This window comes from Corella eumyota, chromosome 5 (genome assembly GCF_963082875.1).
Source record: "Corella eumyota chromosome 5, kaCorEumy4.1, whole genome shotgun sequence".
NCBI classification, from domain to species: Eukaryota; Metazoa; Chordata; class Ascidiacea; order Phlebobranchia; family Corellidae; genus Corella; species Corella eumyota.
The window spans coordinates 4,741,716-4,813,151 of NC_137494.1; the positions used below are offsets into that span (position 1 = coordinate 4,741,716).

The 71,436-nt window shown below is 28.0% G+C and overlaps 6 protein-coding genes across 9 annotated transcripts; 4 read left to right on the plus strand and 2 right to left on the minus strand.

The window, feature by feature from the left end:
* The first annotated feature begins 6,000 nt into the window (after positions 1 to 6,000).
* LOC145752065 (cysteine-rich with EGF-like domain protein 2-A) lies at positions 6,001 to 10,231 on the plus strand. Of its 4 annotated transcripts, XM_082568265.1 has the most exons (9): positions 6,001 to 6,176; positions 6,364 to 6,557; positions 6,779 to 6,867; positions 7,001 to 7,053; positions 7,460 to 7,586; positions 7,705 to 7,902; positions 8,169 to 8,273; positions 8,924 to 9,151; positions 9,927 to 10,231. In XM_082568265.1, exons 1-9 carry the CDS (start codon positions 6,054 to 6,056, stop codon positions 10,013 to 10,015), a joined length of 1,206 nt encoding a protein of 401 aa, XP_082424391.1. In that variant the 5' UTR covers positions 6,001 to 6,053; the 3' UTR covers positions 10,016 to 10,231. The 4 variants fall into 4 exon arrangements, with proteins under 4 accessions (XP_082424391.1, XP_082424389.1, XP_082424388.1 ...); XM_082568263.1 differs by lacking the exons at positions 8,169 to 8,273; positions 9,927 to 10,231 and adding an exon at positions 8,329 to 8,427 and having other exon boundaries at positions 8,924 to 9,708; XM_082568262.1 differs by lacking the exon at positions 9,927 to 10,231 and having other exon boundaries at positions 8,924 to 9,704.
* A 595-nt stretch (positions 10,232 to 10,826) lies between these two features.
* On the plus strand, positions 10,827 to 14,166 carry LOC145753317 (mucin-5AC-like). Its single transcript, XM_082569726.1, has 7 exons — positions 10,827 to 10,884; positions 11,086 to 11,361; positions 11,511 to 11,792; positions 12,028 to 12,306; positions 12,856 to 13,134; positions 13,574 to 13,849; positions 14,050 to 14,166. Exons 1-7 carry the CDS (start codon positions 10,827 to 10,829, stop codon positions 14,094 to 14,096), a joined length of 1,497 nt encoding a protein of 498 aa, XP_082425852.1. The 3' UTR covers positions 14,097 to 14,166.
* A 477-nt stretch (positions 14,167 to 14,643) lies between these two features.
* On the plus strand, positions 14,644 to 23,733 carry LOC145752084 (uncharacterized). Its single transcript, XM_082568290.1, has 25 exons — positions 14,644 to 14,785; positions 14,942 to 15,044; positions 15,249 to 15,524; positions 15,676 to 15,957; positions 16,193 to 16,471; positions 17,017 to 17,295; positions 17,760 to 18,035; positions 18,209 to 18,478; positions 18,702 to 18,844; positions 18,946 to 19,050; positions 19,273 to 19,453; positions 19,707 to 19,818; positions 20,018 to 20,144; positions 20,246 to 20,351; positions 20,486 to 20,680; positions 20,876 to 21,070; positions 21,176 to 21,373; positions 21,469 to 21,660; positions 21,948 to 22,096; positions 22,165 to 22,272; positions 22,347 to 22,509; positions 22,599 to 22,707; positions 22,912 to 23,053; positions 23,142 to 23,247; positions 23,417 to 23,733. Exons 2-25 carry the CDS (start codon positions 14,987 to 14,989, stop codon positions 23,638 to 23,640), a joined length of 4,275 nt encoding a protein of 1,424 aa, XP_082424416.1. The 5' UTR covers positions 14,644 to 14,785; positions 14,942 to 14,986; the 3' UTR covers positions 23,641 to 23,733.
* A 1,071-nt stretch (positions 23,734 to 24,804) lies between these two features.
* LOC145753318 (uncharacterized) lies at positions 24,805 to 31,166 on the minus strand. The gene is made up of 20 exons (XM_082569727.1): positions 31,031 to 31,166; positions 30,829 to 30,946; positions 30,527 to 30,667; positions 30,327 to 30,426; positions 29,849 to 29,983; positions 29,529 to 29,728; positions 29,219 to 29,363; positions 29,076 to 29,155; positions 28,868 to 29,012; positions 28,605 to 28,776; positions 28,352 to 28,431; positions 28,138 to 28,175; positions 26,929 to 27,048; positions 26,754 to 26,826; positions 26,050 to 26,143; positions 25,723 to 25,894; positions 25,417 to 25,561; positions 25,268 to 25,353; positions 25,067 to 25,211; positions 24,805 to 24,987 (listed from the first exon to the last, which is right to left on the minus strand). The coding sequence occupies exons 1-20, from the start codon at positions 31,131 to 31,133 to the stop codon at positions 24,805 to 24,807; spliced, it is 2,475 nt and encodes an 824-aa protein (XP_082425853.1). The 5' UTR covers positions 31,134 to 31,166.
* An 8,983-nt stretch (positions 31,167 to 40,149) lies between these two features.
* On the minus strand, positions 40,150 to 45,899 carry LOC145753319 (uncharacterized). The gene is made up of 14 exons (XM_082569728.1): positions 45,797 to 45,899; positions 45,591 to 45,708; positions 45,254 to 45,394; positions 45,069 to 45,168; positions 44,616 to 44,738; positions 44,187 to 44,386; positions 43,966 to 44,110; positions 43,785 to 43,864; positions 43,492 to 43,636; positions 43,164 to 43,335; positions 42,870 to 42,949; positions 40,595 to 40,766; positions 40,316 to 40,395; positions 40,150 to 40,185 (listed from the first exon to the last, which is right to left on the minus strand). The coding sequence occupies exons 1-14, from the start codon at positions 45,897 to 45,899 to the stop codon at positions 40,150 to 40,152; spliced, it is 1,695 nt and encodes a 564-aa protein (XP_082425854.1).
* Positions 45,900 to 46,580: 681 nt separating this feature from the next.
* LOC145752941 (D-amino acid oxidase-like) lies at positions 46,581 to 49,880 on the plus strand. Its single transcript, XM_082569318.1, has 6 exons — positions 46,581 to 46,765; positions 46,930 to 47,123; positions 47,303 to 47,522; positions 47,698 to 47,837; positions 48,300 to 48,508; positions 49,038 to 49,880. The coding sequence occupies exons 1-6, from the start codon at positions 46,632 to 46,634 to the stop codon at positions 49,248 to 49,250; spliced, it is 1,110 nt and encodes a 369-aa protein (XP_082425444.1). The 5' UTR covers positions 46,581 to 46,631; the 3' UTR covers positions 49,251 to 49,880.
* The last annotated feature ends 21,556 nt before the right edge of the window (positions 49,881 to 71,436 follow it).

Here is a 71,436-nt window from a genome sequence, read left to right on the forward strand (position 1 = left end):
GCAAAGTAAAAATGGTCCAAAAATTAAAAAAATTTATAAAAAGCATTAATTGTGCAATAGTGGAAGATTTTAATAAAAAAATCTTAAAATTGATATTTTTAAAGAAGGGATTTAAAGACGCGGACTTAATCATTCATTTAACAAAGCTACAGCAATTACGATATAAGGTAAATATCTGGTTGTTATTTAAATTTGTAATAGTGCCTAACAAAATAACGTAAAATCTTACCTTTTGTTAAATATTAAGGCGTGTCATAGAGAAAGTTTGTTTATGCTAAACATAATCAAATAATTTTAAACCCTATTTTATTTATCAAATAAATCTAGTTTTGGGATTGGTATCAAACTCTAAAAAATTTAATTTTAATAAAAAATTTTTCCAAATTAACAATATTTGCAACTAACATTATTTTTTCTGTTTTTAGATTGCTGTACATATTAAAAATAAAGTAAATTGGAAGACAGGTTCACTGTTAAACTATCCAAAAATTAAAGGTAATTTTTATTTCCAAAAACACTTTTATTAAAAGCTATTTACTTATCTTAACTGATGTAAATATATTTTCTATTAAACTGGTAAAAAAATAGTTGGATCACTTGTGTTTTATGATCCCCAGACAACTTTTAGACCTTGTGGTCCTAGCTAACACTAATTCTCACTTGTACTTTGTGGTCTTTGTTAAATTTCTTGATATATATTAAGATTTTCACTTATTCTTTCTCGCACTTTAATGTCCTCGTTATTCTCTAATTGTTTACTGTCCTTACTAATTCTAAAATCTTTTTCTTACTTGACGATATATTTTCTAATTTTCTCTCATACCTTCTCGTTAATTCTCTTTCTTATTTCATGTTTCTTGCTAAATCTTTCTGTACCTTTACGAATTTTGCTAATTCTTTTTTATACTTTACAGTTTAAATTTTTTAAAGGGGGGTACCTAAAAGTATATATATGTGTAATTAAAATAGTTTATTTGATTGGTTATACATTCACTAAAATTAGTTATTTCTAACATATTAATTAAAATTTTTATTTTGACAGGCAAAGTTACAACGCCTAATTTGGATTAGGGCTTTTAACATAAAAGCAATGAAGTTTAAAGCCATTCACACTAAAGGTTAGTATATCTCTAATATTATCTGTAATAAACTAAAAATTATTAAATGACAAAAAGTAAGTAGTGCAAAGTTTTTAAACACAAAAGTTTAATTTATTTTATTTTAACAGAATGGTTTAAGAATGATAATTCCGCAAAATGGGCAACGTGGAATTGTTAGACATTCAACTGCTTCAAAAGTATGTTTTAGTTTATTTTTATAATTTTCATTGAACTTAGTCTTAAAATGGATTTGTAACATTGTTTAGTTTTATTAAATTGTTCCCTGTATCTTATTTGGTATTTAAATTGTTAAACATTACATTGTTTTGCAATAACCAAACTAACTTGACAAAATAAATAATAAGTGTTCCTATGATAAAAACTTAATTTTAAAGTACGATCAATTTTGTAATAATCTCAAATTTTTAAATAGTTTTTTTTACAATTATTTTTTGTTTTAGGAAACCCTAAACCCTTTAAGCGGTGGATTTTACTCCAAACTACACAATCAAACCTCATCGATGAACCCTTTTTAAAGTTAAGTTAAATTCGTGTTTATATTGTATATACAGAATTTTTTTTGGTATTTTAGTTAAATATAATTCTTTATGCCATAACTTAAATTATTGGACAACATGAATATTTTTGTGTATATGGTTAGTCTTAGCATTATTTTTTTAAAAATTTTTGCCCTTTTTTTTCATATAGGATTTTAATGTAAAATAAAATCAAATACGTAAGTTTCTTTTTTTTCTTACAATGGTTTATTTGTTTTAGAGATCCTTTTATCGTTCCATAATGTGGATTCTACTTCAGACTACACAACCAAACCTCAGTGGTTTTATTACCACACAATTCAATCTGCGTGGTGTAACACCACACAATCTCTACACACTACAAAATCGAACCTCAGTGGTGTAATACCTCATTAATTAAGTTAATTAACTCTTATCTCTTTTACTATTTAAACTCTTTTTGTTAATTTTCACTAGGCTAAGATAGCTCTAATGTGTGTAATGCTTCGCCTCCTGGCACTTTCCAATTTTCAACTAACTGCAACATTGTTGCAACTAAGGCCCTTAAACAAATAGGGTTAATGGGGGGGTCATGTTAGGATAGGTTAGGATAATGGGGGGGTCCTTAAACTGTGAACTTAAGTAACACAACTTTGATAATTTTAATAACTAATATATTTAAACATCTGTAAAGAGGACAAGCCTCACTCGGTTTTTGTAATTTCGCATCAAATCTGGATGTATACGGATATCGGTAAACTCGCAATTCGGATAACCGATCGCAATTTCCGCCGCTCTCCATCATATCAGTTTTCTAACTGGTATGATCTTTTCATTATCTTTCTAATTAAAAGTTTGGTCAAGTATTTTCCATGCTTGGGTTAAACTTTTTCTATGTAATGTAAATGTTGTGACATGAGTCGAAGTCTTCGCAGAGCAAAAAAGGAGGAAAAAGATTTTGGATGAAGTCTTCAAATTTTTGTAAAATATTAAATTTTATTTGTAATTTGTAAAATGTTTTTTAAAGGTTTTTAAAAAGTTGATAGTAGATAATTTGTGTTGATAATTTGTGCTGCTGATGGATTTTTAAACTTTTATCGAACTCTGACCCCCAAACTCAGGACTGAAGATGAAAAATAACGAACTCGGGACTGAAGAAAGTCAGTATTAAAGAATGAAGATGGAGCAAATAAAGGTTGGTGCTATGATAGCCACTAATGTGGTGTCATAGTTCAAGTTAAATTCTTTCAGAAAAGAATTTTAACTTAAAAAAATTCTTACAAAAAAGAATTTTAACGCTTAAATGTGTTATTATAATACTAGTGTGATATTTTGTGTTGCGACGCTTAAATAAAACATTTATTCTTCAATTCTTCCGTAAAAGAATTTGAATTTAAATTGCTCTGATTCCGACGCTTTACTCTCGTTTGCGATTTTGTCTGATGTAGTTGCAGCGGAAAGCAGAACTGAGAAAAAATTATGCAATTTTGGAAATTAAAAAAAATGGCAGATTTAGCAAATAATTCTTGTAAAAAGTTTTAAAAAGCATTTAGTTACTTATAGAATACAGTTATAAAATTTGTAGACTTAGTTATTTTCAAGTTAGAAAATTTGTAGACTTAGTAATTCACAAGTTAGAAATTTGAAGACTTAGATATTTCCAATAAAGAAATATTTTAATTTAGCTCGGTGGTTTAGGTAATTTATTTAGTTTAAATTTGAAAAATAATTCAAGACTCAACATTTTCAAGTCATCTAACAACTTCAATTTTTGGGTAAGTGTGGTCCCCATTGTAAGTATCTCGCTGGCATATTTTTTTCACCCAACTAACCCCTAACCATTTTCTTTTTCAGCTCTACAGGCTAACTAAGATTAACCCCTAACCACTTTCTTTTTTCAGCTCTACAGGCTAACTAAGATTAACCCAAACCCATTTTCTTAAAAGGTTTTCAGGTTAACAATCTAACAATCTAAAATTGGGGGAATCAAAATATCAATCACATCATCACAGTTTAACAGTTTTACAGTTCAGTTCATGTTACTTTAAGTTATTCGTTTTTAGTGGTTCAGAACCAATCGCAATCAGACCGATATTCTGCTAATATGTACAACCACCGAGAGTTAGTTTTAGTCTGCCGTATACATCCAAAGGTTTTTGCCAGGTTTTATGGGTTTCTGACCTTACCTCCTCCTGACGACTCCCATAAAATTCTGGTGTTGGCCTAGAACTAACCCATTGCTTTCTGGTTGACCTTGTCGTGGTGCAATGGCTTATCACCAACAAACCAGAGTGTCTTAGTTTTGATATTAACGAAAATTTGTTTAAAAAAAAATAAAACCAGAACATTAAAAATTATTTAAACAACATTGTAAACTTTTAAAATATTAAATAAAACAAGGAAAATATTAAGCAATAGATAATTGTTATAAAGAAATTAAAATTAAACACCCAAAATAAAGTAAACACCAATTAGAATTTTAATTTTTTTTAAATTAATTATTTTTTGTTTTTTTAGAAAAAAGGAAAATTGACCTTCATTTTATTATATTTAAATTTTAGTATTATTTTTTCATGTGTTTAGTATATTATTTTTAAATTAATTTTTGTTATATAATTTAAAGCCAGTTTTTGCAAAGCTGGTATTGTTACAATAAATTAATTCAAAGTATATATTTTTCCTATTTCATTTAAATAATTTTTTTGATTTTTATTTTTCTTTACTTATTTTGTTTAAATAAATTTACTTTATTAAAGCCTTTTTTAAATGCAAGTTTCTAAGGGGTTTAAAACTAAGAAAAAAATGATATAGCTTTTTTATTCATGTGATAAATATTAGGTTACTAATAATAACACAATGTTTAACAACACAAATTGTAAAGGAATTTGTTAAAACACAATATTGTAACAATTAAAATATTAGTAAATTTTTTTCTAATGCATTATTAAAAGAGATTTTCATTCTGAAAAATTCTATATTAAATTGATATATTGAATAAAAAAATGAATTTGTTTTGCCAATAAATTGCATATTAAAATTAATATCTTTAAGTTAAGTTCATACAAAACTTAATAAAAAAATGTAGTTTAGTTTCTAAACGCCTCATATACTAGTAGACAATTCATTTTTCTGTTACATCAACAACCCTTTGTTAAAATATTGGGCACCCACGTTGCTGTTTATCCAGGCTGCTTAGAGACCCTGGACGACGTGTCATAAATATAACATTCGAACGTAAAAACCAAACTTAACCCACTTATCCCTGAAATCAACTAAATCAGTTTATTATGTCCACGTGGTTGTTAATTTAACTCAAAAGCCGTTACCACTTATCTCTAGCAGCCGGCAACACTTGAATTTTATATCAAAAATCAATTTTTACATCGTAGTGCGGAGTTCTCGAGATTTTTTTATTTCAAAAATTTGGATTTGGCACATCCTGATTGGTGCAGAATGTACACGCGATTGGGACGACTGTGACGTTAAAAATCGATAATTTGAACAAGTAACTTGTTATACCGGCGTTTTGCCTACTACTCGACCTTATTCTTTAAAAAAGAGGTCGTAAATGGTTGTGTAAATTAACAGATGGTAAATTTGGCGTGGTGTAGAATGCTATATTTTAACATTGCAAACTTTAGCTGTTTTGAAAAAAAACGTGAAATTTTTTTAATTGTAGACATTATAATACGAAGGAAACGCAATAAAAAAGGTTATATTTGTGCGATATCTGATATGTGATGACTTATATGGCTTTTTCATAAAATCGTTTAGTTTTGGGTAACATTTTAAAATTTACGCTAGCGAATTAGCGAACCTTTATTTAGGGATAAGATGTATTTTCGTATTTATAAAAAAAAATTTAACCTTTAGTAAGGCACGTTATGTGTGAATTGTTTAATGAAAAAAAATTAACCAAATTATTTTCAACAATAATTTTCACAAATATAGCTTTAAAATAGAATTAAAAACTCTCCTGTTGAGGATAAAATTTTGTCTGATTAAAATATGTCTAGTCACGTAACGGCCGAGTGATTATGTTGTTACGCTGACTCAACCAAACAAATTGTCATCGATTTTTTTGTAAACGTGTTATTGAAACATCAATTTTTAATGAAAGAAAAGCAAAATGCAAGGTTTTTGTTATTGTTTGCAGCCTTTTCAAACAAGGCAGCATAAAAAATACATAATTACGCATTTAATTAAGATAAAACTATTGTAGTATTAACGCAATTTGTTCAAGTCTAAGGCTTTAAGCTATTTAAGATAGTAAGAACACTCAAACTGTCAAACAATAATACGTAAATGTTATAACATGTAGAAATAAAGAGCTAAAACATAATTTAAATAAATATGGCTTACATTTCTTACATATTTTTAGATTTTATACATTTGTAAATAATATATATAGGTCTAGTTTATTAATATTACAATCATCATGAATTTTAATCATTGTAATAAATTACTTTTTATATTACCCATCATTGCCATTATGTCAACTGTTATTGAAGCCAAAACAGCTTGCGAAGGTTGCAAGGATTTGGTTGATGGAATTTTAAAGGTAATTATCTAATCAATAATTAAAAGGAAAATAGATTAAGCAGTTTAAAAAAGAAATTTAGCATTTAACTGTCTTTAAATTATTGTTAAAAAAAAGAATAAAGTTAAAACTAAGGTTCTTAAATTATTGTAAAAATTTATTTTATTATTGAGGACCCAAAAGACTTTATTTAAAATTTTGTTTTCAGGGTTTAGATCGATCTAAAAACAAAAACTTTGAGGGTGGAGATGTTGCTTGGGAGGAGAAAAAAAATTTGAAATTTAAAACGAGCGAAACACGATTGGTTGAAATATTAGAACATGCTTGCCCCAAAGATAATTTTCAGTGCAATAAAGTCTTAGAGGAAAATGATGAAACAATTGAAACATGGTACAAAACAATGTAAGTATTTTCAATTTAGTTTCTTCTAGATTTAATTAAAAGGTTCAATTAATTTTTGTTTTACAATAAAAAGTCTTTTACTAAGTTAATAAATTGCATTTTTTAAATTTCTGAAAAGAATTATATTCATTTTGGTATTTATTCTATTGTCTTATATCAACTGATATTATGTGTCAATTTAATTTTAAATTACAGATAATTTTATTTATAATTATTTTTAGGCAAGATGATAAACCACTCCATGATTATCTTTGTATTGAAAAAGCTGCAGTTTGTTGTACAGACAATAAATTTGGTGAAGATTGTGCTGGTAAGAAAAAAGAAAACAAATTAAAAAAAAAATCGAAATAATTTAGTATCACCTAAAATTGCTTGTATTTTAATATGTTTATACATAAAGGTGTAACTGTTACTAATTTACATTTTTTTTTCTTTTTTTTTAGATTGTCCAAAAGGAGAATCAGATGAAATTTGTTTTGGACATGGTTCATGTGAGGTTAGTTTTAACTAATTTTTCTAAATTATACCAAAATTAAATTTAAAAAAAGAAAAATAAAGAAATCAGTCAATTATTTGTTTTTCATTTTTTTAATATCATATTTTATGATCTACCCCTTGTAACAAAAATTGTTTGATGTTTTTTATCTAATTTCCAATTTTTACTAATTTAACCTCAAAATGGAATTGTTTCAATTTATGATGTCCGAAATTTTATTTTAATATGGAACAGGATGTAGTACTTACAACACATGAAGTACCTCTTAAATTATTGATTTTTGTTCATCAACTTATTAACAATTACAACTTTATCTAATCATTTTCTGGTCAAAAGGATTTTTTATTGTTAAATATTATGAATTGTATAAAAAAATAAATTTTAAATTTTTTAAATATTAATTTAGGGTGCTGGTGACAAAGCAGGTTCAGGAAAATGTGTTTGTGATGCTGGTTATACCGGAGAACTTTGTAATGAATGTGCTGACCGTTATTTTAAAGCTTTCTCCAACGATACATACACTCTTTGTACTTGTAAGTAAAACATAGTAATTCAAAAAATTCGAATAAAAACAAATAAGTAAAATTAAAATAAAACAACTCACGAATAATAGTATTATTTTTAGAAAAATATTTTTCAATTTTTTTTCAGTATGTCACGATACTTGCCAGACATGCACAGGAGCAAACGAAACAGAGTGCTCCACCTGTAAAGATGGATACAGAGAAGAGCATGGAGAAGAAGATAAACCAATGACTTGTGTTGACATCAACGAATGTGTTCAACAAAGAGATTTGTGCCCTGTAGGTCAATATTGCGCAAACACCGAAGGTTCTTATAAATGTGAAGGTATGTAAATTAATTTTAAATTGTAACAAAATTATTCTATTTTTTAAGGATATTTGTATATTTAAACTTGTTATTTTTATTGCAATACGATATATCTTGTTATATATACTGCATGTAATTGTAATGTTTACTCAACTACCTAAAATTAAATGTCTATTATAAATAATGTATTTTTTTTGCATGGTGTGATATTTCATATTGTAAATTTTTTATACTGTTTTTGTGCTTATTGTCGTTTTTATTATAACTGTATTGAACCACCTTAGAATGGAAGTGTCATCCTATGTGTGAAAAGTGTTACGGACCTTCAAACGCAAACTGTTTTGCATGTGCACAGGGTGCTATCATGAGACACCCTTTTATTTGCCAAGGTTCATTTTAGCAAAATTAAATTAACTCATAATGAATTCATTATGAATTTTACAGATTGTAATCCTTTATGTTTTTCCTGTTTTGGTCCTCATTTTTCCCATTGTTTCAACTGTACTCAGGGCTCCATTATGAGAATTCCATATTATTGTCAAGGTTATATTAAAGTCATGTTAGCATAATTTTCATATGGGTTATCATTTTGGTAAATTGAATAGGGTTTTGAATCAAAAATTTTAATTCATGTTGGGTCATCATTTATCATAATTTAATATCCTATTTTTGACATTATTAGAATTGGGAATTTAATTGGGATTTATTTACCACATTTCACAAAGTGTATTACATTAAACTACTATAACAGTACACTGTAGCTTTGCAAAATGTATATATTTTGTTATGTTTACTAATAATATGTATTATTTATATAGTAAAACTTAATCACAATATACCAGTTTATAAATATTTTTTTAAAACATAAAACTTAGTGAACTGAATTATGCATGGTAGTTATGTAGAGTAGTTTTAATCATTTTCTGTAATTTGTTGATTTAATTAAATGGTAATTTAATTGTAACAAATCACATTAAAATCAATTAAAAAATTTGTTAATGAAATTTTGGACACTGATTGAACTTGGATATTTAATTAGACATTGACGAATGCGCAAGTGGAGCAATCTGTCTCGGCATGTACGAAGTCTGCGTTAACACCCCAGGTCATTACAAATGCGAGTGTGCCCGCTTCTTCAGACGTGATCCTGTTTCGGGACAATGCCAACCTGACCCCGCAATATATTCTCGATATCTCCCTCATCGAGCAAAGAAGGACGAACCTAAGGTCGAAGCGCCACCTGCTGATGAAAAGAAGGACGACGAGGGTGAATATTGCGAAAATAACTCGGAAAAATGTAGCAAAAATGATATCATGAACGATGATTCATTAGACCTAGAAGACGATACTCTTAGTGATGACGATATTATGAGACTCGTAGTGGCTGTAGTTATTTGCTTGATCGGCACTGCCGCATCAAAGGGTAGCTTGGTTTGGGGTTTACTGTTTTTTTTCTCACTTTTTCTGACAGCTCTGTGGTGGGCATCGGATAAAACTGAACAAATAGCCCACAGTTTTATGCGATCATATACTGCTAAACAAGGACATAACGAATTTTAAATCAAAAATTTAAACATTTGTTTTATCTACATTGTAATTGAGCTTTACAATTGTATACTAATGCTTATTAACTAGCTTTTAGTAATTTGGTAACTTCAATTATATATCTAGCCATAATATTTTTTTATTTTTGATATATTTCAGTTGTAATTTTCTTCATATCAAAATACTAACATTTAAAAATGTTTCACTGTGTAAATTATCGCATTTCTGTACAACATTTTTATTTTCTGTAACAGTAGCTTATATGCAGTATTTAAAAACTAACATACACAATATTTACAAAAATATTTGACTTGCCAATGAACTTTTATTTTTTTGCAGTAATATTATGTTTTGCAAGCATTATGTTAATAAATAACATATTATTTTGTTTAGCTGAAAATGATGTTTATCTGTCACATTAAGATAAATATTATTAACTGTTAATTCCTGTTATGTTAAGAATAGAATATAACTAATATTTTGCTTTTTTAATCTAGTCGATAAAACTGAAACAACGGAAGAACCGGAGAAAAAAGAAGAGGTAAAAGAAAAAGTAGAAGATGAAGAAACTAAACAAGAATTATAAATCCGGTGCCTGATGTCATCAAAAAAACATTTCTAGAAAATTTGTGCAATTTTTTTTATTTGTTTATCAAACGTAGGGTGCTGGGCCATAGAAAATGATGAAGCAATTATCTTCAAGAATAATTAGTTTTGGTGTGGTTAAGTAGTAGTTGGAATTATTGCACAATGAAGTTTTACTTGAAATAAAAATGCCCATATCTAAATTAGTGTTTAATTACTTTATATTAACAATAAAAAAGCCTATAGTTTCAGTTTTTAGAAGTTGCATTTATATGTATTGCCTAGTAAAATTCAAGGACAAGGATAAAAAGAGTTTTTAATAAAAGAAAATTTTTTAAGAAAGTTAAGTCTAAATAGCCAGATTAGAGTTGTTTTTTTATTATCTGGCAGTTTGGTAGATATATAATTCATATTCGGATAGTATTGTATTTATTAACTTCTTGTTAAGCTTCCCTTTATTAACAATTGTTTTATTTAGGCATGCAAATGAATAACAACATTTTGCCTTAATGCAAAACAGATGTATCCTCACAACAATGTAAGCATTCTGAATCACTAAATTACAATTGACTGTCTTCCTTCCATGCTGGATTGTCTTCATATAAAAAGGTATATCTTATATCCCTGTTAATATATTGTTAAAGTATGCAACAGTTAAGTTAGTTAAGGCTTACACTAATTAATTTTAATGAATTGTAGGATATAAATTAAATGTTTTAATTAGAAATTCATAGAATTAATTTTACCATTATTATATTTAGTTTAGTATAGGGTGTTGTGTTATTTTATTTGTGTCTAAGCTAAATTCAGTCATGAAGTTTTTAGCTTTGTTGTACTGTGTGGGAATATGCATTAACAAGATTAGTGCAAGTAAATCCATTTTGCTTATTTCTTAAATATTTTAAATAATTTCTTATATTGCCATATTATTTACTTTATATATGTTTAAAAATCAGTAGAAACATTTTAATTGATTTTTATAAATATAAAATAGTATAAATTAAATTAAAAAAGTAAATCAAATTATATTATATTTTACAAAATATATAAAGTTAAATTTTTTTTATTCAGTACTCGTTGAAAATTGTGAGTGGACAGAATTTTATGACCGAGATGATCCAACCCAATTGGGTGATTTTGAGACCTTGAAACATTTTTTTCGAGAATACCCTGAAGAAATTTGTGAGAACCCACAAGCTGTTAGAGCAAGAAATATTGAAACCCAAGATTTGGCTCAGTTCGATGACCCCGGTTTAATTGAGATAAGCATAAAACTTGGGTTTTCTTGTACCAACACGTACGAAGGAAATTGTGCAGATTATGAAGTTCAGTTTTGCTGTCCTCCAAGTAATTTCAATTATTTAACTATTGTATAAAAATATTATTAGAAATTAACAATTTTTTATTTAAACATGTCTATTTTTTGTGTTTTAAAAGTTCACTTTCCTTTTTTTCCTTTGTCTTTAACTTCACATACCAAATATTTTAACTTTTAGAGCCATTTGATGAATGCAAATATGGCAAATGGACTCGATGGTTAAATTGTGATTCACCAGACGGGGATTGTGACTGTGAAACGTTACCACTCTTACGACATCAATATCCTGAACAAATTTGTGCCAATCCAACTGCTATTGATGCTCGGGTTGCAACCACGCAGAAACATTATACAACATCTGGTCAAAAGGTGACGATTTCACCCGATCATGGTTTGGTTTGTTTAAATGTTGGTCGACAAAGATGTTTGGATTATGAAGTCAGGTTTTGTTGTCCCAAACGTAAGTTTTCACATTTTAGGTTTTAATAAAGTATTGTAGATTGAGAATTATTATACATTTTTGGAGGGTGTTTTAAATAAAAAGTAACTAACAAAAAGGGGTAAATCAATTTATATTTTTTATTTGTTTATAGTAAAAATTTAAACGTATTTACAATATTTTATTCGTATGTTAATTAATTTTATATTTTTTAATGATTTATTATTTTTAAATTAAGGTTATTTTCTTTGTTTAGGCAAAGAACCAATTTGTTATGGAGGATATTGGACTGGTTATTTTGATCAAGACGATCCTGATGGCCTTGGAGATTGGGAGACTTTAAAGAGTCTTCGGGAGGACTACAGGGAGCAGATTTGTGAGTTCCCAATCTCTCTGGATGCAAGAGTTGTTGGAACATGTGAACCTTACTTGAGTGCTGGACAGAAAGTGACAATTAATACTATCGATGGTTTTAGTTGTAAAAATGTCGGGCAAACATGTTTAGATTACGAAGTTCGGTTTTGCTGTCCTCAAGGTAAAATTAATTTATGTTTATTTTTATAACAGCTTTAAAAATTATACTTTAAAAATGTTAAAATTAAGGCATTAGATTTTATGAATTTGAATAATTAAGTAGGGGTTAAATAGTTAAAATGTTTCCTATTGGATTAATTCGATATATTGTTCTTAAATCTGATTTCCTGTTTACCAAGGAAAAACAGGAATTGAATAATAGGATGTTTTATTCGTTAGGAAATGTTGATCAAACTCAGTCTTTGTTTAAATTAGGATGTTTGTGTATAGCAAACAATTGTGCTGCTTATGTTATTGTTAAATAGGATTTTCCAAGCTGTTTATTGTGTTAAAGAAACATAAATTACATTTAAATTTATTAGCTGAAAATTGCTCATTCTAAAATGTGAAGTCTATTTCAACTCTTTTTTAATTTTAAAGATTTTTTTTATTTTTGAATTTATGAATTGTGTTTGAAAATTGATATTCTATTTTTTCGATCTAAATTAATTGTATTTTTGTAAAGAGTTATCCAAAATTTTCCACTTTTAACAAATGGTAAATTTTTCAGATGAACCAGAAGTTGAATGTTTTGGCGAATGGACGGAATTTTTCGACCGTGATGACCCAACAGAGAAAGGAGATTATGAAACTCTTTCTCTTCTTCACAGAGACTACCCAGAGTCGATCTGTAAATATCCAAGCGGTATTGTGGCGCGAACAGTAAAGTCACAAACTTCTTATCAAAAACAAGCCCAGATTTTAACAGTTTCAAATGAGCATGGGTTATCATGTGATAATGTTGGGCAAATATGTGATGATTATGAAGTTGCATTCTGTTGCCCAGTTGGTAAGAAAATAAACTTAAGAACAATTCATGTTGAATTTTTATTTTACTGTTGTTTAAAGAAAATATATACAGCAGAAAGCCCCATGGTCCTACTAATTTGCTTGACAAGTGTAAAAAAAATAAGGACTAAAGTACTATTAACTGGTTGTTGGTTTAATTTCCACTGCTTTCATGCTGTAGCGCACTTGAGTAAGGCGCTTTAAAACGGTAGAAACTTCTGCTTGGCTAGCACTTATTCGGCAGCATAATAATCTGGCAATTATAATCTATAATATCCCAAACTGCTACAGGCAACTCAAGATTTGGTCGGGGTAACAGTTGTTACCCCATGTTTAGGTTGCGCATTCGGCCTTTTCACATCTAGAATAAAAATATTTACCCAAAAAAATGTGTAAATATTAGAATATTATTCTAACTAATATGTATTTTAAATCAACAGAGGTGCCCTGTGAATGCGAAAATGGTGAATGGAGTGAATATTTTAACATTGACACTCCCAATAAGGAAGGTGATTTTGAAACCCTGACAGATATTCGAAAACTTTACCCAGAAATTTGCCCATATCCATCTGCTATCGACGTCAGGCTGTTTAACGGTGATCACTACTCTCTGTCAGGGGAAAATGTCCATTTAAGTCTACAGAAAGGCTTTAAATGTGTAAATACCAAAGAACAAATGTGCTCTGATTATAAGATCAGATTTTGCTGTCCACTTGGTAAGATAAGTACTTTGGTTTTAACTTTTATAAAAAAATATTTTAAATGCTTAAACTATTAGTTAATATTTAATCTCAAGGAAATAGTTTTTCTGAATATAAACTTTTTTGTAAGTAATTTAAAGCTTAAAATGTTTGTTAAATTAATTTTTAGCAAATGTAAAATTTGTGCAATTTTTTTATTTGTTTATCAAATGTAGGATGCTGGGATGTAGAAAGTGATGAAGCAGTTAATCTTCAAGAATAATTAGTTTTGGTGTGGTTATGTAGTAGTTGGAATTATTGCACAATGAAATTTTAGTTAAAATAAAATCCCCAAGTCTAATTCAGTGTTTAATTACTTTATATTACCTATAAAAAAGTCTATAGTTTTAGTTTTAAAAAAATCATTTTAACATATTGTTTAGTATAAAATCAAAAGTAAATATCTAAAAAATATTTAAGTGATAGATTTAATTGCCTTGTCGTTGAACAACATTAAAATTTGAAAAAAAATGGATGTAGAATCCAAATAGACTGATAGAATTTGTTTTTTTATCTTGTGGTTTATTTTTTACATTGAATGTTGTTTATTCATACCTCTTTATGTTAATTATATACTATTTATCTCTTTTTATTAAGTCAAAAGGAAATGGTTTTATTGAAACGTTTTTTGATCTAAAAACATTTAAGTCATCAGGTAAATAAATACATTAATAAATATTAAATCTAGATTAACATATTTGAGTATTTATTCATATTCGGATAGTATTGTACTTATTTACTGTTTGTTAAGCTTCCCCTTATTAACAATTGTTTTATTTAGGCATGTAAATGAATAACAACATTTTGCCTTAATGCAAAACAGATGTATCCTCACAACAATGTGATAATTCTGAATCACTGAATTACAATTGACTGTCTTCCTTCCATGCTGGATTGTCTTCATATAAAAAGGTATATCTTATATCCCTGTTAATATATTGTTAAACTATGCACTACAGTACGTTTAGGCTTCTACAATCTATTTAAGTTAATTGTTGATTATTAGTTATTTGAAAATATGTTTTAATCATAGGTTAATAAAATTAATAGTACTTTTAATAAATTTAGTTTAGTAGTTTGTGTGATATTATTACCTCTAAGCTGAATTCAGTTATGAAGATTTTAGCTTTGTTGTTGTGTGTGGAAATATGCATAAACAGTATTAGTGCAAGTAAATACTTTTTAATATCTTTTTTTGTTATAACCTTATCATATTTTTTTTCTTGATTACTATTAAAGTATTTACAACATTAAAAATGCAGAAGGAACATTTAATTTTTAAATTTTTTTTTTAAACTGTAAAAATAAGTTAATTACATTATACTTCACTTGTGTTCAAAATATATTTTAAAATGTTAAAAATATATATTTTTAGTACCAGTTGAAAATTGTGAGTGGACAGAATTTTATGACCGAGATGATCCAACCCAGTTGGGTGATTTTGAGACCTTGAAACATTATTTTCGTGAATACCCAGAAGAAATTTGTGAGAACCCACAAGCTGTTAGAGCAAGAAATATTGAAACCCAAGATTTGGCTCAGTTCGATGACCCAGGTTTAATTGAAATAAGCATAAAACATGGGTTTTCTTGTACCAACACATATGAGGGAAATTGTGCAGATTATGAAGTTCAATTTTGCTGTCCTCCAAGTAATTTAAATTATTATAAATATTATTTTAAATTAACATTTTTCATTTAAACATGTCAATTTTTTGTGTTTTTTAAAAGTCCATTTTGCCTTTGTCTTTTACACATTAATAGTAAGAGTTAATTTCACATAAAAAATATTTTAACTTTTAGAGCCATTTGATGAATGCAAATATGGCGAATGGACCCGATGGTTAAATTGTGATTCACCAGACGGGGATTGTGACTGTGAAACGTTACCGCTCCTACGACATCAATATCCTGAACAAATTTGTGCCAATCCAACTGCTATTGATGCTCGGGTTGCAACCACGCAGAAACATTATACAACATCTGGTCAGAAGGTGACGATTTCACCTGATCATGGTTTGGTTTGTTTAAATGTTGGACGACAAAGATGTTTGGATTATGAAGTCAGGTTTTGTTGTCCTAAACGTAAGTTTTCACATTGGAAATTTTAATAAAGTATTGTAGTTAGAAAATTATTACACATTTTTGGGGGGTGTTTTAAATAAAAAGTAACTAACAAAAAGGGGTGCATCAATTTATATTTTTTTATTTGGTTATTGTAAAAATTTAAACGTATGTACAATATTTTATTTGTATGTAAATTAATTTTATGTTTTTGTTAATTTATTATTTTGAAATCAAGTTCATTTTTATTGTTTAGGCAAAGAACCAATTTGTTATGGAGGATATTGGACTGGTTATTTTGATCAAGACGATCCTGACGGCCTTGGAGATTGGGAGACTTTAAAGAGCCTTCGGGAGGACTACAGGGAGCAGATTTGTGAGTTCCCAATCTCTCTGGATGCAAGAGTTGTTGGAACATGTGAACCTTACTTGAGTGCTGGACAGAAAGTGACAATTAATACGATTGATGGTTTTAGTTGTAAAAATGTCGGGCAAACATGTTTAGATTACGAAGTTCGGTTTTGTTGTCCTCAAGGTAAAATTGATTCATGTTTATTTTTATAACACCTTTAAAAAAATGTTAAAATTAAGGTATTAGATTTTATGAATTTAAATAATTAAGTAGGGGGTAAATAGTTGAAATGTTTCCTATTGGGTTAATTTGATATATTGTTCCTAAATCTGTTTTCCTGTTTACCAAGGAAAAACAGGAATTGAATAATAGGATGTTTTATTCATTAGGAAATGTCCATCAAACTTAGTCTTTGTTTAAATTAGGATGTTTGTGTGTATAGCAAACAATTGTGCTGCTTATGTTATTGTTAAATAGGATTTCCCCAGCTGTGTATTGTGTTAAAGAAACATAAATTACATTTAAATTTATATCCTGAATATTACTCATCCTAAAATGTAAAGTCTATTTCAACTCTTTTTTAATTTTAAAGATTTTTTTTATTTTTGAATTTATGAATTGTGTTTAAAAATTGATAGCCTATTCTATTTTCTCGATATAAAAATAATTGTATTTTTGTAAAGAGTTATCCAAAATTTTCCACTTTTAACAAATGTTAAATTTTTCAGATGAACCAGAAGTTGAATGTTTTGGAGAATGGACAGAATTTTTTGATCGGGATGACCCAACAGAGAAAGGAGATTATGAAACCCTTTCTCTTCTTCACAGAGACTACCCGGAGTCGATCTGTAAATATCCGAGCGGTATTGTGGCACGAACAGTAAAGTCACAAACTTCTTATCAAAAACAAGCCCAGATTTTAACAGTTTCAAATGAGCATGGGTTATCATGTGACAATGTCGGGCAAAAATGTGATGATTATGAAGTTGCATTCTGTTGTCCAGTTGGTAAGAAAATAAACTTAAAAATAAATTAAATTTTTATTTTACTGTTGTTTAAAGAAAAATTATACTGCAGAAAGCCATTTTGGTCCTACTAAGTTTGATTGACAAGTGCTAAAAAGGCTTAAAGTAATATTAACTGGCAGCAGCTAAGTGTAGTGGCAAGAACACTTGCTACACCACATAAGGTCGTGGGTTCAATCCCCACAGCTCTCATGCTGTAGCACCCTTGAGTAAGGTGCTATAAACGATATGAACTCCTGTTAAGCCTGAACTTAATCAGTAGCAGAATTATTGGGCAATTATAATCTATAACATCCCAAACTGCCACAGACAACTCAAGACTGGGTCGGAGTAATTGAAGTTACTCTATGTTTAGGGTGTGCATTTGACCTTACCACATCAAGGATAAAGATATATACAAAAAAATTTGTATATTATACTAACTAACATTTGTTTTAAATTAACAGAAGTGCCATGTGAATGTGAAAATGGTGAATGGAGTGAATATTTTAACATTGACACTCCCAATAAGGAAGGTGATTTTGAAACCCTGACAGATATTCGAAAACTTCACCCAGAAATTTGCCCATATCCATCTGCCATCGACGTCAGGCTGTTTAACGGTGATCACTACTCTCTGTCTGGGGAAAATGTCCATTTAAGTCTACAGAAAGGGTTTAAATGTGTAAATACCAAAGAACAAGTGTGCTCTGATTATAAGATCAGATTTTGCTGTCCACTTGGTAAGATTTTGATTTTAAACTTTTAATGTAATGTTTTTTAAGTAGTTCTTTGAACAATCTTTTAAATTCCTAAATTATGGGTTGAAATTTAATCTTAAAAAAAAGGTTTTTGTGAATATTAAACCTTTTCTATCTAATTTTAGATTTAAAATGTTTGTTAAATTAATTTTTAGGTTGTTTTAGTGACATATCAACAACAACAACAACAATGATAGTAACTACAACACAAGAAACAACAACCACTGCAACAGATACAACAACCACAACACCAGAAATATCAACCACAACACCAGAAATATCAACCACGACACCAGATATAACAACCACTACACCAGAAATATCAACCACTACACCAGAAATATCAACCACTACACCAGATATAACTACTACAACAGGATATACTACCACTGCTGATGTAACTAATCACACTGTGGCCATTACTGGTAATTGTATTTTTTATTAAATTTGTAGAATATAAGACAAAGTTACTATTCTCATAACCATTATTATAGTAACAAATAATTTTTATCAGTAAACATTTATTTAAATATATTTTTTATATTTAAATTATTAACTAGTACTAGGTAATGCTTAACTGCCTAGTTTTTTTTTAAATAATGTGATTATATTAACAAATTTTTAAACTGAAAAAACTATTGGTTGCAGATGTGACATGCTATGTGATTGGAGATCCCCACTACTACACATTTGACAATGTTATTCACCATTTTCAAGGTCCATGTCTTTATGAGCTTGTCACCACTTTGGATAATTCCGTGTGTGGTCAATTACCAAACATTACGATTTTGGTAAATTCCTTTTAAATGTAGCTTAGTTTTTATGTAATTTTTATAATTTTGTCAATTTTACTAAAAATAAAAAAACATATTATTTATTTTTTTTAAATTAGACTCAGAATGAGTACAGGGGATCTTTAACAGTTACTTGGTTGAGTTTTGTTCTGATTTACTTTGATGGATATGAAATCAAATTGGATAAACTTTTCTCTACTGAGGTATGTTTATTTTTGTATGAATTATTATTTAGTATTTTTCTAAATATTAGAATCATTTGCACTTTTTGTTTTTTTTAAAAAATCTACCTATCTTAGTTTAACATTTTTGTTGTTATTTAAATGGCAAGAAAATTGCTTTATTTTAAGTTCTTATTAAAAGGGTCCTATGCATAACAATTTTTTATTGTTGTTGTTAAAAAGTTAACTTACCTTTATTATCAGGTAAATGGTGACCCAATTTTGATCTTGCCAGTTGGTGATGTGTTCAGTGATGATGTAGTAGTTATAAGAAGAGATGGTCGTTTTATTATTGTGGACACCATATTTGGCCTAACAGTAAGATGGGATGGAAATCATTACCTTGTTGTAACAATTCCTTCCACTTATGCTGGATGTGTCGAGGGTATATTTTCAATATTTTTTTGTGTTTTGGTTGTTTTTGATTTAGCATTTTTAGTTAAATTTTTTAAGTTCTATAATATTTTATCTTTGAAAAGTTTTAATTGTTAAAAAGTATAAATATTTAAATGATTTTTTTTGCGTTATTTTAAACTTTTAGGAATTTAAATAAAATTAACATTGAAATAAAAAAGAATAAAGAATTTTTTATAATAATTACTGACAATGAGTTGTTTTTAATTAATTTATTTTTTTAGGTTTATGTGGATTTTTTGACTTTAATCCAATGAACGACTTTCAAGTTAAAGACACTAACATAGTTGCTGCTTCAGTAAATGAATTTGGCAATAGTTATCTAGTTGGACCAATGTAAATATTTCAGAGCCTGTGTTATTTCAAAATTTTTTACACACAACTTTATTGAGTTTTATTATATCTTTATCAAAGTAAAAATAATGCTAATTATATCAAGTTGCAATTGTATAGGTATTTTTAAATTTTTTTTTATTAAAAATTTAGTGTATTAACAAAAGTCTCATACCAGTTTTAATTTTTTTTTCTTTTGAAGTCCCTGTCTATTTGTGGTTTCTGAACCTTGTGAAAACACTGATGAAATTAATCAAATTTGTTCACCAATCTTAGATGATTGCTTTGCAGATTGTGCAGCTACAGTTGACATACAATTCTACTACACTGTGAGTAAAAAATGTTAAGGATGGTTTACTTAATATTTCTTACACATAAATAATCTAGTGTCTGTTATTTCATTTTTAAAATTATTTTTTTTCATATTTAGTCTTGTCAGTATGATGCTTGTGCTTTGGAGGAACTCTTTGATTATTCTAATTTATGTTCTTTAATAGAAGAATGTGAGTACAATGGATATGAAACATGCCCCAAAGGTAATTTTAATATATCGGCATAATATAAAACCTGTTCAGCCACACTTATAACAAATTCTACTTAAACACAGCAGTAAAAAGTAATGACTTTTATGTTTTTTTTTTAATTTTAAATGTTTAATTTTTAAATTTAGTGTGTTCCTATCCACCAGTACTGGAGAATGGGGGTTACGCTGTAGATGTAGAAGGGCCTCCCTATAGCGCTGGTGTTATTGGTGTAACAATGGTTTTCTGTGATTTCGGATATCAATTAGTTGGAGAGCTAAACAATATTGAATGTCAAATTGATGGAACTTTTGCTCTTTTAAATGCATTCTGTGAAGAAATAGGTAAATTCACTGTCTGTTACATAAATAAGCTTTTTATGTTCTTGTAAGAAATTTTTTAAAAAAATTGGCAATTTTGCCCCTATACTGGATGAAATTTGCGTGAAAATCATTGGTATTAGTAAAATTTTGTCAAACTTTATTTCTTTTAAATTTAAAAATTTGTTCTTTTATATGTAATATAATTTTTATATTTAGAGTGCACAGAATTGCCTGTGCTTGAAAATGGAGATTTTAGCATTTTAACTGAAGGACCTTATGAAGTCGGCCTAGTTCCTGTAGTTATGCCTTTTTGTGATACTGGGTTTGAATTAATTGGAGAGTTAAACAGTATTGAATGCCAAGATGATGGGAATTTTGCCCCAATAGATGCATTCTGTGAGGAAGTCATAGGTAAAATATTTTTTTTTATGAAAATATATTCAATTTTTGATGGTACTGGTTTAAAAATTGTTATTTTCAGTAAAAAACCTTTTGTAACTTTAATTTTATATTTAGAGTGCACTGAATTGCCTGTGCTGGTTAATGGAGGTTTCGCCGTTAGGGTAGATGGACCACCTTTTGAAGTCGGCATTATTCCTGTATTTAGGCCTTTTTGTGAATTTGGATTTGAATTAGTAGGAGAGTTAAACAGCATTGAATGCCAAGATGATGGAAACTTTGCCCCAATAGATGCATTCTGTGAAGAAATTATAAGTATAAGACTCTATTTTTATGAAAAAAAAGTTAAGTTTAAAAAAGGGTATTTTCCGATAAAAAAATCTTGGGTAATTTAAAATTGTTTTATTTAGTGTGCAATGAACTACCTATACTTGAAAATGGAGGTTTTGATATAAGAGTAGGATTACCACCTTACACCATTGGGGTTATTGAAGTTGTAAATGTCTTCTGTGATAATGGATATCAATTAGTTGGAGAGTTAAACAACATAGTATGCCAAGATGATGGTTTCTTTGCACCGATAGATGCATTCTGTGAAGAAAGTAAAAATCTTAATTTAATATAAAAACTTGATTTAAGTATTTAAATCAAAAACAGTTTTAAAAACTTCACAATTAACTAGCTAAAATTTGAACTAAAAAATAGTAGCAATCAAAACTATTATAAGTATGATAAGGTTACCAAGCAATTCTAAGCTATTAGCATATTTATTTAATTTTTAGTTTTTGTTTTATTTTATAGTGTTAACCTGGTAATGTTATAGATTTACTGATCTATCAAGCAGTTAATTTCTAGTTCTCTAACTTTATTTGTCGTTTAATAATTTCAGTATCATTTGTGTATTGCACTGCGAGTGGTGATCCTCATTACAGGACATTTGATGGTGGATTCCATCACTTTCAGGGTGGTTGTCTCTACGAGCTAGTTACAACTATTAATAGTAACTCAAGTTGCACTAATTCTCAGTTTCGTATTCTGGTAAATATTAATTGTTTTACTTAAGGGACTAACAGTTTATAAATTCTGAGTATCATTTTTTTAAACAGACTAGAAATGTACACAGATATGGGAATACGGGCGTTTCTTACGTGGAAGCACTTTTTGTTGAATATTCTGGGATTCAGATTTTTGTCGATCAGAGTCACGTTCCAATGGTAACTTTTTGTAAACCAAATGTGAAATTCTTTAAAGATTATTAACAAAAATTAAAAAACGAATTAATTTACAGGTAAATAACAGCGTTATTTCTATACCATATACAACTGGAGGTTTGGCAATACATCAAAACAGTGGAAGTGTTACAATCATCACTCCATTTGGTTTAGAAATTCGATGGTTTCGATCAAGTATTTATGTGTCTTTGCCAACCATTTATGCTGACTGTGTAGAAGGTTAGGGTTTAACTGTTCACATGTTTGCTTATTAAATAAAGTGAACTATAATGACTTTGGGCAATTTTATGCAATATATATTCTAACAGGTTTATGTGGCTTCTTTAATTTTGATCCGAGTGATGATTGGAAAGTAAAAGGATCAAATTTAATAGCCTTAGATCTGAATGTGTTTGGAAACAGTTACCTTGTTCCAGGGTAAGCCTTTTGTCTGTAAAATTTAAAAGCAAGATTTTTTTTCTAATGCTGTTTAAATCTATATTGTGGTGTTTTTGCTGAGATAATGCCAGTATGTTATTGGCTTGATCAAAAGCAGGTGTATTGTGTACTCTACAAAAGGTTGGTATACTTTATTATTCTTATTTTTCTATTTTAAACATTGTTTTTTATTTATTGTTTCAGTTCTTGTCTGTTCACACCTGAGGACCCCCCGATTTGTGTAGACTCGGATGTTGGATTACAATTTTGTTCTGTGTACCAGAGTCCCTGCGCAACAATTTGTCGAGAAGAAATTGGAGTAGAATATTGGGAGTTTTTGTACGAGGTAACCTATGAAATATTATAAATTAATAATGCAATTGCCACTGCGTTTTTTAAGGTATTTTAATTTACAAAAACTGTCTGTTTTTTAGTCATGTTTGTTTGACTTTTGCATTGGTGGAGAAAATACAACCTATTCAAATTTTGATGTTTTGAATGAAAGATGTGGACGAGTTAGATCAGCCAGTTGTGCCCCTGGTTAGTATCTCATTTTTTCTGAGTAAACGATTTTTGCACATTTTTAAAACTTTTCTTAATATCATGCAAACTGCTGATATCAAGTGAAAGTAAAAAAAAATCATTTTATTTAAAAAAAAACTATACTAACTTTTGTTGTTTCAAATTAGCTAAAAAAAATTTTTTTTAGTTTGTTCTTTTCCCCCTGTTCTTGAAAACGGTAGGTATAATTTAACACAAAGAGGTCCACCATTTAGTGTTGGTTCGTATGATGTAGTAAACCTCTCTTGTAATATCGGATATCAGCTAATTCGCCAGTTAAACAGCATTGAATGCCGAAGCGACGGCACCTTTTCTCCGTTAGGAACAATTTGTGTAGATAACCGAATTCTTCCCATTTTTACACAAGTTTAAGTCCAGAAGATAAGCTTTTGTGATTAAATCTTGGGTAAATGTACTTTTGTATGCTTCTGGTACGACCATTTTCTGGTACGACCATTACAAAAATAGCACGTTAATGTATTCTTATATAGCTTTATAATAAACAGAATTATCTTAAATTTATCTTATTATAATAACTCTTAGTAGGTCAATATGTTTTTAAGAACAATTTTAAAGTTTCTTTTTTTACTTATTAATTTAAGGAAAGGTAACAACGTTATTAAGTTTTTAAATTTAGTTTTTCGCGCAACAAATTAGTTATGGTTAAAAAAATGGTATCTTTGTATGTATGTCTTTTTAAACAATAGGCTACATTAGTTTACGATCGAAAACAAAATTTAAGCAAAGGTGGGCACTAAACCGTTAATGCGTTAATCGTTAATTAACGAAGTTAAATTTTTCGATAAAATTTAACTTTTAAGTTAACTTTAAAAATCGTTAACGAAACTGTTAACTTTCGTTAAATTGTGCTTCCGTTAAATTAAATCCGTTAATTTAATTTTTTTACAAGTTTACCATGGTAATATAAAAGTATATATGTTTTATTTTGCTGTTTATTGGGTTTAATCGTTTCAATTTTAAAGGATGTATTGACGATTATTGACTGACGTATAAACGATGTATTGACGACGATGACGATGTATTGAAATTTTAAACGATGCAGTTTTGAAAACGTCATTTAAACTTACGTTCGTGTAGTTAAAATATCAACTAAGATAAAAACTGCTGTTTTTTTTTAAATAGGGTCGTTTCTTTGTTTGTTTTATTTAAATTTTAACGTTAACGTTTATAGATAACTACCGTTACATTTTGTTATAACTATATATAACTATAAAAAGTTAAATTAAGAATTTGGCAATAAAAGATTAAATCAGAGTTTTTATTTAAAACCCCATTTTTACCGGGGTGATTTTTAGTTTCATATTTGTGAATTCGCCATTCCAAAGAAAAGGAGCCAATCCAAAACCATCTTAAGATTTTCCTATAAAAAAGGTGTTCTTACTGAATTTTTTGGTATTGAATTATGGTACTATTATGACTATCTCAAGAAACATAAATTAACCCAGTAAATTGCCTGTAAATTAATAAACCAGGTGCTTGATTGGGTTAGTTAAGAACGAATTAAAAACAAAAATATTAGTAAGTACTGTTCCAATCTTGTCCAAGTTGTGACGTCATGGTGTTTGCCATGCTGTCCATGATGTTTTTCGAAACTTCTCCTACTGCGAAAGTTTTTTGATGCATTTGAGCTGTCATGTTTGAAACCTGCATGACGATTAGCTCGCCACTTGCGGTGATATTGACAACTGTTAAGATCATCTAAAACAAACAAAATATTAATTTTGTTCACACAAAACTATAAAAAAATCATTGCTATGCAAAAAATACTGGTATATACCCCGCTCATTGTCATGGCTTCTTCCAAAGTTTCGTTCTCCATCATAACCATCATTGACATATCCATATTATGTTGATTCAACATTACTCCATCTCCTAACACAGACATAAGTGGCTCGTTTTCACACATTCTTATCATCATGGATCTGAATTAAAAATAAAACGGTATCATTAGGTTGTTCTATTGAATGTCATTTTGTACCTGTTTCTGTTACCGTATTGCTGAAATCCTGGAATCAACCCAGCCATTCGCTTTGTATTCAGCAAATCTTGCATTGCTTCTGGTGCCTGTTTGCAATTTAAAACAATAGTATATAAACTTAGATAAACTCGATATTAGTAAGCACTTACGTTTTCCTGAGTAACAATATACTCGCTGGCTCTTAACAGGTAAAAAACATTGAGGTAAGTTCGACTAAAATATGAGTTTGTTACAGCTTGCATTTCTTCAGTGGATTCACTGAATTCAGCCAACGGACCGGGCTCATAGTCATACCTGTAATGTTAAAAATATAATTATTTTAGGTATTTCAAGTCTAATTAGGGGTTAATTTCGATTTGATTTTATTAACGTTGGTTAGGACTAGACAACACTTGGACGTTCATTTATTGCATGTTGTGTTGTGTGCTTAATTACTTTAAGTATATTTTGCTAACCTTGTATCAAGTAAAAGGGTGGGCACAATTGTTCCATCAAAATAAAATATCATGCCTTCTTCTGTTATCTCATAATTCTGAAGAGTGGTTAAATCCATCGAAGCAATGTTGATCATCGTAGGCAATACTCTGAAGCGATCATCATTGGCGTTAATATCCTGAAACCTAACACCTAGAAATTGCGACATAGACGAACAAATTTAAAAAAAAATTCATGTGTGCATTAAAATTAAGTTTATCTAACTTATTTTAATCTATTGATTAAATTAAAGTTTCTAAATTAAAGTACTTACGTCAGAGCTTATTTGTTGTCGCAGCATAGGCTACCAAGGTAAAGTTCTTGAAAATCTTCGTTAATTTCTTCATTTTTAATAAAATCAAGATCAAATGGGGACGTGATGTTACATAATATTTCAGCTCTCTATAAAAAAAATTTTAAGTTAAGTTTCTTTAAAAACACATCTTTTTGAGATTATGAATATATTTATGTGTTGGTGTGCTGAGCCTTTAAAGCTCTTTAAAATAAATTGCAAATTAGCATACTTTATATAAGCCACTGCTTGTTATAAAGGCTCAATGTTGCAGTCGAAATTGTAAATTTGAAAGCATGGCACTAAAATTCACAGTTTGCATTTTGATAACTCTATCAAAATAGAAAAGATCATAAAAATTTTAGACTTAGATTGTAAGCTTAGCTTTTTAAGATTCAGGATAAAAATAGCAAAGCTACATTTAAACTTACTGTTACGATTTTGCCTGATATTTTTTGTATAATAAGCCTTATTAATATTTTATAGTACTTTATTGCGAAATATTAACACATAACCGTCCACAACTCGCATCACGAATACCTCATACATAACATTTCAATACTTTTTAACTAACAAGTCACGTGGTACAGCTCACGTGATAGAGAGAAGGTGTAAACACGTGACTATAGGTGTAAACACGTGGCTAAATGCAGATAACAACTTCAAGTAAATAAGAAAATGGCGAATTCGTTACATTACCTATGACCGACTTTTTTTAACTTGTTCTAATATGTGATCTGTGATTAAATCTAATGTTGCCTTTTCCGAAAAGTGTATAGATCTAGCATTAACTCTAAAAAGCAACATTTGTTTTTAAATATGCGTCAGTTGAACCTTAATTGATTAAATTTAATACAAATTATTCTAAAATGTTTTAAAAAAAAATTTTGCATACTCGCTTAGTTCAAAACTTAGAGTAAAAACATCAGATGGCATTTTAATAAATGTTCCTCCCAAATTGATAAACTGCGAAGGACGGTTGGTTCCAATATTCATAACAGGTAGCATAACGCAGCTAAAATTTAATTTTAATAAACATTTAACAAAAAAATTGAGGTAATTTAACCGTTTTAAAATCTCAAGTAAAATTTTACTTTTTTCGATTCCTTTCCGATTTAACCGAACTTTAAATCCAGGCATAGTCTGAGAGTTCACCATGCAAAATATTGCAAGTAGTCCAATCAGTATTAGCTTTATCTTTAAATGCAAGTTATACACTTTTCCAACTTTTAAAAAAAAAACTGAACTAAACCAAAATAATATTATAAAAATTTCACTAAACAGATATAAGCTAGATATATTTATTTATTAATGTACTTGTTTACATATGTTGATGGTACGAGACTGTATTCTAACACATTTTGCATTCGTTTTTTCGTAAAAAGCATTTTATACAAGTCTTTATGTTAAGTTTATATAAACATGATGTTCAATTTTTCTTAACCTAAAACTTTGCAAAGAAGTAGATTTGGTATTGCATCTTTTGCACGCTTTTAGGTCATGATTTAAGCTACTATATACACTCCGGGCAAATGCATTAATAATTTCTTAGGATTGTGTTTAAGATTTGTAAATGTAATCATACTGATTAAATGGCTAGAATATTTGAAGCGACATTTAATGCGACCTGGTCGGTATTTAGGTCAATGTTGCTTCTTAAAAATTTTACACGCTGAAGGAAACGAGTAAATGATATTTGTTTTAGTTTGATATCTTCTGATGACATTTTTATTGTTTGGAATGAAAGATGTGAACGAGTTTTTACAGAAACTTGTAATCATCATGGTTTGTTTTTATTATATCTTCATAGTAAACAGAATTATCTTTTACTTATTTATTAACTGTAACAACAGTATTTAAAAATCCGAATAAAAAATTATGTTTTGTATAATAAACAACTTTGATGTTCCATTTTTATCATTTTATTCAAGAAAATATACGAAAAAAAGCATCTAGCTTTTACGACTTTTTAAACCACACAAACTTGATTTATTATATTATTAGTTCAAGGTCGAAAACAGCAGTTAAGCATTCGAGAATGATTATTATATTATTTGTTCAAGGTCGAAAACAGCAGTTAAGCATTCGAGCACAACAAATTGACCTCATTAGTGCTATACCTCCTTCGATTTCAGCTTTTTCCTGTGAAAAATTAAGTAACTCAATTTATTGGCTTGATAATCAATTATGTGAATTTGCTTAAAGATAAACCTCATATCATATTAAAGTGTTTTGTTTGTGTCCTTACTAGTTTTGATATATTAGCTATGGATTTAAATTAACCAGAATTAATTAATTATAAAAAAACTTGTATTTACCGGGGTGATTTTTACTTTTATATTTGTTAACACTCCATTCCCAACAAATGGAGGCAATCCAAAACCAGGTTGAAATCTTCCTGTAAAAACGTTTCCCAACTAAGTTCTTATAATTATTAAGTTGTGATATCACATCGACTATTTAAGTACCAAGAATTAACTTAGAGAATTGCAGGTAAACTAATACATCAACCAGATGCTTGGTTGTGCTATGTAAAGACAAATAAAAATACGAATAAATATTTATAAGTACTGTTCCATTCTTGTCCAAGTTGTGACGTCATCCTTTGGGCCATTTCGTCCATCGTGTTCTTTGCAACCTTTCCTACTTTAAAAGTTTTCTGATGCATTAGAGCTGTCATGTTTGAAACCTGCACAAAAATCTTATCTCCACTTGTGGTGATATACCCAACTGTTGAGACCATCTAAAACAAATAGAATACTTTTATGTCTTACTATTCACTGTGTATTGGTAACGCTAAACATTAAAACATGCAAAACGAACTTGCTATATACCCCGTTCATTGTCATTGCTTCATCTAAAGTATCGTTCTCCATCATAACCATCATTGACATATCCATGTTATGTTGATTTAATATTACTCCATCTCCTAACACAGACATAGGTGGACCGACTTCACGCATTCTTATCATCATTGGCCTGATCGTGAAAATACGTCAAAATATTTAAGAATTAGCTTGCTTAAAAAAAATTTTGATATACCTGTTACCGTATTGATGAAATCCTGGGATCATCCCACTTATTCGTTTTGTGTTTAGCAACTCTTGCATTTCTTCTGGTGCCTGTTTGCAATTTAAAACAATAGTTCTTAAGGTCAGTTAAATTCGATATTAATAAACATTTACATTTTCTTGGGTAACAATATGTTCGGTGACACCTAACAGATAAAACACATGGAAGTATGTTCGACTAAAATGTGAGTTTGTTACAGCTTGCATTTCTTCGGTAGATTCACTGAATTCACCTAAAGGCTCCGGCTCATAGTCATAACTGTGACGTATAATATATAATAATTTTAGATATTTTAGGCCCAAGTGCGACTTAAAATTGTTTTATCTTTTTAATAGGATTAACCTTGATCGAATCTAGACAACACTTGTTCGTTTATATATTGTATGTTGTGTCTTTTAATGCCTTCAGGATATATTTGCTAACCTTGTGTTAGGAAAAAGAGAAGGCACTATGGATCCGTCGAAATAAAATATCAAGCCTTCTTCTGTGATCTCATGATTTTGAACTGCGGTCAAGTCCATTGAAGCGATGTCGTTCGGCGAAGGCAGCACTCTAAAACGGTTAATATCACCGTCTACTTCCTCAACCCTAACTTGTAGAAAGTGAGACATAGACGAACAAATCTAAATAAAAAATGTTTGGATTTTAATACATAAAACTGAAATAATTATCCATTTAAAAAATTTTGAACAACTCTATTTGATCTATTGGTTAACTCAACATTTTTTGGTTAAAATACTTACACCAGAGCTAATTTGTTGTCGCAGCATACCAAGGTAAAGTTCTTGAAAATCGTTGTTAAGTTCTTGGTCAAGTTTGCCATTTTTATTAAAACGAAGGTCAAAATCAGATATGATCACACAAGAAACTTCTCTCCTCTGTAATTTTTTTTATATTGTAACGTAAACTTGCCTTTAGTATTTTGTATAAAATATATATTAATATTTATTAGTATTTTATTGCAAAAAGTTACGTGCAACCGTCCACTAGCTCGTATCATGAATACTACCATACAATACAACCAAATACATTTAAGCTTACAAATCACGTGTTTCAGAACACGTGATAAATTTACGGTGTAAACACGTGATTTAAGGTGTAAACACGTGACTAGGAACAGATAACACTAAACGTAAATGGCAGATTCGTTACAATATGTTTAACAAAAAATTAATTTTGAACAAGTTTTATGTTAAGTATTTAAACTAATACTAAACATACACCATATAAGCTGTTGCTTGTTACAGTAGGGGTAATACGAAGTTGAAATTGTAAATTTAAAAGCACGGCACTTAAACTCCCTGTCTGGATTTTGATTACCCTGTCAATAAAGAAAGTTTACAGTTTATGTTGGAACTGTTTAGGTTATTTAACTTTAACGACAAAATAAAAATTTTCACTAAAAACTACTTAGAACTTACCCATCAGCGTTTGTTATATTAAGAAGAAATCTACCATCTAGTTTAACCCGTTTTAAGATGTGGTTTGTAATTACAACTTGATCCTCTACCAGCAAATCTAATGTTGCTTCTGGCGAAAACTTTACAGATCTAGCAGTTACTCTAATAAAACATTAGTTTAGAAGATTTTATGTAGGTTTGTTACACTTTAGAATTTTTTTAATACATTACTTTTAAATTTACTACAAAAATACTGGTTTTGCTTGTATAGTTTTCTTTATTTTAATAATTTTATTAAAAAAATTGAGAAATTGTTTGCATACTCGCTTAGTCCAAGGCTTGTAGTCAAAACGTCAGACAGTATTTCGATAAATGAATCTTCGAGCTTAATAAACTGCGAAGGGTTTCTCGTTCCAATAAGCGCAACGGGTCGCATAACACCTTAAAAACAAATTTAAAATACATGGTAACATATTTTTAGTTAAACTTATTTAAAAGTTTAAGATTTTTAAGTTTAATTTTTACTTCTTTCGAGTCCCTTCCGATTTAGCCTAACTTTTATTCCAGGCATATTCTGAGATTTTACCAAGCAAAATATTGCCAGCAAACCGAAAACTATTAACTTCATCTTTAAATGCAACTAATACACTTTTAAAAATTTCTGTAAAACAGTTAGCTTATAACAGCCTTGTTTTAGTAATCTATTTTTTCAACAAATAACTAAAATATACTTTATTATGTTTTTAGCAATTTATATTATTAGAAATTTAAACCCGCAAACAAACTTATTTTACACTCGTTTTTTGGTGAAGTTATTTTAGTACACAATACGCCTTTAAATAAAGTTTAAAATAGACAATTTATTAATCTTTCCATATCCTGAAGACGTTGCAAGGAAATAGATATGTTATTGCACCTTTGCACGCTTTTGAGCTACGACTTAAGCTACCATATACACCCCGGGCATATGTACTGGCATTTTTTATGGATTATATTGAAAATTTGCAGGTGAATGAATTTTAGCTTATAGGCTTAATTGTCCTGAAGCGACATTTAATGTATACGTGACCTAAACGGTGTTTAGGCCAATTCTTGCTTCTATAAAAGTAACATATTGCAACGTTTTTACACATTTCGATAGAAAGGGATAATCGACTTAATCGATGCGTATTTTGATTAATGTGTTTAATAACACATACTATAAATTTAGAAATGTAATTTTCGGGCTACTTAAGTTTTTACCGCATATAAACACATTAAATTATTATACAACAAAATTCTTTATAAAAAATATTTTTAAATTGTTTCAAGTTTTAATTGGCAGTAATTTTTTGCAACCAAATTTATTTATTTTAAGCTTTGGTGTATGTAGGTTTTCGGGTATTCATGAAGCTTGGCTTAGTATATTTCATCAAAAATAAATATGGTATTGCATTTATTTTACAAATTTACAAGACAGAAACATTCTTAGTTTGTTGTTAATTAAACAATATTACATCTTTCCTTGTACTACATCTCCTTCAATCTCTATTTTGTCCTAAAAAGAAATGACATGTGTTTTTATATAAGGTTTCGTCAGGGAACATTATATTATATTTAAACATAACTTAAACATAACTTATTGTTTAAATGAATACAATAGGCCTTGTCGAAAAGGTTGTTGAAATGTATGCACTGTAACTAAAAAAATTTGGTAAGAATTATACACTATTAATTTAAAAAATTAAATTTTTACCAGAGTGATTTTAAGTTTTGTATTTTCAATCAGGCTATTTCCAAGAAATGGAGGCAAACTAAAACCATCACTTAATCCACCTAAACAAAAATATTTTTATTAAAAGTTATAAGTACAACAACTCTTGTCATTAAAAGTAAATAAACAAATTAAAAAACAAAAATGAAACTGACAAAAAAAAACTATTTAAAGTTTTAAAGATATATAGAAAATCGATAAGCAGGTATTAACATTTGTTACTTATAATAATAATAATAATAATAACAAAAATTAAAAACGTACTGTTCCAGAAGTCTTGTATTGGTGGCAACATAGTATCTGCCATGTTGTCCATGATGTTTTTAGAGACTGTTCCAACTTTAAAAGTTTTCTGGTGCATTTGAGCCGTCATGTTTGAAAGTTGGGTGATAAATAACCGGTCATTGACTGTAGTGGTAGAGACGGCTGCAATTATCTAAAATAGGTGAAGAACAAAGTAAATTCTTAAATATTAAACCCTTTTATATATTTAAAATGTATTACTAAAAATGACACAAAGCTAGACAATTTGGTGAATAAACAACTACAGTACATACCCCGTTCATTGTCATTGCTTCATCTAACGTGTCGTTCTCCATCATAACCATCATTGACATATCCATATTGTACTGGTTAAACATCACTCCATCTCCTAGTACGGACACGGTAGGTCCAACTTCACGCATTCTTATCATCATTGATCTAAATTAAAAATAAAACGGTATCATGAGGTTGTTCTATTGAATGTCATTTTCTAGCTGGTATACCTGTTACCGTATTGCTGAAATCCTGGAATCAACCCAGCCATTCGCTTTGTATTAAGCAAATTTCGCAATTCTTCCGGTGCCTGTTTGTAATATAAAAATAAACAACACTTCGTCTAGCGCCAGTTTAAATTATCAAGATTTCGAACATTTTGATAACATTTTGTTAAAAAATTTAATAAACTTACGTTTTCTTGGGTAACATCAAACTGGCTAACCCCTAAAAGATAAAAAACGTTGAGGTAAGTATGACCGAAATATGAGTTTGATACTGCCTGAACATCTTCGGTCGATTCACTAAATTCAGCTAACGGCCCGGGTTCAAAATCATATCTATAATACAACATACCTTGGTGAACGTTAAGACTATAATAGATTAAGCATTAGGCTAACGTTTTTTGTCTATGAAGTAAAGTGCCTAAATTATAAATTTGCTGCTAACCTTGTATCAGGAATAAAGGTGGGAACAACAGTTCCGTCGAAATAAAATATCATGCCTTCTTCTGTGATCTCATGATTTTGAACTGCGGTTAAGTCCATTGAAGCAATGTCCAATCGTGAAGAAATTAATCCAAATTGATCATCACTGAAGTTTAGTTGTTCAGCCAAAACGACTAGAAAACTGGTCATAGACGAACAAATCTAAACAGAATTGATTGTATTTGATTTAAATACATGAATATATATTTAAAAATTAATTTTACACCACATCAATATGTTGTGGTTAGCTTAAGAAAATATACTATTAAGTTACTTACACGAGCATTAATTTGTTTCCGTAGCATACCGAGGTAAAGCTCCTGGAAATCTTGGTTAATTTCCTCATTTTCAATAAAATCGAGGTCAAATGGGGAAGTTATGTCGCATATTGGTTCGGCATTCTGTAAAAAAATAATTTCTTTTCATAGAAAAACAACTTATGGTAATAAAAGCTTTAGTATATTTTAAAGTGGTTGTGTAGCCTAATGGTTAAGATTAGAGCTTGTTTACAATACCGGTTGTCAATTAGGGCTTTGAACATTTAAAATTGCTACTAAATAAAACTTACCCCGTATTTTTCCATTGCTTGTTATAAAGACTCGATGATGCAGTCGAAATCGTAAACTTGAAAGCATGGCACTGAAACTCCCAGTTTGCATTCTGATCACTCTGTTTAAATAATAAAAAATGCGTTTGCCAGCTTACCGATAAAAGTCAGCAATTGAGTAGTCTTTTTACATCAAAGATTTATAAACATAAAAAATATAATTTCTACATTGGAGTTTACCTGTCACCGACTGATATGTTAAGGAGAAATCGACCATTTATTTCAACCTGTTCTAACACGTGATCTGTGATTATAACTTGATCTTCGACCGACCAACTTAATTCGGAATTTGCCGAGAATTGAACAGATCTAGCATTAACTCTAAAAAAAACGACATAAGCTTTCAGGGAAGCAAAATGTGACCTATTGTAGTTAAAAATTTAAATAATTTTCTAGTTTTTTATACACTATTTAGGTTGAAAAGTTACAAAACAAGAAGATTAATCTAAATACTAATAACAGTTTTTATATATACTCGCTTATTCCAAAGCTCAGCACAAAAATGTCTGATGGCATTTCGATAAATGATTCCTTCATATTAATAAACTGCGTAGGGTGATTGGTTCCAATAAATCTGACAACTTGCAGAATTCCTTAAAAACGTTATATTAGATTAGTTAAAAGCACTTTGTTACCTAATAATTTTTATTATTATTTACCTTTATCAAGAGCACCACGATTTGCCCGAACTTTTAGTCCAGGCATAGTCTGAGAGTTAACTAAGCAAAATATTGCCAGCAATCCAATAATTATTAGCTTCATTTTTAAATGCAACTAATATAACTTTTAATTACCTAAGTCATAAAAATAATTTAAAACATTTTACTGATTAGACTTATTTAATTTAGTCATCTATTTTATTCAAAATTTTCTCATCTTAAGCTAAATTATGAGTTTTTAATAACGATAGCACGAAACTAAGGGTATTAAAACCAACTTTGCATTCGATTTATGTAAAATTATTTTATACAGAATAAGCCTATTACATAAGTTTAGATAGGCATGTTGTTAAACCTTTCCTAAGTTAATACGTTGCAAGAAAATAGATATGTTATTGCATCTTTTGCACGCTTTTATGTCACGATTTAAGCTACCATATACGCCCTAGGCTTATCTAGTGGCAATTTAGGAAAAATTTTGCAATTTGCAGAATAATAAATATTGATTAACCTCAAGATTATCCTGAAGTCACCCTTGTTAAGTTTATGTGACCTGGTCGGTATTTCGACCAAAAAGTTTTAATGTGGTAAGTGTTTTGCTTACGTCAAGACTAAGAGTGAAAGAAAATGACAATTGTATTTTTTAAATTACCTAAAGGTATAAGGTGTTTAAGTTTGACAGGGTGTTTTTAACTTATTTTCTTGTTGTATTCTATTAAATGTAACCAACTACATTGGCTATCTTTATTCTACTGTACTTTTAATAAATCTTTTAATTTTAGCCTTGGACATAAATTACTCTTCAGAGAGTAAATCCAACTCAAACAGTTTTGATGCAGCTTAAATCCAACTCAAACAGTTTTGATGCAGCTTATACCTATTCGCTTATGTAACATATTACAAAACAACTACATATTACTTTATTTTTATATAAGTTAAGTATATATTTTAGCAAAAGGCTAAAACTCTTGGCTACTCTTTAAATAATAAAATCTAAAATTATTCTCGTTTAATGTGTTTTTATTAGATCGAATTTTAGGTTTTTATTTCTTAACATTCGACTCAGATTTTTTTTCAATAAAATAAGCAACGTTTTTAAAAATGAAATGTTTTAGACAATTTAAGTTTTTTAAGCATAATAACAGGTGCGACTTATTTTACATTACTTTGTTTTCATAAAAAAAATATTTTAAAATTGATTTTCAAACATTGTTAAACCGTTGATGTGGGCAAGTTTTTGAGTATTATTAAAACTTTGCTAAGTATATCTCATCGAAGATACATATGTTATTGCATTTATTTTACAAGTTTACAAATTTACAAGACAGCAATGTTTTATTTTATTATTAATATACAATGTTACATATTTCCTCGTACCATATCTCCAGCAATCTCTATTTTGTCCTAAAAAATGACATATATCTTAAAAGTTTTAATAAAAACATTGAATAGTAACTTTTAAACATATTTTATTGTTTTAATATATACCATAAGCTTTATCTGAGAAGTTATAAAAACAAATGCACCCTTACTAAAGTTTGGTAAGGCGATTACACAATTAATTTAAATATTTTATTTTTACCGGAGTTATTTCAAGTTTAGTGTTTCCAATCAGGCTGTTACCAATAAATGGAGGTAATCTAAAACCACCAGTTAATCCACCTAAACAAAATATTTTTATCTAAAATAAAAACTACAAGAACTTTAAAAAAAAATAACAAACTGAAAAATAAAAACAAAATTAATAGAATAAAAATTGATTTAAAGTTTTAAAGTAAAATTAAAGAGCTATAAGCAAGTTATAAAGTTTGTTATCTTGAAAACAAATTTAAATATAAAAAATAAAAACAAACTGTTCCAAAATGTTCGTAGTTGTGGCATCATAGTGTCCGCCATGCGGTCCATGATGATTTTTGGGACTTCTCCTACTTTGAAAGTTTTCTGATGCATTTGAGCGGTCATGTTTGAAATTTGGATAACGAATAACTGGTCATCGACTGTAGTTGTCAAAACGGCTGTGATCATCTAAAAAAATAAGGAACAGATTAAATAACTTAATAAACGTGGCTATTAAACCATTTAATAAATTAAAGATGAATTACTAAAAATGCAATGAAGCTAGATTATTTAAAAAAAATGCAAATGAAGCTAGATGAATTTAAACAACAAACTGAAATTGTGATAAAACTATTATTTCATATAACAGACCGAGTTCATTGTCATTGCTTCATCTAATGTATCGTCCTCCATCATAACCATCATTGACATATCCATATTGTATTGATTATAAGTAACTCCATTGCCTAACACAGCCGTAGGTGGTGCAACTTCACGCATTCTTATCATCATTGACCTAATTAAAATATATATTAACGTCATGAGATGTTTGTATTTAATGAACACAATTTTCTAGCTGGTATACCTGTTACCGTATTGCTGAAATCCTGGGATCAACCCAGCCATTCGTTTCGTATTCAGCAATTCTCGTAATTCTTCTGGTGCCTGTTTAAAACATAAAAATAAACAATACTTAGGCTCAAATATAATTTAACTACACTTTAAGAGCATTTTATTAAAAAAAAATATTTTATTTACGTTTTCTGGTGTAACATCGAACTGGCTAACCCCTAAAAGATAGAAAACGTTGACTAAAGATTCACTAAAATACGAGTTTGATATTGCCTGAATATCTTCGGTAGATTCACTAAATTCAGCCAACGGCCCAGGCACAAAATCATATCTGTAGCATATCAAAATCAAGTATAGTTACAACTTAGTTGTTATTAGGGTTATAATAGATTAAGCACTAAGCCAACATTTTTACCCAATAAATGCCCTAAATACATTTTGTTGCTAACCTTGTATTGGGAAGAAATGTAGGCACGATAGTTCCGGCAAAGTAAAATATCATGCCATCATCTGTGATCTCATGATTTTGAACTGCCATTAAGTCCATTGAAGCAGTGTTGAATCGTGAAGGCATTAATACAAATCGATCATCGTTACTGTTTAATTGTGCAGCCAAAACGACTAGAAAACTGGTCATAGACGAACAAATCTAAACAAAATATTGTCGTTTAAGATAAGTAAATTTGTCAGCACTAAAAATTAATTTTAAACTACCTCTAAAGGATTCTGGTAATTCAGGCAATCATACTATTAAATTACTTACACGAGCATTAATTTGTTGTCGCAGCATGCCAAGGTAAAGTTCTTGAAAATCTGGGTTAATTTCCTCATTTTCAATAAAATCGAGGTCAAACGGCGATGTTATGTCGCATATTGGTTCGGCATTCTGTAAAAAACAATTCCCCTTTTTATTAAACGACAATTTATGGCAATAAAAGATTTGTAGAATATTTCCAAAGGGCTGTGTTTAAACTGTAGTCTACCCCATATTTTCCATTGCTTGTTATAAAGACTCCATGGCGCAGTCGAAATTGTAGACTTGATAGCATTGCTCTAAAACTTCCAGTTTGCATTTTGATCACCCTGTTTAATTAAAAAAAGAAAATAAGGAATTAAGGTTTAGTTTGTAAAGTCAGCCTTACAACATTGGATAAACATAATAATATTCAACTAAAACTATAGATTATAGCTAACCTGTCACCAACTGATATGTTAAGGAGAAATCGACCTTCTATTTCAACCTGTTCTAATACGTGATCTGTAATTATAACTTGATCTTCGACCGACCAACTTAATTCGGAATTTGCCGAGAATTGAACAGATCTAGCATTAACTCTAAGCAACAACATTTGATTTTAAATATGTGCAATATACTAGTTAGTTTTACAATTTTTAACAATTTGTATGTTTTTTACTCATTAGTTTGCAAAGTTACAAAACAAAAACGATTTAAAAAATAGTTTTTTGTATACTCGCTAATTCCAAAGCTTAGTGTAAAAATGTCAGAAGGCATTTCAAGAAAATTTTCTTTCATATTAATAAACTGCGAAGGATTATTGGTTCCAATAAATCTGACAAATTGCATAATTCCTAAAGATCATAATATTAAGTTATTTTTTTTAATGTATTGCGTATTTAGTTGAATTAATTTATGCTTTACCTTTATCAAGACCTCCCTGGTTTACCCGAACTTTTAATCCAGGCATAGTCTGAGAGTTGACCAAATAAAATATTGCCAGCAGTCCAATAACTATTAGTTTCATCTTTAAATGCAACTAATACAACTTTATAAATTTATTTTAAAATGCCTGAATTCAAAAAATAAATATAAAACATTTTACCAAATAGACTTATTTAATTTAGTTATTTATTTTTTTTAGAATTTTTCTATTTATAAATGAGACTGGTAATTTTTTTTTCGTTAGTAAAAAACAAAGGGTATAAAAACTAACTTTGCATTTTTTTTGTAAAATTATTTTTCTACACGATATGCCATTACACGAAGCTTAAATAGGCACGATTTTAACCTTTTTTATAACACGATTTAAATGTTTTAAGACGGTAGGTATGTTATTGCATCTTTTGCAAGCTTTAATGCTGCAATTTAAGCTACCATTTACGCTTCAGGCATATCTACTGGCAATTCAGGAAAATTTTTTTTTAATGACTAAATGTTAGATTATCCTTAAAACGCATTTGTCAGCGTTTATGTGACCTGGTCGGTATTTTGGTCAAAAACGTTTTTGTGTTGTAACATTTTTTGCACACGATAGGGTTAGCAAATAGGTGGCAAATGTTCTTTCTTAAATGACTTTTTTTTAGGAATTTTTAACACAGTTGTACAAACACAATATAAAACCGTAGTCACATTTAAAAAAAATGTCATATGTTACTTTTTTACGTTACTACACTGTTTAATTAGAATTTAATTTTAAACCTTAATTTAACCGCTTTATTTTACTCAAGTTCAACTTTGTTCTAAAAAAAAAAAATTGTAACTTCTTATCAAAATCCTTTATGTAACATATATATATTTCTTTTTTTGAAGTAGGCTAGAACTATTGGTTTTATTTTCTATAATTACACAACAAGATATTTTTCGGTCGAAGTGTTTTATGGGATAGAATTTTAAGTTTCTATTTCTTAACATTTAACTAACATTCTTTATTTAGTAAAAAATAAGTTAAATTTTGGTAATGTTCTATTTGTGGTAGTTAAGTTTATTAAAGCACAAAAACAAGTGCGAGTTATTTTATATCAATGTTCGTTTTTTTTGAGTTTTTGAAATTGATTTAATTTTTACTCTAGTATTTTATTTATTGCAATTAAAAACTTCATTTAAAGTGTTGATATAAACAGGTTTTTGATCATTTTATTTTTTTTATTACACTCACATTTGGTATTGATTTTTTTACAAATATACAAGACAGAAATAATTTTGACTAAATATCATTTAAATAATATTACATTTTCTATTGTACCATATCTCCTTCAATCTCCACTTTGTCCTAAAAAGAGATCATATGTGCATTGTAGGATTTATTTCAAAATTAAAAAGTATGTCAAAAAGGTTATATAAAATGCAAATAAAATATTGGTAAGATAAATACTGCATTTTTAAAAAAAATTTATAATTACTGGAGCAATTCTAAGTTTAATATTTTCAATTAGGCTATTTCCAATTAACGGGGGAAGTCCAAAACTATTATTAAATCTACCTAAAGAAATTACTTTTATTTGGAGTTAATAATATTACAATTCTTGCCATTAAAACTTAAAGAACAAATTGAAAATATTAAACAAAACCAATAAAATAAAATTAATCTAAAGTTTTAAACAAAAATCAAAGAGCTATTAGCAGGTAATCCTATTTGTTTCTTTGTGAATAAACTTATATATTAAAAAATAAAAATAAACTGTTCCAAAAGCCTTGCAGTTGTGACACCACAGTGTCTGCCATGTTGTCCATAATGTTTTTAGAGACTGTTCCAATTTTAAAAGTTTTCTGGTGCATTTGAGCAGTCATGTTTGAAAGTTGATTGATTAATAACTGGTCATGAACCGTAGTGGTTGAAACACCTGAGATTATCTGAAATAAACATAGGACAGGCTAAATAACCTAGTATCAACTTGGCTTAAAATCAATAAGATTGTTATAGAGCCATCTAATTTACTTAAAACAAAATAACAAACTAAAGCATTTTTAAGAATTATGACAAGGATTTGTAAAGAAATGAATATTAACTTAAAACCTAGATTATCCTAAAGCGACATTTGCAAATGTAAATGTGACTTGGTCAGTATTTAAGCCAAATTTTATTTTTGCAAAAAAGATGATATTAAATTGCAACTCTGCACGATTTAAATAATGATTTGAGATAACATAAACCCTTCTGGCGTTCAGCTGAATTTTTTAAATACAAGTTCAACTTAGTATATCCAGTTCAAATAACTACAAAATGTATGCTAGATCATTTTGGCGCTTATAGATAGATTTTTCAAATACCCGTTTAACTTAGTATACCTAGTTCAAATACCTACAAAATGTATGCTAAATTATTTTGTTGCAATATTATTGGTGAACTTTGGTCTTCAGGCCAATTTTGCACCAATAAACTCATAAAATTGTAATGTTTGTTTTAAAGTTTTGTATATTTTTTTACAGTTTGAAATAAAATTTTAACATATTTTTTTCTCCCTAATGCACTTTACTTTACAAATTTACATACGCCTTATTGCAAAAATTAGTATAAAATAGTGCTTTACAGCTTCTAAAACGTATTTATTAGCGCTAGCTTATTATTTGTGTGTTTGGAATAACTTTTTTTATGAGTTAAAAGTATTGTATTGTAAATTTAACGTTTAAAAGGTGATTTTTTTGTGATAAAATTTACTATTTTGATGTTTTCCAGTAAAATGTTTTATTAGCACACACATTAGGCGAAACTTAATCTTTTACAAGTTTGTTGCACATATACAAAAGACTCGTTATTTAACAAGTTACATTTATGGACCAAGACAGCAGGAAAGTAGCAGACGACAACAAATGTAATCTCCTCCACTCTCTAATTTTTTGATCGAGCTCCGTTTTTTTCGGGAAAAGATATCCTGGATTTCGAGCTCTAAAAATGACATCATAACAGTTACATCAGCAAACAAAATGTCAGCCAGTTTATAAGATTTTTTAAGTTTATAAGATTTACTTATGTTCACCTTTTTTAAAAGCTTCACGATTTGCTTGAACTCTCAATCCAGGCATGTTTTTAGAGTTAGCCATGCAGACCAATGCTAGAAATCCAAATACTATAGCAAGCTTCATTTTTTGCAACTAATACAGTTATAAATACTGATCTATTAGTGTGATTTTATAATATGTTTTATTAAACAGACTTTTTATTTACGAATCTGCTTAAACAATATTAAAGTTATTTTAAATGTTTTTTTTAATATGACTTAACTCTAAATAAATTTACTTTTGTTTTCCTTCATCATATGTAATGTTATTGTACGCCTGCAGCAAGACTGTTTTTTAAAACAATTGACTATTGTTTCCCATGTTATTGTTCCTCTTTTTTGATGGATTGATGTTACTCTATACACCCCGGGCTTATGGACAAACATTTCTCCGGCAATTTTAACTTTATTTGGCTTTTTAAATGTGGTTTTAGTACCATTCCAATGTAACCTAGTGGTCGGTATTTGGGCGTCTGTAATATTTATGTTTAAATCGATAAAAACATGTTTGTGTTATTTAGTTTTTGTGTAACGTTTTAAATAAGGTCATTCATGTGTGAAAATAGCAAGACAATAATTAATTAAAACTGTTTAAATTTTTTTTTTAACTGTCAAGCAAGGCAGATCTTTTAATATACCACTACAATTTCGAATTGCATTTATTGTACATATATAAACGTTAATGTTATTCAAAATAAAACGTTTATGTTCTAATCATTACTAAGTCCCCACCAACCTCCATTTTATCCTAAAAAGCAATAAATATCCAAATTTAGCCAAACATTTTAAACCAAGCATAACTACTCTTGCTTGCAAATTGATTTAAACAAAACTAACCTAAATTGTTAAGGCCTTAGAACTTTTAAGTAAATACTTTGAAACTTTTCTTATGTTAATGTTACAATATAAATGTTTTGTCAATATAGAATAAATACTTGTTATAAATTAATATATTCACCGGTGTTATTTGAAGGTTCATGTTTGCAAATCCAGCGTTTCCAATAAATGCCGGAAATCCGAAACCGCCTGCTAATCTTCCTAAAAGATAATTTAAAATGTATTTTTTTTAAATTTGTATTTATATTATTTAACAAAAATTGCAATTTCTTAATTACAAATCTAATTAAAATTCTTTAAATGATTAAAAGTTTATACATACACTAACATAAAAACCAATTTAAACATTAGACATACGACCCTTTTTTTAGCAATATTGTTGTTATTTAAAATATTTTAGTATATTTATTATTACTGTTCCATTCTTCCCGAAGTTCTGACGTCATCGTATTTGTCATGATATTCATAATGTTGGCAGGGACTCTTCCAACTTTAAAAGTTTTCTGCTGCATTCGCGGATTCATGCTTAAAAAACGAATAAAGAAATAGTCGTTGTCTTCAGTAACTGTTGAAACAGTATCCATGCCCTATGAAAAAACAAAAAAATATTTTGCCACATATTTTTTTCAACATTTTTTTAATGCCCTGAAATTAAACAAGTTGACATTATTATATATAGCCAGGTTAAATAAATGTCAACCACAAAGCCCTATTTATTAAGTATTTAAGTTCAGTAAGTTTACCCCTTGCATTGCCATTGCTTCATCCAAAGTTCCGTTTTCCATCATAACCATCATTGACATTTCTACACTGTGTTGATCGATAATAACTCCATCACCAAGTTCTGAAGTTGACGGGGCTGTTTGTCGCATTCTTATCATCATAGGTCTAAAAAATATCCAAAAGCATGCGATAAATATTTACCGCCTCAAGGGTAATGTTATTTTGTAAAAGGTGTAACACTATGTTGTTTGCGACATCATTTAGTGTGTATAAAGATTATTGAAAGACACACAAGTTTTTGAAAATACGGTACCTGTTTCCGTACTGCTCAAATCCTGGAATTAGACCGGCCATTCGTTTTGTATTTAGCAGCTCTCTTAAATCTTCAGGTGCCTGTTTATAGCATACTAATCAAAAAACTATATACGCCAAATGTGCATATTAAAACAATAAAATATTGGTGGTTTAGTTTAATTATGTTTTTTATTGCCTACGTTTTCTTGGGTAATGACAAAATTGCCCTGGTTTAAAAGATAATAAGAATTGCCAAGAGTCTGGCTAAAATAGGAATTAGTAATCAATTGCAGATCTTCAGTAGATTGACTAAAATCCGCCAACTGGGTGGGTCCATAGTCATAGCTGTTGTAAATAATACTTAATTATTATAAACATTTTATATTAGTTTAATATATTTCATGTTTTCTTTTTAACGTACGTGGTGTCAGGCATAGTTATTGGGATAATCATTCCGTTAAAATAAAATATAATCCCTTCTTCCGTTATCTCAAAATTTTGAGTTGCGGTCAAGTCAATCATGGCAACGGTTAATGGGCTTGGCAATATTGCAAAACGATTATCATTGCCAAAAGTTTGACTGGAGAAAATACCTAACAAACGAGTCATTGATGAACAAATCTAATAAAATAAAAAATTTGTTTAGTTACATTCCCACGTATAATAAATAACTGCGTTAAACTATTTTAATTTTTTTCTAGTTTTTTGGGTAATTAAAAAATTGTCTTGCTTTTAGCTTAACGCTTGATAAGGAAGTATGAACCATTCCATAATATGAGTGAATGTGATTTAAAACATCTTGTATTTTTACTATTTTTAGTTGAAATTAAGTCTAAGGTTTGTTACTTACACCAGAGCTTATTTGTTGTCGCAGCATACCGAGGTAAAGTTCTCGAAAATCTTCGTCAATTTCTTCATTTTCGATAAAATCTAGATCAAATGGAGATGTAATATCACATAATGGAACTGTAGTCTATAAAAATATTTGTAAAAAATAAGTTTTAATAAAATAGCCTGTAGTAACGATTTTGCCTGATATTCTTTTGATAGTAAGCTGTACTATTAATTTATAGTTTATTATTGCGATAGGTTACGTGCAACCGTCCACTATAGCTTGCATCACGAATACTCATCTAATAAAATACATTTAAACAGTTAAAGCAACAAGTCACGTGATAATGATAAGGTGGAAAAACGAGACTCTAGGTGTAAACACGTGACATAGAATAGATAAGACTTAAGAGTAAACAACAATATGGCGGATTTGTTTCTCTATATTAGTAATAGGGAAAAGTATACATACCGAAATTCTACCGGAATTTGTAATTTGAGGTTTGTGAATCAATCGAAATCCTAAACCTGAAAGCATTGCACTAAAACTTCCTGTTTGGGTTTTGATGATGCTGTTAAAAAAAATATTTGTGGTATATATGCTAAAGTGCATGCTACATTAAATATTAAGTTAGTATGTTATACGCGGGTGCTCACTTGTTACCAGCCGATATGTTAAGGAGAAAACGACCTTGTATCTCAACCTGTTCTAAAACATGTTCTGTAAATACAACTTGATCTTCGATCGACCAGCTTAAATCAGAAGTTGGCGTAAATAGAACCGAAATAGCAATTACACTAAAAAAACAATTTATGTTTTACAAAATGCTAAATGTTAGTGACGTTTTTCGAATGCAAGACTAGAAATATTGCGAAAACTTTGCATTTCATCAGCGTTTATTGTCACAGAATTTTATTAAAATTGAGGTTAAATTGTAATTTTTTTATGTTTTTTGTTCGAAAAAATGTAAAATGTACATATACAATTGCTTACTTGCCTAATCCAAACCTCAGCGTTAAAATTTCAGAAGGCATTTCGATAGAAGTCTCCTCCATACTAATAAACGCAGATGGATTTCCACTTCCAACAAATCTAGTAAACTGTGTAAAGCCTAAAAATATTTTGTAGTTAAAATAATTAAGAAAACTGATTTATCAAAAATAAAATATATTTTAAAAAAGTGAACATAAAAGATTTACTTTTGTCTATAGCTCCACGATTCGCTCGTATTTTCATTCCAGGGATAGTTTGAGAGTAAACCATGCAAAAAATTGCAAGCAATCCAATAATTATTAGTTTCATCTTTAAATGCAACTAATTTAACTCTTTATAAATACCAATTGAACTTAAAGAAAATATATCTAAATTTAAAATTTTTAATTTATTTCACTTTCCTTTCTATTTTATATAACCACAATACGAAATATTTTTTAGGTTAGTTAACAATGGCAAAATCTAAAATTTTAAAACAGACAATTTATATTCACCTTAAAAAAGAAAAAAATTAGAAACCATTTGCTGCATTTATGTTTGATTTTATATCAAGATTTTGCTTATACACCCGGGGGCTTTCAACGTATAACATTTTTACATGAATTTAAGCATAAACTATTGATCAAAAATTCGATTACTTGAGGGTTATGTTCAACTAGCAAATAAATTATTAGTTGCTTTTTATTAGGTTTATGCGACCTGATTGCCACTAAAAAAAGTATAAAATTAATTTAATTTTAACTACCAACATGGGCACTTTTTGGCTTTTTAAAACTGAAACTATTAGTTTGTTTTTTGTTATACTCTTTTTTTGGTTAATTTTTTTCTATTCTATAGTTTTCTAGGTGCACAATTGCCAACTAGGCCTTTGTGTTTTGTGTAATCAGAATATACTGTGTTTGTGTTTAATATGATATCTATGAAATCGGTGAATCCCCCTTAATTTGTCGTAACTGTAGCTGTTATATAACATAAATGTAAACAAAGTAAGAGTGTACTTTGTACGTGCAGTTAAATTTGTTTTACATTTGTATCAGGTGAATGACAACGATGCTTCGTATAACTGTTGTTGGTGGGGGAATAATTGGTCTATCTTCAGCTTATGCTTTATCAAAAGAGTACCCGAATTCACATATTACCCTTGTTGCTAAAGATTTAAGTCCAAATTTAGTAAGGTAAAAATTTCAAAAGTTTAGAGTGTATAAATTATATTTTGTACTGTTTGTATGCCATAAGTTGATTTTTAAAATAAAAATCGACACTTAAATTCTACTAATTAAAGTCAACAAGTAACATTAAATGCATTATTCAATGTTAAATAAACCTTTTTTTTAAACAGTGACCATGCTTTTGGTCTTGCATTAAATCGCAGCAACAATATAACAGATGGACCAAATGTGATGCACAATGTTTTAAAAACAATAGATTATTGTAAAAATATGCATCCCACAACCGCTGAGTTTGCAGGAATAAGAAAAAGAGGTTTCTTTTTCTTAGCCAACCACGACACAAAAGAGGGCCTTCAAAAACAATGTAATTAAACTTTTTTAACCAAATAAAATAAGAATTTAATGCTACAAAACTAACTTTTTTTGTTAAAGGTTTTTTTTTATTTATACAGCAAAAAATAGAAAATTACATAAGTTTTTATTATTTTATTTTAATCCAAATGTTTTAACCTTAGTTGAAATACTGTTTATTTTTTTATTCAGTAAATCCACTAATAGAGACTGTCGGGCCTTTAAGAAAAATTTCTTCAACTGAAATGAAAAATCTTGGATTTACTTTTCAAAACAAAGATCTTCAATTGGTATTCAAGGGTGAAACTATTACAGAAACATCGTTGCATGGTTTTGTTTCTTCTGTTTATATATTCGATACTGGAAAATATTTACAATGGCTTTTAAATGAATTAAAAGCTTTGACTTTAAGGTTTTTTTGTGTTTTTTTATTTTAATTTTGAATGTTTTTGTTTTTAGTTATCTTACTATACTGTAGAACTTAAGTTATATAACAATGGTATTTGTAATAGGCATAGTACTTAGGGTAACATACCAATATAGTGCTACTATTATTAAGGTTAAAAATTATCCTTTTTATTTTTTAGCAATGGTTCAAAACGGTTCGAACTAAAAAGTAAAAATCTTTACTCACTAAATGAAGTTGAGAATTGTGATCTTGTGGTTAATTGTTCAGGTGTAGGTGCAAGGGATTTATGTAATGATGTTAATGTTATTCCAATTAGAGGTGAGTAATATCTATATTTTTTGGGGTATAATTTCAATTTAATGGGCTTGTTAAATTTTGTGCTTCATTACATGTTTGCTGCATTATTTTTGTGTTCAAGTCTTATAATGAAAATTTTTTAGAGATTTACATAAATGTGTTTAACTTATTTGGCTTATCAACTTGTTAAAGTGAAAAAACTTTGTTTATTTTTAATTTGTAACGTTTTTACATTAACCATTAAATTTGATTATATAATATTTATAAATACTAAACAGTAAACACGTGAATGTTCACGAATCCTTTTTTTGTTTACATTGTTTTGTAATGTATTTTAAAACGGAAGTAACGGTATACACATAATGCTTTTGTCATGCTTTTTCGTGCCAAAAAAACTGAAATATATATTATTTTTTACACATTCACATTATATTTTATATATATAATTTTTTTTTTTTAATTTTAAATGTTTTAATTTTTTAGGCCAGTATCTTCGTATTGAACTGCCCGATCTTGAATCGTTGGTTGTAGCGGGAAATACAGTTTTATGTCCACGGCAAAATGATGTTTGTCTTGGTTCTTTGTACCAAATGAATCGCACAGACACTGATACGAATGAGGTTGATAACGATGATGTGTTTAAACGATGTTCTGTACTTGTTCCTCGAATTAAAACGGCTAAAATTACGAAGGTATGTTGTTTTTGTGATATAAAGGTTTTTAGAAGTATAAGACGGTAGTGTTGTAATGAATCCATCATTTTTTTATTTATATAAAAGTGTTATCTGCATTTAGTCACGTGTTTACACCTATCGTCACGTGTTTACACATTCTCTCTATCATGTAGGCTGTACCACGTGACTTGTTTGTTAAAATGTATCGAAATGTTATGTATAAAAGTAATCGTGATACAAGTTGTGGAAGACTGTACGTAATCTTACGCGATGAAATCTTGTTAATATTACTACGGCTTAATATACAAAAGACTATCGGGCAAATTACCTTACAGTGTTTTTGTTCTATCAAAGGCAATAACCTTTCCACGTAGATTAGGGTGGTAAACGAGGTTACTACATTAACTGCTATTATTAATTAACTGTCTTACAGCTAAGAGTGTGTTTTTTTTTTAAATAATAATTTAAGGCATAAATGTTATTTTTTGATTTTTTTTTATGAATTGAGCAATTACTAAAAAATTTAAAATTGACTTAATATAAACAGAAAGCGGCAGGGATTCGTCCTGGTAGAATAGGAGGCGCGCGCATGGAATTAGAATGGCTAAATCGTAAAAATCCAACCGGTTTAGAGCCTGCAAAATTTCCAGTAATTCATAATTATGGTCACTCAGGAAAAGGTGTTGCTCAGCATTGGGGATGTGCCTTAGAAGTAGTTAAGTTATCGAAGTCAGCTTTAAATACTATATCTAAGCTATAATTATACTAGTGTATAGATTTTTTTATAATTTAAATATAATTATTATAAGCAACTTTAACTGTACATATTTTGTTAAATATATTTTTAATTATCCAATTTTTGTATTTTAAAAAAAATTATATAAGTTATTATTTTAACTTTAATCTTAAAACGTAACAAATATGCAGTAGCAAAACTAATTTGGTGATTTTTATGTAACGACTAACATAACCTAATACCTATTTGCATGTTACTAATAATCTATATTTTGGAGGTATTATGGTGTTAGCTTAACATCGAATAATATTTCTTGGTAAATCTGGCGTGTTATAATTTATTGCTTGTACATTTAAGCAGACTGATTCGACCTTTTAATCGCTTTATAATTTACAATCTAAGTCAATTATTATGTTTGTTAATTGATATAAATATAAAAAATTACAATTTTTTTTTTATCTACTATAATAAATTATTTAGTCTCGTTCACAAAAATCCTAAATTATGAAATTATATTTTTTTCTTGCTTGTGTGGTTTGTTACAGCGACTGAAGCGTGGGCGCACGTTTACATTGTTTATTATTAAACTTGTGTAATTATTGATGATACATTATCATTAGCAAGCTTCCGCAAATGAATATTGAATAAATTAAATGATAGTGTTAACTAGTGTTGTGGTTTATATAATATGTAACGTTTAACCAAAAAGGCATATTGCGATTGTTAACTGGTTGTAGTTAGATAGCTGAAGCCAAAAAATATACCCAATGCAGATATGGTTTGTAATATAAAGTGACAATTTCTACATACAATTTTTCATATAGTTTAAACTTTAAAACTGCATATGCTTATAAACTGTTGGCGGTTCGACACAATAATAATTCGTTTTATCCAAGTAATGCTAGAAACGGCGTGAAACGGGTTAAGCGGAAATACTAATATCCGTTTTGCGCTTAAGATGTTTTCTACTACATATTTTTTTTAGATAGTCAGGTACAAATTGTGTGGTTAAATATCAATTCAGGCTAAATTTATGTTGTTATTAAGCACTTAACTGGTTAAATAGATAATCACGTTATCGGCAATGCTATGAAACGAGAAACTGTAATTTTGACTTAATTTCATTTTGTTAATAGTATTATGTATTTCAGGTTGTAAATAGTATTATGTATTGCATTAAATAAGTCGAAGTTTTACAAAAAATGGTATTTAAAAGCTTTCGTGAAGCTTGTGCCCCGTTTTTGGGTTCTTTTTACTCGTTTCTTGCAACGATTTCTATATGTTTATTTGGATTAACTTTCAAATATGTTTCCAGGCCATCTGGTTTACAAGCCACATTCGTTCTGATGTGTGTGTTTTACATGGCATCTCTTCCAGTTACAACATACAAACTAGTTTATCTAAAAAAGACCCCAAGTAGCCTTCCATTGAAGATTTATATTTATTTTTTGATGTGTATTTTATCTGGAATCTGCGCATGTTTGTTAACTGTAGTAGCTCTCGAGTATAGTTCAATTGCTGATGTATATGCGATTGGCAGTTCTTACATGATACCAATGCTGTTATTTTCTTATTTATTTTTAAATGGTAAGGGTAATCTCAGTAAGGTAGTATAATTAAATAAAAAAAATTATTATGAAAATTCCTGAAACGTCTTGAAATAAATTATAACCAATGGTAGCCTTAGATTTGTTGTTTAGAAAAACCGCACTGGGTTGAAATATTGTTGGCACTCGCTTCGGTCGGCGGTATTTTTTTGGTGGCAAGACCATCTTTTCTTTTTGATCAGGGGATCGTGTACGATTTACCCCAAATCAAAGGACTGGTGTTTGCATGTGCAATCTGCATTGCCATGGCAATACGTTTGACATGTGATAGCAAAATATCTTCATTTATCAATAATTCTGTTATATTATTATGGACGGGTGGTCTTGGAGCTTTTCTAACGTTAATCATAATAGGGTTTCTGCATTCTAATTGGTTTTTGCCTGTTCGAATGGACTGCTTGTGGTATACCTTAGGAGCGCTGTTTGCACTTATTAGTCGCATTTTGCTTATACAAGCTGTCAAGATCGAAAGAACCAATCGTGTTGGGATGATATATAGTAGCCAGGTGTTTCTTGCTTATGTTTTTGACACTGTAGTAACGAGTAGTCCACCGAATTACATTTCCGTTATTGGCGGCACTGTGATTGTGTTTTCATCTGTGGCTTCGTTATTGTTAAAAGTTTGGATCGTTAAACGAAAAAAGAAACAAAACAATGTTATACCAAACTAATTGTGGATTTTATTTAATTTATAATTTTATTATTAATGCAACTAACCGTAACAATATGTGGGTAAAACAATAAATCTACAATAAAATATATTTATTTTTTTTACATATATATATTTTTTTTCTATAAATTTACAATTATTATATGCGCAATTACTATTCTTATTCAAAAAATAAATTTACTTTTTTACATTTTTAGTACGTAATACAAAAGTTAAAGTGTGCGGTATAAAGAAAGAAGCACTAACTTTAAAACCTATTTATTTTACTTGGTAGGTTACATTAAAAGTATTTTCGTTTTAAGAAATGTTTATATGATTTGAATTTCTAGTTGACGTTCGTGAATACTTAAAAATGTTTTTATTAAAGTGGATATTGGTTTACGATTAGGTAAAAATAACAATTCATTCTGTAAAACCTAAATAATACATACACTAGCCTAGATATATTAAATTAGTCAAAAGTTATAACATTCGTATTAATATTTGCAAAAACGTTAAAATTAAAAAAAAATTTTTGATTTTTATTGGCCTTACTCACATTTCAGATAATATATTTTTTCAAATAAAACAAAGTTAACACTACTTATACAAAACAAAAGTCACACTCATTTTATATTTGCATAAACCGTATATAGCTTGTGACGTCATTAGGCCATATCAATAGGTAAATTTTTTCAAAAAAATCTATATTTTTAAGTTAAAATTAAAGTGTTTAAATTAGTGCGTCGTAGTCCAAATAACGTATTTTCGAATAAATATTAACATTAATTATTATAGTCAAAAGTTTTGACGCTTTTTTTTAACAATTGTATAAACTTCAAAATTATAAAATAAATATTTTATTTCTGCCATAAACCTAACTAACATCCAAGAAAAAGTTTTTTTTTTTGAAATACTGGTTTTATATCTTTGCGTAACCTAATTTTTTTTTCAATAAAGGTTTTTTATTTCGAAAACCTGATTATGATTGTAGCGTTCTTTCCTTGCACAAACCTTATCTCAAATTCGTCTCATTTGTAAAGTGCTTGTCTAGAGTGAAGTTGTATGTAGTAACAGTCTAGCTTGGTTAAGTAATATAGTATTTTAAGTTAAATCACATTATAATAAAATTTTAAAGTTGTAGCGTATTGTTTAAAACGAATGAGAATAACTAACTAAAGCGTCATATTACTACTCAAATTGGTATGCTTTTTTTGAAGAAATTGAAAAACAATTGGTATGCTTTTTTGATAAAAATTTAACTTTTAAACAGTCATTTGACTGTATCATTAAATGCGCAATAGTAAAAACAAGGCATTTTTTAATTGAATTTCTAGTTTTATTCGTATAGTCAAAAGTTATGACACTTTTATTATATTGTGCACAAACTTTAAATCTAAAAAAACAATACGTTTATTTTATTCGTACAAGCCTAACTAACACTAAAGAAAAAACATTTTTCAAAAAAACTTAGTAAAACAAAAGTTACACTGTTTTTATATGCACGTAACCTATATAGCTTGTGACGTCATCAGGCAAAAGTTTATAGTTGTTTTTTTTTTAGAAAAATTTTAAATTTTTAAATTTAAGTTTGACTGTATCATTAATTGCGCAGTAGTCTACTCATTTTTAAAATGATTTTTAAATTTGTTAATATAGACCAAAGTTATGACACTTTTATTAATATTTGTATAAACTTTATAATTAAAATTTTTTTTTTATACTTGTACAAGCATAACTAACACTAAAGAAAAAAAGTTTTTCAAAAAAACTTAGTAAAACAAAAGGTACACTGTTTATATATGCATGTAACGTATATAGCTTGTGACGTCATCAGGCCAATAGTAATAAGTGTTAAATTAAATTTGATTTTATCATTAAACGCGCAGTTGTCTAAACAGCGTATTTTTAAATGAAATTTTAATTTTTTTTAAATAGTCGCAAGTTATGACATTTTTATTAATATTTGTATAAAATTCAAAATTAAAAAAAATTATTTCATTCGATTTTTTTTAACCTAAATAAGGTTCAAGTTAAAACATTTTTTAATAATTCTTAGTAAATCAAAAGCTATCCTGGTATTATATGTACACGAAACCTATATAGCCTGTGACGTCATCAGACCAATAATATTACGTGCATTTTTTCCAATTTTTTTTTTTTTAAATTCAAATTTGACTTTATTATTAAACGCTTAGTAATAAAATTTGCAATAATTTTAAAATTGAAAAAAAAATTTTTATCTGATTCGTTTTGGCCTAACTAACATTTAAGTTGAAACTCTCCTCGAATATATTTAGTAAAACAAAAGTTATGACATATTTATTTACACTTGATCTAATTTTTTTTTCGAATTTTTGTTACAGTCTGAAACTAAAATATAAGTTTAAAACGTCGGTTAAAGAAATGCGATGTACCTATGTGGTAGGAGCGTTAGGTTATGACACTAATGGTTGCTGGTTCGATTCCGAGCGTGGTGATTGAAATCTTATTTAAATTAATTAAAATTAATTTTGGTTCAAAATCTAAGAATCTTAGAAAAATATTTGTTCTGTTGGAACTGCACAGGTTCAACTAACGTGTTTGCAAAATAATTTTTGCAAAATATTTTTCGAAAATCTTAATATTCATAAAAGTTATGATACTTTTATTAGAAATTGATGAAATCTCAAAACCTAAAATATTATATTTTATTAGACGCACATTGGCCTAACTTACATTCAAGATAAAACATTTCGCAAAAATTTTTAGAAAAACAAAAGTTTCGGCTAATTTTTGTTCTGGGTTTAATTAGGTCACGTGATATTTTTGGCCAATGATATTGCATACAAATTAAAAAAAAATAAAAAATTTTAAATCCAAGAATAATTGTTCTATTAAAACCGCACAAGTTCAGTTGCCGTGTTTACAAAATATTTTACGAAAATATTAAAATTCATAAGAGTTATGACGTTTTTATTAAAAATTTATGAAATTTTAAAAGTTAAATTTTATATTTTATTAAACGAGCATTGGCCTAACTTATATTTAAGATAAAACATTTCGCAAAAAATTTCAGTAGAACAAAAGTATGAATTTTTATTTTCGGTTTAATTAGGTCACGTGATATTTTTGGCCAATGCTATTGCATACAAATTTAAAAATAAAATCACATCTTTTTAAACACAACATTTTACCTGTAATTAATTTTAATTAAATAAAGAGAAGAATTCAACCAACACTTTCAGAATCGAACATTCGATCATTAGACTCAGATTATCAATCCCTTATCACTAAGCTACGAGGCATTTCTTCAAACGATGTTTTAAACTTATATTAAGGTTTTTTAGACTGTAGCTACATTTCAAAAAAAGGCGATCAGCTGTAAATAAATATTTGATAACTTTTGATTTACTGAAAATATTCGAGATATGATTTAACTTAAATGTTAGTTAGACCAAAACGACCAAAACAAACAAAATATATTTTTTAATTTTAAAGTTAATGCAAATATTAATAAAATGATCCTAACTTTTGACTATATTAAAACAATTAAAAATCCAATTTAAAAATACGTTGTTTACACAATTGCGCATTCATTGATAAAGTCAAATAGATGTTTAATTTCGGGATTTGAAATTTTACGAAAATTTAGTAAATATGTCATAACTTTATTAATATTAAATATTTTTTCATAATTTTTTTGAAATAGGATATTTAGACCAGTGCAGTTCTATTGGTTTGGTTTAAATTCGATTTAAATTTTTCATTTTTTTTGAAATTTTTATTGGCCCACTCACTTTATATAGTACCAATATATGGGGGGGGGGGGCAATAATTTTTTGCCCTCACTTTTTTATTTTTGGATTTTTTCGCAAATTTCTTTATCTCTTATGTTAGTTAGGGCAATGTGCATCAAATAAGATGTTTAATTTCGGGATTTGAAATTTTACGAAAATTTAGTAAATATGTCATAACTTTATTAATATTAAATATTTTTTCATAATTTTTTTGAAATAGGATATTTAGACCAGTGCGGTTCTATTGGTTTGGTTTAAATTTGATTTAAATTTTTAAATTTTTTTGAAATTTTTATTGGCCCACTTTATATAGTACCAATATATGGGGGGGGGGGCAATAATTTTTTGCCCTTATTTTTTATTTTTGGATTTTTTCGCAAATTTCTTTATCTCTTATGTTAGTTAGGGCAATGCGCATCAAATAAGATGTTTAATTTCGGGATTTGAAATTTTACGAAAATTTAGTAAATATGTCATAACTTTATTAATATTAAATATTTTTTCATAATTTTTTCGAAATAGGATATTTAGACCAGTGAGGTTCTATTGGTTTGGTTTAAATTCGATTTAAATTTTTCAATTTTTTTGAAATTTTTATTGGCCCACTTTATATAGTTCCAATATATGGGGGGGGGGGGGGGGGCAATAATTTTTTGCCCTAACTTTTTTATTTTTGGATTTTTTCGCAAATTTCTTTATCTCTTATGTTAGTTAGGGCAATGCGCATCAAATAAGATGTTTAATTTCGGGATTTGAAATTTTACGAAAATTTAGTAAATATGTCATAACTTTATTAATATTAAATATTTTTTCATAATTTTTTGGAAATAGGATATTTAGACCAGTGAGGTTCTATTGGTTTGGTTTAAATTCGATTTAAATTTTTCAATTTTTTTTAAATTTTTATTGGCCCACTTTATATAGTTCCAATATATGGGGGGGAGGGGGGGGGGCAATAATTTTTTGCCCTAATTTTTGGATTTTTTCGCAAATTTCTTTATCTCTTATGTTAGTTAGGGCAATGCGCATCAAATAAGATGTTTAATTTCGGGATTTAAAATTTTACGAAAATTTAGTAAATATGTCATAACTTTATTAATATTGAATATTTTTTCATAATTTTTTTGAAATAGGATATTTAGACTAGTGCGGTTCTATTGGTTTGGTTTAAATTCGATTTAAATTTTTCATTTTTTTTGAAATTTTTATTGGCCCACTCACTTTATATAGTACCAATATATGGGGGGGGGGAGGGCAATAATTTTTTGCCCTCACTTTTTTATTTTTGGATTTTTTCGCAAATTTCTTTATCTCTTATGTTAGTTAGGGCAATGTGCATCAAATAAGATGTTTAATTTCGGGATTTGAAATTTTACGAAAATTTAGTAAATATGTCATAACTTTATTAATATTAAATATTTTTTCATAATTTTTTTGAAATAGGATATTTAGACCAGTGCGGTTCTATTGGTTTGGTTTAAATTTGATTTAAATTTTTAAATTTTTTTGAAATTTTTATTGGCCCACTTTATATAGTACCAATATATGGGGGGGGGGGGGCAATAATTTTTTGCCCTTATTTTTTATTTTTGGATTTTTTCGCAAATTTCTTTATCTCTTATGTTAGTTAGGGCAATGCGCATCAAATAAGATGTTTAATTTCGGGATTTGAAATTTTACGAAAATTTAGTAAATATGTCATAACTTTATTAATATTAAATATTTTTTCATAATTTTTTCGAAATAGGATATTTAGACCAGTGAGGTTCTATTGGTTTGGTTTAAATTCGATTTAAATTTTTCAATTTTTTTGAAATTTTTATTGGCCCACTTTATATAGTTCCAATATATGGGGGGGGGGGGGCAATAATTTTTTGCCCTAACTTTTTTATTTTTGGATTTTTTCGCAAATTTCTTTATCTCTTATGTTAGTTAGGGCAATGCGCATCAAATAAGATGTTTAATTTCGGGATTTGAAATTTTACGAAAATTTAGTAAATATGTCATAACTTTATTAATATTAAATATTTTTTCATAATTTTTTTGAAATAGGATATTTAGACCAGTGAGGTTCTATTGGTTTGGTTTAAATTCGATTTAAATTTTTCATTTTTTTTGAAATTTTTATTGGCCCACTCACTTTATATAGTACCAATATATGGGGGGGGGGGGCAATAATTTTTTGCCCTCACTTTTTTATTTTTGGATTTTTTCGCAAATTTCTTTATCTCTTATGTTAGTTAGGGCAATGTGCATCAAATAAGATGTTTAATTTCGGGATTTGAAATTTTACGAAAATTTAGTAAATATGTCATAACTTTATTAATATTAAATATTTTTTCATAATTTTTTTGAAATAGGATATTTAGACCAGTGCGGTTCTATTGGTTTGGTTTAAATTTGATTTAAATTTTTAAATTTTTTTGAAATTTTTATTGGCCCACTTTATATAGTACCAATATATGGGGGGGGGGGGCAATAATTTTTTGCCCTTATTTTTTATTTTTGGATTTTTTCGCAAATTTCTTTATCTCTTATGTTAGTTAGGGCAATGCGCATCAAATAAGATGTTTAATTTCGGGATTTGAAATTTTACGAAAATTTAGTAAATATGTCATAACTTTATTAATATTAAATATTTTTTCATAATTTTTTCGAAATAGGATATTTAGACCAGTGAGGTTCTATTGGTTTGGTTTAAATTCGATTTAAATTTTTCAATTTTTTTGAAATTTTTATTGGCCCACTTTATATAGTTCCAATATATGGGGGGGGGGGGGCAATAATTTTTTGCCCTAACTTTTTTATTTTTGGATTTTTTCGCAAATTTCTTTATCTCTTATGTTAGTTAGAGCAATGCGCATCAAATAAGATGTTTAATTTCGGGATTTGAAATTTTACGAAAATTTAGTAAATATGTCATAACTTTATTAATATTAAATATTTTTTCATAATTTTTTGGAAATAGGATATTTAGACCAGTGAGGTTCTATTGGTTTGGTTTAAATTCGATTTAAATTTTTCAATTTTTTTTAAATTTTTATTGGCCCACTTTATATAGTTCCAATATATGGGGGGGAGGGGGGGGGGCAATAATTTTTTGCCCTAATTTTTTTATTTTTGGATTTTTTCGCAAATTTCTTTATCTCTTATGTTAGTTAGGGCAATGCGCATCAAATAAGATGTTTAATTTCGGGATTTGAAATTTTACGAAAATTTAGTAAATATGTCATAACTTTATTAATATTAAATATTTTTTCATAATTTTTTTGAAATAGGATATTTAGACCAGTGAGGTTCTATTGGTTTGGTTTAAATTCGATTTAAATTTTTCAATTTTTTTTAAATTTTTATTGGCCCACTTAATATAGTACCCATATATGGGGGGGAGGGGGGGGGGCAATAATTTTTTGCCCTAATTTTTGGATTTTTTCGCAAATTTCTTTATCTCTTATGTTAGTTAGGGCAATGCGCATCAAATAAGATGTTTAATTTCGGGATTTGAAATTTTACGAAAATTTAGTAAATATGTCATAACTTTATTAATATTAAATATTTTTTCATAATTTTTTTGAAATAAGATATTTAGACCAGTGCGGTTCTATTGGTTTGGTTTAAACTCCATTTAAATTTTTCAATTTTTTTGAAATTTTTATTGGCCTACTTTATATAGTTCTAATTTATGGGGGGGGGGGGGCAATAATTTTTTGCCTTAACTTTTTTATTTTTGGATTTTTTCGCAAATTTTTTTATCTCTTATGTTAGTTAGGGCAATGCGCATCAAATAAGATGTTTAATTTCGGGATTTAAAATTTTACGAAAATTTAGTAAATATGTCATAACTTTATTAATATTAAATATTTTTTCATAATTTTTTGGAAATAGGATATTTAGACCAGTGAGGTTCTATTGGTTTGGTTTAAATTCGATTTAAATTTTTCAATTTTTTTTAAATTTTTATTGGCCCACTTTATATAGTTCCAATATATGGGGGGGGGGGGGGGGCAATAATTTTTTGCCCTAACTTTTTTATTTTTGGATTTTTTCGCAAATTTCTTTATCTCTTATGTTAGTTAGGGCAATGCGCATCAAATAAGATGTTTAATTTCGGGATTTGAAATTTTACGAAAATTTAGTAAATATGTCATAACTTTATTAATATTAAATATTTTTTCATAATTTTTTGGAAATAGGATATTTAGACCAGTGAGGTTCTATTGGTTTGGTTTAAATTCGATTTAAATTTTTCAATTTTTTTTAAATTTTTATTGGCCCACTTTATATAGTTCCAATATATGGGGGGGAGGGGGGGGGGCAATAATTTTTTGCCTTAACTTTTTTATTTTTGGATTTTTTCGCAAATTTTTTTATCTCTTATGTTAGTTAGGGCAATGCGCATCAAATAAGATGTTTAATTTCGGGATTTAAAATTTTACGAAAATTTAGTAAATATGTCATAACTTTATTAATATTGAATATTTTTTCATAATTTTTTTGAAATAGGATATTTAGACTAGTGCGGTTATATTGGTTTGGTTTAAATTCGATTTAAATTTTTCAATTTTTTTGAAATTTTATTGGCCCACTTTATATAGTACCAATATGTGGGGGGGGCAATAATTTTTTGCCCTAACTTTTTTATTTTTGAATTTTTTCGCAAATTTCTTTATCTCTTATGTTAGTTAGGGCAATGCGCATCAAATAAGATGTTTAATTTCGGGATTTGAAATTTTACGAAAATTTAGTAAATATGTCATAACTTTATTAATATTAAATATTTTTTCATAATTTTTTCGAAATACGATATTTAGACCAGTGAGGTTCTATTGGTTTGGTTTAAATTCGATTTAAATTTTTCAATTTTTTTGAAATTTTTATTGGCCCACTTTATATAGTTCCAATATATGGGGGGGGGGGGGCAATAATTTTTTGCCCTAACTTTTTTATTTTTGGATTTTTTCGCAAATTTCTTTATCTCTTATGTTAGTTAGGGCAATGCGCATCAAATAAGATGTTTAATTTCGGGATTTGAAATTTTACGAAAATTTAGTAAATATGTCATAACTTTATTAATATTAAATATTTTTTCATAATTTTTTGGAAATAGGATATTTAGACCAGTGAGGTTCTATTGGTTTGGTTTAAATTCGATTTAAATTTTTCAATTTTTTTTAAATTTTTATTGGCCCACTTTATATAGTTCCAATATATGGGGGGGAGGGGGGGGGGCAATAATTTTTTGCCCTAATTTTTTTATTTTTGGATTTTTTCGCAAATTTCTTTATCTCTTATGTTAGTTAGGGCAATGCGCATCAAATAAGATGTTTAATTTCGGGATTTGAAATTTTACGAAAATTTAGTAAATATGTCATAACTTTATTAATATTAAATATTTTTTCATAATTTTTTTTTAAATAGGATATTTAGACCAGTGCGGTTCTATTAGTTTGGTTTAAATTCGATTTAAATTTTTAAATTTTTTTGAAATTTTTATTGGCCCACTTTATATAGTACCCATATATGGGGGGGAGGGGGGGGGGCAATAATTTTTTGCCCTAATTTTTGGATTTTTTCGCAAATTTCTTTATCTCTTATGTTAGTTAGGGCAATGCGCATCAAATAAGATGTTTAATTTCGGGATTTAAAATTTTACGAAAATTTAGTAAATATGTCATAACTTTATTAATATTAAATATTTTTTCATAATTTTTTGGAAATAGGATATTTAGACCAGTGAGGTTCTATTGGTTTGGTTTAAATTCGATTTAAATTTTTCAATTTTTTTTAAATTTTTATTGGCCCACTTTATATAGTTCCAATATATGGGGGGGGGGGGGGGGCAATAATTTTTTGCCCTAACTTTTTTATTTTTGGATTTTTTCGCAAATTTCTTTATCTCTTATGTTAGTTAGGGCAATGCGCATCAAATAAGATGTTTAATTTCGGGATTTGAAATTTTACGAAAATTTAGTAAATATGTCATAACTTTATTAATATTAAATATTTTTTCATAATTTTTTGGAAATAGGATATTTAGACCAGTGAGGTTCTATTGGTTTGGTTTAAATTCGATTTAAATTTTTCAATTTTTTTTAAATTTTTATTGGCCCACTTTATATAGTTCCAATATATGGGGGGGAGGGGGGGGGGCAATAATTTTTTGCCCTAATTTTTGGATTTTTTCGCAAATTTCTTTATCTCTTATGTTAGTTAGGGCAATGCGCATCAAATAAGATGTTTAATTTCGGGATTTAAAATTTTACGAAAATTTAGTAAATATGTCATAACTTTATTAATATTGAATATTTTTTCATAATTTTTTTGAAATAGGATATTTAGACTAGTGCGGTTCTATTGGTTTGGTTTAAATTCGATTTAAATTTTTCATTTTTTTTGAAATTTTTATTGGCCCACTCACTTTATATAGTACCAATATATGGGGGGGGGGAGGGCAATAATTTTTTGCCCTCACTTTTTTATTTTTGGATTTTTTCGCAAATTTCTTTATCTCTTATGTTAGTTAGGGCAATGTGCATCAAATAAGATGTTTAATTTCGGGATTTGAAATTTTACGAAAATTTAGTAAATATGTCATAACTTTATTAATATTAAATATTTTTTCATAATTTTTTTGAAATAGGATATTTAGACCAGTGCGGTTCTATTGGTTTGGTTTAAATTTGATTTAAATTTTTAAATTTTTTTGAAATTTTTATTGGCCCACTTTATATAGTACCAATATATGGGGGGGGGGGCAATAATTTTTTGCCCTTATTTTTTATTTTTGGATTTTTTCGCAAATTTCTTTATCTCTTATGTTAGTTAGGGCAATGCGCATCAAATAAGATGTTTAATTTCGGGATTTGAAATTTTACGAAAATTTAGTAAATATGTCATAACTTTATTAATATTAAATATTTTTTCATAATTTTTTCGAAATAGGATATTTAGACCAGTGAGGTTCTATTGGTTTGGTTTAAATTCGATTTAAATTTTTCAATTTTTTTGAAATTTTTATTGGCCCACTTTATATAGTTCCAATATATGGGGGGGGGGGGGGGCAATAATTTTTTGCCCTAACTTTTTTATTTTTGGATTTTTTCGCAAATTTCTTTATCTCTTATGTTAGTTAGGGCAATGCGCATCAAATAAGATGTTTAATTTCGGGATTTGAAATTTTACGAAAATTTAGTAAATATGTCATAACTTTATTAATATTAAATATTTTTTCATAATTTTTTTGAAATAGGATATTTAGACCAGTGAGGTTCTATTGGTTTGGTTTAAATTCGATTTAAATTTTTCATTTTTTTTGAAATTTTTATTGGCCCACTCACTTTATATAGTACCAATATATGGGGGGGGGGGGCAATAATTTTTTGCCCTCACTTTTTTATTTTTGGATTTTTTCGCAAATTTCTTTATCTCTTATGTTAGTTAGGGCAATGTGCATCAAATAAGATGTTTAATTTCGGGATTTGAAATTTTACGAAAATTTAGTAAATATGTCATAACTTTATTAATATTAAATATTTTTTCATAATTTTTTTGAAATAGTATATTTAGACCAGTGCGGTTCTATTGGTTTGGTTTAAATATGATTTAAATTTTTAAATTTTTTTGAAATTTTTATTGGCCCACTTTATATAGTACCAATATATGGGGGGGGGGGGGGGCAATAATTTTTTGCCCTTATTTTTTATTTTTGGATTTTTTCGCAAATTTCTTTATCTCTTATGTTAGTTAGGGCAATGCGCATCAAATAAGATGTTTAATTTCGGGATTTGAAATTTTACGAAAATTTAGTAAATATGTCATAACTTTATTAATATTAAATATTTTTTCATAATTTTTTCGAAATAGGATATTTAGACCAGTGAGGTTCTATTGGTTTGGTTTAAATTCGATTTAAATTTTTCAATTTTTTTGAAATTTTTATTGGCCCACTTTATATAGTTCCAATATATGGGGGGGGGGGGCAATAATTTTTTGCCCTAACTTTTTTATTTTTGGATTTTTTCGCAAATTTCTTTATCTCTTATGTTAGTTAGAGCAATGCGCATCAAATAAGATGTTTAATTTCGGGATTTGAAATTTTACGAAAATTTAGTAAATATGTCATAACTTTATTAATATTAAATATTTTTTCATAATTTTTTGGAAATAGGATATTTAGACCAGTGAGGTTCTATTGGTTTGGTTTAAATTCGATTTAAATTTTTCAATTTTTTTTAAATTTTTATTGGCCCACTTTATATAGTTCCAATATATGGGGGGGAGGGGGGGGGGCAATAATTTTTTGCCCTAATTTTTTTATTTTTGGATTTTTTCGCAAATTTCTTTATCTCTTATGTTAGTTAGGGCAATGCGCATCAAATAAGATGTTTAATTTCGGGATTTGAAATTTTACGAAAATTTAGTAAATATGTCATAACTTTATTAATATTAAATATTTTTTCATAATTTTTTTGAAATAGGATATTTAGACCAGTGAGGTTCTATTGGTTTGGTTTAAATTCGATTTAAATTTTTAAATTTTTTTGAAATTTTTATTGGCCCACTTAATATAGTACCCATATATGGGGGGGAGGGGGGGGGGCAATAATTTTTTGCCCTAATTTTTGGATTTTTTCGCAAATTTCTTTATCTCTTATGTTAGTTAGGGCAATGCGCATCAAATAAGATGTTTAATTTCGGGATTTGAAATTTTACGAAAATTTAGTAAATATGTCATAACTTTATTAATATTAAATATTTTTTCATAATTTTTTTGAAATAAGATATTTAGACCAGTGCGGTTCTATTGGTTTGGTTTAAACTCCATTTAAATTTTTCAATTTTTTTGAAATTTTTATTGGCCTACTTTATATAGTTCTAATTTATGGGGGGGGGGGGGGCAATAATTTTTTGCCTTAACTTTTTTATTTTTGGATTTTTTCGCAAATTTTTTTATCTCTTATGTTAGTTAGGGCAATGCGCATCAAATAAGATGTTTAATTTCGGGATTTAAAATTTTACGAAAATTTAGTAAATATGTCATAACTTTATTAATATTGAATATTTTTTCATAATTTTTTTGAAATAGGATATTTAGACTAGTGCGGTTATATTGGTTTGGTTTAAATTCGATTTAAATTTTTCAATTTTTTTGAAATTTTATTGGCCCACTTTATATAGTACCAATATATGGGGGGGGCAATAATTTTTTGCCCTAACTTTTTTATTTTTGAATTTTTTCGCAAATTTCTTTATCTCTTATGTTAGTTAGGGCAATGCGCATCAAATAAGATGTTTAATTTCGGGATTTGAAATTTTACGAAAATTTAGTAAATGTGTCATAACTTTATTAATATTAAATATTTTTTCATAATTTTTTTGAAATAGGATATTTAGACCAGTGAGGTTCTATTGGTTTGGTTTAAATTCGATTTAAATTTTTAAATTTTTTTGAAATTTTTATTGGCCCACTTTATATAGTACCCATATATGGGGGGGAGGGGGGGGGGCAATAATTTTTTGCCCTAATTTTTGGATTTTTTCGCAAATTTCTTTATCTCTTATGTTAGTTAGGGCAATGCGCATCAAATAAGATGTTTAATTTCGGGATTTGAAATTTTACGAAAATTTAGTAAATATGTCATAACTTTATTAATATTAAATATTTTTTCATAATTTTTTTGAAATAAGATATTTAGACCAGTGCGGTTCTATTGGTTTGGTTTAAACTCCATTTAAATTTTTCAATTTTTTTGAAATTTTTATTGGCCTACTTTATATAGTTCTAATTTATGGGGGGGGGGGGGCAATAATTTTTTGCCTTAACTTTTTTATTTTTGGATTTTTTCGCAAATTTTTTTATCTCTTATGTTAGTTAGGGCAATGCGCATCAAATAAGATGTTTAATTTCGGGATTTAAAATTTTACGAAAATTTAGTAAATATGTCATAACTTTATTAATATTGAATATTTTTTCATAATTTTTTTGAAATAGGATATTTAGACTAGTGCGGTTATATTGGTTTGGTTTAAATTCGATTTAAATTTTTCAATTTTTTTGAAATTTTATTGGCCCACTTTATATAGTACCAATATATGGGGGGGGCAATAATTTTTTGCCCTAACTTTTTTATTTTTGAATTTTTTCGCAAATTTCTTTATCTCTTATGTTAGTTAGGGCAATGCGCATCAAATAAGATGTTTAATTTCGGGATTTGAAATTTTACGAAAATTTAGTAAATGTGTCATAACTTTATTAATATTAAATATTTTTTCATAATTTTTTTGAAATAGGATATTTAGACCAGTGAGGTTCTATTGGTTTGGTTTAAATTCGATTTAAATTTTTAAATTTTTTTGAAATTTTTATTGGCCCACTTTATATAGTACCCATATATGGGGGGGAGGGGGGGGGCAATAATTTTTTGCCCTAATTTTTGGATTTTTTCGCAAATTTCTTTATCTCTTATGTTAGTTAGGGCAATGCGCATCAAATAAGATGTTTAATTTCGGGATTTGAAATTTTACGAAAATTTAGTAAATATGTCATAACTTTATTAATATTAAATATTTTTTCATAATTTTTTTGAAATAGGATATTTAGACCAGTGCGGTTCTATTGGTTTGGTTTAAACTCCATTTAAATTTTTCAATTTTTTTGAAATTTTTATTGGCCTACTTTATATAGTTCTAATTTATGGGGGGGGGGGGGGCAATAATTTTTTGCCTTAACTTTTTTATTTTTGGATTTTTTCGCAAATTTTTTTATCTCTTATGTTAGTTAGGGCAATGCGCATCAAATAAGATGTTTAATTTCGGGATTTAAAATTTTACGAAAATTTAGTAAATATGTCATAACTTTATTAATATTGAATATTTTTTCATAATTTTTTTGAAATAGGATATTTAGACTAGTGCGGTTATATTGGTTTGGTTTAAATTCGATTTAAATTTTTCAATTTTTTTGAAATTTTATTGGCCCACTTTATATAGTACCAATATGTGGGGGGGGCAATAATTTTTTGCCCTAACTTTTTTATTTTTGAATTTTTTCGCAAATTTCTTTATCTCTTATGTTAGTTAGGGCAATGCGCATCAAATAAGATGTTTAATTTCGGGATTTGAAATTTTACGAAAATTTAGTAAATATGTCATAACTTTATTAATATTAAATATTTTTTCATAATTTTTTCGAAATACGATATTTAGACCAGTGAGGTTCTATTGGTTTGGTTTAAATTCGATTTAAATTTTTCAATTTTTTTGAAATTTTTATTGGCCCACTTTATATAGTTCCAATATATGGGGGGGGGGGGGGCAATAATTTTTTGCCCTAACTTTTTTATTTTTGGATTTTTTCGCAAATTTCTTTATCTCTTATGTTAGTTAGGGCAATGCGCATCAAATAAGATGTTTAATTTCGGGATTTGAAATTTTACGAAAATTTAGTAAATATGTCATAACTTTATTAATATTAAATATTTTTTCATAATTTTTTGGAAATAGGATATTTAGACCAGTGAGGTTCTATTGGTTTGGTTTAAATTCGATTTAAATTTTTCAATTTTTTTTAAATTTTTATTGGCCCACTTTATATAGTTCCAATATATGGGGGGGAGGGGGGGGGGGCAATAATTTTTTGCCCTAATTTTTTTATTTTTGGATTTTTTCGCAAATTTCTTTATCTCTTATGTTAGTTAGGGCAATGCGCATCAAATAAGATGTTTAATTTCGGGATTTGAAATTTTACGAAATTTTAGTAAATATGTCATAACTTTATTAATATTAAATATTTTTTCATAATTTTTTTTTAAATAGGATATTTAGACCAGTGCGGTTCTATTAGTTTGGTTTAAATTCGATTTAAATTTTTAAATTTTTTTGAAATTTTTATTGGCCCACTTTATATAGTACCCATATATGGGGGGGAGGGGGGGGGGCAATAATTTTTTGCCCTAATTTTTGGATTTTTTCGCAAATTTCTTTATCTCTTATGTTAGTTAGGGCAATGCGCATCAAATAAGATGTTTAATTTCGGGATTTAAAATTTTACGAAAATTTAGTAAATATGTCATAACTTTATTAATATTAAATATTTTTTCATAATTTTTTGGAAATAGGATATTTAGACCAGTGAGGTTCTATTGGTTTGGTTTAAATTCGATTTAAATTTTTCAATTTTTTTTAAATTTTTATTGGCCCACTTTATATAGTTCCAATATATGGGGGGGAGGGGGGGGGGGCAATAATTTTTTGCCCTAATTTTTTTATTTTTGGATTTTTTCGCAAATTTCTTTATCTCTTATGTTAGTTAGGGCAATGCGCATCAAATAAGATGTTTAATTTCGGGATTTGAAATTTTACGAAAATTTAGTAAATATGTCATAACTTTATTAATATTAAATATTTTTTCATAATTTTTTTGAAATAGGATATTTAGACCAGTGAGGTTCTATTGGTTTGGTTTAAATTCGATTTAAATTTTTAAATTTTTTTGAAATTTTTATTGGCCCACTTTATATAGTACCCATATATGGGGGGGAGGGGGGGGGGGCAATAATTTTTTGCCCTAATTTTTGGATTTTTTCGCAAATTTCTTTATCTCTTATGTTAGTTAGGGCAATGCGCATCAAATAAGATGTTTAATTTCGGGATTTAAAATTTTACGAAAATTTAGTAAATATGTCATAACTTTATTAATATTGAATATTTTTTCATAATTTTTTTGAAATAGGATATTTAGACTAGTGCGGTTCTATTGGTTTGGTTTAAATTCGATTTAAATTTTTCATTTTTTTTGAAATTTTTATTGGCCCACTCACTTTATATAGTACCAATATATGGGGGGGGGGAGGGCAATAATTTTTTGCCCTCACTTTTTTATTTTTGGATTTTTTCGCAAATTTCTTTATCTCTTATGTTAGTTAGGGCAATGTGCATCAAATAAGATGTTTAATTTCGGGATTTGAAATTTTACGAAAATTTAGTAAATATGTCATAACTTTATTAATATTAAATATTTTTTCATAATTTTTTGGAAATAGGATATTTAGACCAGTGAGGTTCTATTGGTTTGGTTTAAATTCGATTTAAATTTTTCAATTTTTTTTAAATTTTTATTGGCCCACTTTATATAGTTCCAATATATGGGGGGGAGGGGGGGGGGCAATAATTTTTTGCCCTAATTTTTGGATTTTTTCGCAAATTTCTTTATCTCTTATGTTAGTTAGGGCAATGCGCATCAAATAAGATGTTTAATTTCGGGATTTAAAATTTTACGAAAATTTAGTAAATATGTCATAACTTTATTAATATTGAATATTTTTTCATAATTTTTTTGAAATAGGATATTTAGACTAGTGCGGTTCTATTGGTTTGGTTTAAATTCGATTTAAATTTTTCATTTTTTTTGAAATTTTTATTGGCCCACTCACTTTATATAGTACCAATATATGGGGGGGGGGAGGGCAATAATTTTTTGCCCTCACTTTTTTATTTTTGGATTTTTTCGCAAATTTCTTTATCTCTTATGTTAGTTAGGGCAATGTGCATCAAATAAGATGTTTAATTTCGGGATTTGAAATTTTACGAAAATTTAGTAAATATGTCATAACTTTATTAATATTAAATATTTTTTCATAATTTTTTTGAAATAGGATATTTAGACCAGTGCGGTTCTATTGGTTTGGTTTAAATTTGATTTAAATTTTTAAATTTTTTTGAAATTTTTATTGGCCCACTTTATATAGTACCAATATATGGGGGGGGGGGGCAATAATTTTTTGCCCTTATTTTTTATTTTTGGATTTTTTCGCAAATTTCTTTATCTCTTATGTTAGTTAGGGCAATGCGCATCAAATAAGATGTTTAATTTCGGGATTTGAAATTTTACGAAAATTTAGTAAATATGTCATAACTTTATTAATATTAAATATTTTTTCATAATTTTTTCGAAATAGGATATTTAGACCAGTGAGGTTCTATTGGTTTGGTTTAAATTCGATTTAAATTTTTCAATTTTTTTGAAATTTTTATTGGCCCACTTTATATAGTTCCAATATATGGGGGGGGGGGGGCAATAATTTTTTGCCCTAACTTTTTTATTTTTGGATTTTTTCGCAAATTTCTTTATCTCTTATGTTAGTTAGGGCAATGCGCATCAAATAAGATGTTTAATTTCGGGATTTGAAATTTTACGAAAATTTAGTAAATATGTCATAACTTTATTAATATTAAATATTTTTTCATAATTTTTTTGAAATAGGATATTTAGACCAGTGAGGTTCTATTGGTTTGGTTTAAATTCGATTTAAATTTTTCATTTTTTTTGAAATTTTTATTGGCCCACTCACTTTATATAGTACCAATATATGGGGGGGGGGGGCAATAATTTTTTGCCCTCACTTTTTTATTTTTGGATTTTTTCGCAAATTTCTTTATCTCTTATGTTAGTTAGGGCAATGTGCATCAAATAAGATGTTTAATTTCGGGATTTGAAATTTTACGAAAATTTAGTAAATATGTCATAACTTTATTAATATTAAATATTTTTTCATAATTTTTTTGAAATAGGATATTTAGACCAGTGCGGTTCTATTGGTTTGGTTTAAATTTGATTTAAATTTTTAAATTTTTTTGAAATTTTTATTGGCCCACTTTATATAGTACCAATATATGGGGGGGGGGGGGGGCAATAATTTTTTGCCCTTATTTTTTATTTTTGGATTTTTTCGCAAATTTCTTTATCTCTTATGTTAGTTAGGGCAATGCGCATCAAATAAGATGTTTAATTTCGGGATTTGAAATTTTACGAAAATTTAGTAAATATGTCATAACTTTATTAATATTAAATATTTTTTCATAATTTTTTCGAAATAGGATATTTAGACCAGTGAGGTTCTATTGGTTTGGTTTAAATTCGATTTAAATTTTTCAATTTTTTTGAAATTTTTATTGGCCCACTTTATATAGTTCCAATATATGGGGGGGGGGGGGCAATAATTTTTTGCCCTAACTTTTTTATTTTTGGATTTTTTCGCAAATTTCTTTATCTCTTATGTTAGTTAGAGCAATGCGCATCAAATAAGATGTTTAATTTCGGGATTTGAAATTTTACGAAAATTTAGTAAATATGTCATAACTTTATTAATATTAAATATTTTTTCATAATTTTTTGGAAATAGGATATTTAGACCAGTGAGGTTCTATTGGTTTGGTTTAAATTCGATTTAAATTTTTCAATTTTTTTTAAATTTTTATTGGCCCACTTTATATAGTTCCAATATATGGGGGGGAGGGGGGGGGGCAATAATTTTTTGCCCTAATTTTTTTATTTTTGGATTTTTTCGCAAATTTCTTTATCTCTTATGTTAGTTAGGGCAATGCGCATCAAATAAGATGTTTAATTTCGGGATTTGAAATTTTACGAAAATTTAGTAAATATGTCATAACTTTATTAATATTAAATATTTTTTCATAATTTTTTTGAAATAGGATATTTAGACCAGTGAGGTTCTATTGGTTTGGTTTAAATTCGATTTAAATTTTTCAATTTTTTTTAAATTTTTATTGGCCCACTTAATATAGTACCCATATATGGGGGGGAGGGGGGGGGGCAATAATTTTTTGCCCTAATTTTTGGATTTTTTCGCAAATTTCTTTATCTCTTATGTTAGTTAGGGCAATGCGCATCAAATAAGATGTTTAATTTCGGGATTTGAAATTTTACGAAAATTTAGTAAATATGTCATAACTTTATTAATATTAAATATTTTTTCATAATTTTTTTGAAATAAGATATTTAGACCAGTGCGGTTCTATTGGTTTGGTTTAAACTCCATTTAAATTTTTCAATTTTTTTGAAATTTTTATTGGCCTACTTTATATAGTTCTAATTTATGGGGGGGGGGGGGGCAATAATTTTTTGCCTTAACTTTTTTATTTTTGGATTTTTTCGCAAATTTTTTTATCTCTTATGTTAGTTAGGGCAATGCGCATCAAATAAGATGTTTAATTTCGGGATTTAAAATTTTACGAAAATTTAGTAAATATGTCATAACTTTATTAATATTGAATATTTTTTCATAATTTTTTTGAAATAGGATATTTAGACTAGTGCGGTTATATTGGTTTGGTTTAAATTCGATTTAAATTTTTCAATTTTTTTGAAATTTTATTGG

Coding starts and splice junctions, on each gene's coding strand:
- LOC145753317 (XM_082569726.1), top strand. CDS start 10,827: ATGAAGTTTTTAGCTTTGTTGTACTGTGTGGGAATATGCATTAACAAG. Junction 11,793..12,027: donor CAGGTTTTGTTGTCCCAAAC/GTAAGTTTTCAC, acceptor TTCTTTGTTTAG/GCAAAGAACCAATTTGTTAT. Junction 12,307..12,855: donor TCGGTTTTGCTGTCCTCAAG/GTAAAATTAATT, acceptor TAAATTTTTCAG/ATGAACCAGAAGTTGAATGT.
- LOC145752065 (XM_082568262.1), top strand. CDS start 6,054: ATGAATTTTAATCATTGTAATAAATTACTTTTTATATTACCCATCATT. Junction 7,054..7,459: donor TTGGACATGGTTCATGTGAG/GTTAGTTTTAAC, acceptor ATATTAATTTAG/GGTGCTGGTGACAAAGCAGG. Junction 8,274..8,923: donor ACACCCTTTTATTTGCCAAG/GTTCATTTTAGC, acceptor ATATTTAATTAG/ACATTGACGAATGCGCAAGT.
- LOC145753318 (XM_082569727.1), bottom strand. CDS start 31,133: ATGAAGTTAATAGTTTTCGGTTTGCTGGCAATATTTTGCTTGGTAAAA. Junction 30,947..31,030: donor TCGGAAGGGACTCGAAAGAA/GTAAAAATTAAA, acceptor TTTGTTTTTAAG/GTGTTATGCGACCCGTTGCG. Junction 29,984..30,326: donor CAAGCAACAGCTTATATGGT/GTATGTTTAGTA, acceptor AAAAAATTACAG/AGGAGAGAAGTTTCTTGTGT.
- LOC145752941 (XM_082569318.1), top strand. CDS start 46,632: ATGACAACGATGCTTCGTATAACTGTTGTTGGTGGGGGAATAATTGGT. Junction 47,124..47,302: donor AGAGGGCCTTCAAAAACAAT/GTAATTAAACTT, acceptor TTTTTTATTCAG/TAAATCCACTAATAGAGACT. Junction 47,838..48,299: donor TAATGTTATTCCAATTAGAG/GTGAGTAATATC, acceptor TTAATTTTTTAG/GCCAGTATCTTCGTATTGAA.
- LOC145753319 (XM_082569728.1), bottom strand. CDS start 45,899: ATGAAACTAATAATTATTGGATTGCTTGCAATTTTTTGCATGGTTTAC. Junction 44,739..45,068: donor CAAATTCCGGTAGAATTTCG/GTATGTATACTT, acceptor ATATTTTTATAG/ACTACAGTTCCATTATGTGA. Junction 44,387..44,615: donor GACAACAAATAAGCTCTGGT/GTAAGTAACAAA, acceptor TTATTTTATTAG/ATTTGTTCATCAATGACTCG.
- LOC145752084 (XM_082568290.1), top strand. CDS start 14,987: ATGAAGATTTTAGCTTTGTTGTTGTGTGTGGAAATATGCATAAACAGT. Junction 20,145..20,245: donor ACATACAATTCTACTACACT/GTGAGTAAAAAA, acceptor TTTCATATTTAG/TCTTGTCAGTATGATGCTTG. Junction 21,374..21,468: donor ATTCTGTGAAGAAATTATAA/GTATAAGACTCT, acceptor TGTTTTATTTAG/TGTGCAATGAACTACCTATA.